Source organism: Ranitomeya imitator, chromosome 3 (genome assembly GCF_032444005.1).
Source record: "Ranitomeya imitator isolate aRanImi1 chromosome 3, aRanImi1.pri, whole genome shotgun sequence".
In the NCBI taxonomy this organism is placed as follows: Eukaryota; Metazoa; Chordata; class Amphibia; order Anura; family Dendrobatidae; genus Ranitomeya; species Ranitomeya imitator.
The window spans coordinates 541,386,896-541,458,984 of NC_091284.1; the positions used below are offsets into that span (position 1 = coordinate 541,386,896).

At 45.3% G+C, this 72,089-nt stretch overlaps 2 protein-coding genes across 2 annotated transcripts; both read left to right on the forward strand.

The window, feature by feature from the left end:
- The first annotated feature begins 17,460 nt into the window (after window positions 1-17,460).
- Window positions 17,461-60,386, forward strand: NIPA1 (NIPA magnesium transporter 1). Its single transcript, XM_069757838.1, has 5 exons — window positions 17,461-17,695; window positions 43,037-43,084; window positions 43,308-43,398; window positions 49,124-49,284; window positions 56,148-60,386. The coding sequence occupies exons 1-5, from the start codon at window positions 17,578-17,580 to the stop codon at window positions 56,657-56,659; spliced, it is 930 nt and encodes a 309-aa protein (XP_069613939.1). The 5' UTR covers window positions 17,461-17,577; the 3' UTR covers window positions 56,660-60,386.
- On the forward strand, window positions 18,577-26,047 carry LOC138671488 (glutamine-rich protein 2-like; the record flags this gene model as incomplete). The annotated part of the gene is made up of 4 exons (XM_069759663.1): window positions 18,577-18,630; window positions 18,856-18,964; window positions 19,241-19,699; window positions 26,013-26,047. Coding segments are annotated over 4 exons (657 nt in total), but the record flags the coding sequence as incomplete, so codon positions are not given.
- Window positions 60,387-72,089: the final 11,703 nt, after the last annotated feature.

The window sequence follows — 72,089 nt, forward strand, 5'->3', positions numbered from 1 at the left end:
GGAAACCAGAATTGCAGAAAAACGGCGAAACCAAAGTAGCCGAGCTGGCCCGATTATTAAGGGCGAACTCAGCCAACGGCAAAAAGGACACCCAATCATCCTGATCAGCAGAAACAAAGCATCTCAGATATGTTTCCAAAGTTTGATTAGTTCGTTTGGTTTGGCCATTTGTCTGAGGATGGAAAGCCGTGGAGAAAGACAAATCAATGCCCATCCTAGCACAAAAGGATCGCCAAAACCTCGAAACAAACTGGGAACCTCTGTCAGAAACGATGTTCTCCGGGATACCATGTAAACGAACCACATGCTGGAAAAATAATGGCACCAAATCAGAGGAGGAAGGCAATTTAGACAAAGGTACCAAATGGACAATCTTAGAAAAGCGATCACAAACCACCCAAATGACCGACATCTTTTGAGAGACGGGGAGATCCGAAATAAAATCCATAGAAATATGCGTCCAGGGCCTCTTCGGGACCGGCAAGGGCAAAAGCAACCCACTGGCACGAGAACAGCAGGGCTTAGCCCGAGCACAAGTCCCACAGGACTGCACAAAAGAACGCACATCCCGTGACAAAGATGGCCACCAGAAGGATCTAGCCACCAAATCTCTGGTACCAAAGATTCCAGGATGCCCAGCCAACACTGAACAATGAATCTCAGAGATAACTCTACTAGTCCATCTATCAGGGACAAACAGTTTCTCCGCTGGGCAACGGTCAGGTCTATCAGCCTGAAATTTTTGCAGCACCCGCCGCAAATCAGGGGAGATGGCAGACAAAATTACCCCCTCTTTGAGAATACCCGCCGGCTCAGGAACACCCGGAGAGTCAGGCACAAAACTCCTTGACAGGGCATCAGCCTTCACATTCTTAGAGCCCGGAAGGTACGAAACCACAAAATTAAAACGGGAGAAAAATAACGACCATCGAGCCTGTCTCGGATTCAACCGTTTGGCAGACTCAAGATAAGTCAAATTCTTGTGATCTGTCAAGACCACCACGCGATGCTTGGCTCCTTCCAGCCAATGACGCCACTCCTCGAATGCCCACTTCATGGCCAACAACTCACGATTACCAACATCATAGTTACGCTCAGCAGGCGAAAACTTTCTAGAAAAGAAAGCACATGGCTTCATCACCGAGCCATCAGAACTTTTTTGCGACAAAACAGCCCCTGCTCCAATCTCAGAAGCATCAACCTCAACCTGAAACGGAAGCGAAACATCTGGCTGGCACAACACAGGGGCAGAAGAAAAACGACGCTTCAACTCCTGAAAAGCCTCTACAGCTGCAGAAGACCAATTGACCACATCAGCACCCTTCTTGGTCAAATCAGTCAACGGTTTAGCAACAGTAGAAAAATTAGCGATGAAGCGCCGATAAAAATTAGCAAAGCCCAGGAACTTTTGCAGGCTCTTCACAGATGTCGGCTGAGTCCAATCGTAAATGGCCTGGACTTTAACAGGGTCCATCTCGATAGTAGAAGGGGAAAAAATGAACCCCAAAAATGAAACCTTCTCAACTCCAAAGAGACACTTTGACCCCTTCACAAACAAGGAATTCGCACGAAGGACCTGGAACACCATTCTGACCTGCTTCACATGAGACTCCCAATCATCCGAAAAGACCAAAATATCATCCAAATACACAATCAGGAATTTATCCAGGTACTCTCGGAAGATATCATGCATAAAGGACTGAAATACTGATGGAGCATTGGAAAGCCCAAATGGCATAACCAGGTACTCAAAATGGCCCTCGGGCGTATTAAATGCTGTTTTCCATTCATCGCCTTGTTTAATACGCACAAGATTATACGCCCCTCGAAGATCTATCTTGGTGAACCAACTAGCCCCTTTAATACGAGCAAACAAATCAGACAGCAACGGCAAAGGATACTGAAATTTGACTGTAATTTTATTAAGAAGGCGTTAATCAATACAAGGTCTCAAAGAACCATCCTTCTTGGCCACAAAAAAGAACCCTGCTCCTAACGGTGATGACGACGGGCGAATATGGCCTTTCTCCAAGGATTCCTTTATATAACTCCGCATAGCGGCGTGTTCAGGCACAGATAAATTGAACAATCGGCCCTTAGGAAACTTACTACCAGGAATCAAATTAATAGCACAATCGCAATCCCTATGAGGAGGTAGGGCACTGGCTTTGGGCTCATCAAATACATCCCGATAACCCAACAAAAACTCTGGAACTTCAGAGGGAGTGGAAGACGAAATAGACAAAAATGGAACATCACCATGTACCCCCTGGCAACCCCAGCTGGACACAGACATAGATTTCCAGTCCAATACTGGATTATGAACCTGTAGCCATGGCAACCTCAAAACGACCACATCCTGCAGATTATGCAACACCAGAAAGCGGATATCCTCCTGATGTGCAGGAGCCACGCACATGGTCAATTGGGTCCAGTACTGAGGCTTATTCTTGGCCAAAGGCGTAGCATCAATTCCTCTCAATGGAATAGGATACTGCAAGGACCCCAAGAAAAAACCACAGCGCCTATCAAACTCCAAGTCCATCAAATTCAGGGCAGCGCCTGAATCCACAAATGCCATAACAGAATAGGATGACAAAGAGCAAATCAGAGTAACAGACAATAGAAATTTAGACTGTACCGTACCAATGGTGGCAGACCTAGCGAAACGCTTAGTGCGCTTAGGACAATCGGAGATAGCATGAGTGGAATCACCACAGTAAAAACATAGCCCATTCCGACGTCTGTGTTCTTGCCGTTCAGCTCTGGTCAAAGTCCTATCACATTGCATAGGCTCAGGCCCATGCTCAGATAGTACCGCCAAATGGTGCACAGCTTTACGCTCACGCAAGCGTCGATCGATCTGACTGGCCAAGGACATAGACTCATTCAGACCAGCAGGCATGGGAAACCCCACCATGACATCCTTAAGGGCTTCAGAGAGACCCTTTCTGAAGATTGCTGCCAGGGCACATTCATTCCACTGAGTGAGCACAGACCACTTTCTAAACTTCTGACAATATATCTCCGCTTCATCCTGACCCTGACACAGAGCCAGCAAGATTTTCTCTGCCTGATCCACTGAATTAGGTTCGTCATAAAGCAATCCAAGCGCCAGGAAAAACGCATCAACATCACGCAATGCCGGATCTCCTGGCGCAAGGGAAAATGCCCAGTCTTGAGGGTCACCACGTAACAAAGAAATAATGATCTTTACTTGTTGAACAGGGTCACCTGAGGAGCGAGGTTTCAAGGCAAGAAACAATTTACAATTATTTTTGAAATTCAAGAACTTAGATCTATCACCAAAAATCAAATCAGGAATTGGAATCCTAGGCTCTGACATCGGATTCTGAACCACAAAATCTTGAATGTTTTGTACCCTTGTAGTGAGATTATCCATCCAAGAGGACAGTCCTTGAATGTCCATGTTTACACCAGTGTCCTGAACCACCCAGAGGTAAAGGGGAAGAGAGAGACAAAACACACTGCAAAGAAAAAAAAATGGTCTCAGAACTTCTCTCAACCCTCTATTGAGATGCATTAGTACTTTGGGCCACCTGTACTGTTATGACTTGGTGGTCAGGACAATAATGGACCTGGTGGTTAAGAGCACACGGAATGACCTGATAGTTTCTGATAATAAAGGACGAGCTCTGGGACATGGGAACCCTGCTGACCGCAATCCCTAATCCTATCAAACACACTAGAAATAGCCGTGGATTGCACCTAACGCTCCCTATGCAACTCGGCACAGCCTAAGGAACTAGCTAGCCCTGAAGATAGAAAAATAAAGCCTACCTTGCCTCAGAGAAATTCCCCAAAGGAAAAGGCAGCCCCCCACATATAATGACTGTGAGTAAAGATGAAAATACAAACACAGAGATGAAATAGATTTAGCAAAGTGAGGCCCGACTTACTGAACAGACCGAGGATAGGAAAGGTTACTTTGCGGTCAGCACAAAAACCTACAAAAAGACCACGCAGAGGGCGCAAAAAGACCCTCCGCACCGACTCACGGTGCGGAGGCGCTCCCTCTGCGTCCCAGAGCTTCCAGCAAGCAAGACAACAATAAGAATAGCGAGCTGGACAGAAAAATAGCAAACCCAAGAAATACAAGCTGGAACTTAGCTTTTGATGGGAAGACAGGTCACATGAACGATCCAGGAGAGAACTAGACCAATACTGGAACATTGACAGGTGGCATGGAGCAAAGATCTAAGTGGAGTTAAATAGAGCAGCCAGCTAACGAATTAACCTCGTCACCTGAGGAAGGAAACTCAGAAACACTCACCAGAGGAAGTCCATGGACAGAACTAGCCGAAGTACCATTCATGACCACAGGAGGGAGCCCAACAACAGAATTCACAACAGCCGTGCGCCCAAACAGTGGTTTACCCCCACATATGGTGCATCAGCGTACTTGGGATAAATTGGACAACAACTATTGCAGTCCAATTTCTCCTGTTACCCTTGTGAAAATAAAAACTTGGGGGCTACAATATCTTTTTGTGGAAAAAAAAATATTTTTTATTTTCACGACTCTGCATTCTAAACTTCTGTGAAGCACTTGGGCATTCAAAGTTCTCACCACACATCTAGATAAGTTGCTTGGGGGGTCTAGTTTCCAAAATGGGGTCACTTGTGGGGGGTTACTACTGTTTAGGTACATAAGGGGCTCTGCAATCGCAACATAACGCCCACAGACCATTCTATCAAAGTCTGCATTCCAAAACGGCGCTCCTTCCTTCCGAGCTCTGCCGTGCGCCCAAACAGTGGTTTACCCCCACATATGGGGTACCAACATACTCAGGACAAATTGGACAACAACTTTTGGGGTCCAATTTCTCTTGTTACCCTTGTGAAAATAAAAACTTGGGGGCTAAACTATCTTTTTTGTGGAAAAAAGATATTTTTTATTTTCACAACTCTGCATTATAAACTTCTGTGAAGCACTTGGGCATTCAAAATTCTCACCACACATCTAGATAAGTTCCATGGGGGGTCTAGTTTCCAAAATGGGGTCACTTGTGGGGGATTTCTACTGTTTAGGCACATCAGTGTTGTGAATTCTGTTGTCAAGCTCCCTCCTGTGGTCATGAATGGTACTTCGGCTGGTTCTGTCCATGGGCTGCCTCTGTTGGTTGTGAGTGGGGCTGCGGCTTCTGAGGTTCCTTCCACAGGTGACGAGGTTAATTCGTTAGCTGGCTGCTCTATTTAACTCCACTTAGATCATTGCTCCATGCCACCTGTCAATGTTCCAGTATTGGTCTAGTTCACTCCTGGATCGTTCTTGTGACCTGTCTTCCCAGCAGAAGCTAAGTTCCTGCTTGTTTTTCTTTAGTTTGCTATTTTTCTGTCCAGCTTGCTATTTTGATTTTTGTCTTGCTTGCTGGAAGCTCTGGGACGCAGAGGGAGCGCCTCCGCACCGTGAGTCGGTGCGGAGGGTCTTTTGCGCCCTCTGCGTGGTCTTTTTTGTGCTGACCGCAAAGTTACCTTTCCTATCCTCAGTCTGTTCAGTAAGTCGGGCCTCAGTTTGCTAAATCTATTTCATCTCTTTGTTTGTATTTTCATCTTTACTCACAGTCATTATATGTGGGAGGCTGCCTTTTCCTTTGGGGAATTTCTCTGAGGCAAGGTAGGCTTATTTTTCTATCTTCAGGGCTAGCTAGTTTCTTAGGCTGTGTCGAGTTGCATTGGGAGCGTTAGGAGCAATCCACGGCTATTTCTAGTGTGTGTGATAGGATTAGGGATTGCGGTCAGCAGAGTTCCCACGTCTCAGAGCTCGTCCTATATTATTTGTAACTATCAGGTCATTCCGTGTGCTCTTAACCACCAGGTCCATTATTGTCCTTACCACCAGGTCATAACACATCAGGGGCTCTCCAAACTCGACATGGCGTCCGATCTCAATTCCAGACAATTCTACATTGAAAAAGTAAAACGGCACTCCTTCTCTTTCAAGCTCTGCGGTGCGCCCAAACAGTGGTTTACCCCCACATATTGGGTATCGACGTACTCAGGAGAAATTGCACAACAACTTTTTTGGTCTAATTTCTCCTGTTACCCTTGTGAAAATAAAAATTTGGGGGCAAAAAGATTATTTTTGTAGAAAAAATGCGATTTTGTTTTTTTTTCACGGCTCTACGTTATAAACGTCTATGAAGCACATGGGGGTTCAAAGTGCTCACCACACATCTAGATAAGTTCCTTAAGGGGTCTAATTTCCAAAAGGGTGTCACTTGTGGGGGGTTTCCACTGTTTAGGCACATCAGGGGCTCTCCAAACGCGACATGGCGTCAGATCTCAATTCCAGCCAATTCTGCATTGAAAAAGTCAAACGGCGCTCCTTCACTTCCAAGTTCTGTGGTGCGCCCAAAAAGTGGTTTACCCCCACATATGGGGTATTGGCGTATTCAGGAGAAATTGCATAACAAAATTTATGGTTACACTTCTGTTTTTACACATGTGAAAATAAAAAAAATGGTTCTGAATTAAAATGTTTGCAAAAAAAAGTTAAATGTTCATTTTTTCCTTCCACATTGTTTCAGTTCCTGTGAAGCACGTAAAGGGTTAATAAACTTCTTGAATGTGGTTTTGAGAACCTTGAGGGATGTAGTTTTTAGAATGGTGTCACATTTCATTATTTTCTATCATATAGACCCCTCAAAATTACTTCAAATGTGATGTGGTCCCTAAAAAAAAAAGGTGTAAAAATGAGAAATTGCTGGTCAACTTTTAACCCTTATAACTCCCTAACAAAAAACAAATTTTGTTTCCAAAATTGTGCTGATGTAAAGTAGACATGTGGGAAATGTTATTTATTAACTATTTTTTGTGACATATTTCTGTGATTTAAGGGCATAAAAATACAAAGTTTGAAAATTGCAAAATGTTAAAATTTTTTGCCATATTTCCGGTTTTTTTCATAAATAATCGCAAGTAATATCGAAGAAATGTTACCAGTAACATGAAGTACAATATGTCACGAAAAAACAGTCTCAGAATCAGCGGGATCCGTTGAAGCGTTCCAGAGTTATAACCTCATAAAGTGACAGTGGTCAGAATTGTAAAAATTGGCTCGGTCATTAAGTATCAAATTAGCTCTGTCACTAAGGGGTTAAAGACCAGGGGCATGTCTGTTTTGCATTTCCATTTTTTGCTCCCCTTCTTCCCAGAGCCATAACTTTTTTTATTTTCACATCAATATGGCCATGTGAGAACTTGTTTTTTGCAGGACAAGTTTCACTTTTGAACGACACCATTGGTATTCCCATGTCATGTATGGGAAAATGGGGGAAAAAAAATCTAAGTGAGGTTAAATTGCAAAAAAAGTGGAACTCCATAATCTTTTTTTTTCACCATGTTCACTAAATGCTAAAACTGACCAACCATTATGATTCCCCAGGTCATTACGAGTTCGTAGATACCAAACATGTATAGGTTCTTTTTCATTTAAACGATGAAAAAAAATGCAAACTTTGTTAAAAAAAAAAAAAAATCGCCATTTTCCGAGACCTGTAGCGTTTCCATTTTTCGGGGTCTGGGTGAGAGCTTTTTTTTTTTTCGCGCCGAGCTAACATTTTTATTTATGCCATTTTGGGATAGATAGAATGTTTTGATCCCCCGTTATTGCATTTTATTGCAATATTGCAGCGACCAAAAATAAGTAATTCTGGCATTTTGATTTTTTTCTTGTTACGCAGTTTACCGATAGGGTTAATTCTTTGTATATATTGATAGATCGGACGTTTCTGAACCCAGCAATGCCAAATATGTGTATTTTTTTATTTGTTTTATTTTGAATGGGGAAAAAAGGGAAGTGATTTGAACTGTTATATTTTTTAATTATTTTTTTTTACTTTTTATTTGTTTCAATAATCTTCTGACCGCTTGTGTTACACATAGCAGGGCTGCAGCCCTGCTACCGTATGTGTAACAAAAATGCTCATCTGCTATGAGCGCCAACAACCGGGCGGCGTTCATAGTAGTTTGGCAATGACAACCACAGGGGTCTCCTGCAGACCCTGGGTTGTCATGCCAACCCATCAGTGCCCCGTGATCATATGACGGGGCTCAGATGAGTGTAGCTAAGATGTACATCCAGTTTCAGCGAGTTAAATGAACCTGTCACCCCAAAATCGAAGGTGAGCTAAGCCCACCAGCATCAGGGGCTTATCTACAGCATTCAGTTTCCATAACCTGCTTCACTTCACTTGTGTTTTCATGCATATCTTCATGCATATAGGGGTCACTCCAACCCCTCCCTCTTTTTATGACCTTTGTTTCTCCATGAGCATTTGAACTGGGCATTCACAACCAACCCCTTACTCACACCTGATTGTCGTTAGTCGCAGATATATTCTGAGCCATGTGTCTGCCCCAGACACAGTCTACCCCAGCCATCTTTCAAATTACAGATTTCTGATTGCACTACTCTGAATTAGAATCGAATTAGACTGGAATTGGCTGTAAGGTAAAAGGAATATAAAACCACTACAATGTTTCGGTTTCTTTTCACTTTCACCCTCATAATCCTCTATTTTTCCCTACCTCCTGTAATCCCTCCACCTAGTAAGGAACTAGTAATTTCCCCCTCCTTCCTCCCCAGCCATCTTACCTCCTCCCTGCAGCTGTTCCTCCACATACAATCCTTTTTCTCCAGACTCACCCTGTTGGATAATATGGTCCCTCCCCAGGAAATTAAGCCTCTTCTCCCGACTGTAAGCCACATGCCCCTCAACCCCAAGGCACCAATATAACCTGGACTGCCGAGAAGTTCTATGGGCGTCTTATGGTAGTATTTAAAGATCTGGGATTCTCATTGTATAATAAAGTCCATTCACACCTTTTTGTGGCAGCTTTAGGCCACATTCACACGTTCCTTTTTGTCCCGCGGGTTTTCCCGCAGCGGATTTGATAAATCTCTCTAGTGTCTTCCCCTCATCTTTCAAACATGTCAAGATCACACCCATCCTCAAAAAGCCCTCCCTCGACCCATCCTCTGTGTCTAGCTATCACCCAATACCTCTTCTCCCTTATGCCTCAAAACTACTGGAACAGCATGTCCATCTTGAACTGTCCTCCTACCTCTCCTCCTGCTCCCTCTTTGACCAGTTACAATCTGGCTTCCAACCGCATGACTCAACTGAAACTGCCCTAACTAAAGTCACCAATGACCTACTAACCTCCAAAAGCAAGCAACATTACTCTGTTGTCCTTCTCCTGGACCTGTCTTCTGCCTTTGACACTGTCGACCATTCCCTCCTGCTACAGATTCTCTCATCTCTTGGCATCACAGACTTGGCCCTATCCTGGATCTCGCCATATCAAACAGACCAAACATTCAGTGTCTCCATCTCCCACACCACCACCTCACCTTGCCCCCTGTCTGTTGGTGTTCCCCAAGGCTCAGTCATAGGGCCCCTGCTCTTTTCCATCTACACCCTCGGCCTGGGACAGCTCATAGAATCCCACGGTTTGCAGTATCATCTCTACGCCGATGACATGCAGATCTACCTATCTGGACCCGACCTCACGTTATTACTGACCAAAATCCCACAATGACTGTCTGCCATTTCAGCCTTCTTTTCTGCTCACTTTCTAAAACTGAACATGGACAAAACATAATTAATCATCTTTACCCCATCTCACTCTACCCCTCCACGAGACCTATCCATCAATGTCAATGGCTGCTCACTTCCCCAGTCCCGCATGCTCGGTGCCACGGGGTGATCCTTGTTGTGGATTCTGTTTTTGGGCTCCCTCTGGTGGTTACTGATGGTACTGGGTGACTTGTGTTTTCTGCGGTCTCTGGTGTCCACCTGTTCTATCAGGATATGGGAGTTTCCTATTTAACCTGGCTTTTTTGTCATTTCCTCGCCGGCTATCAATGTAATCAGTGTGTCTTGTTACCTCTGCTTCCCGCTTCTGTAATCTTCAGGACAAGCTAAGTTTTTGATTTTCCTGTTCCACGTTTTGCTTAATTTTTGTCTTAGTCCAGCTTGCAGATATGTGATTCCTTTTTGCTGGTTGCTCTAGTGGGCTGATATTACTCCTCATGTTCCATGAGTTGGCACATGAGTTCAAGTAATTTCAGGATGGTTTTTTGTAGGGTTTTTCGCTGACCGCGCAGTTCACTTTTGTATCCTCTGCTATCTAGCTTTAGCGGGCCTCATTTTGCTGAATCTGTTTTCATAACTACGTATGTGCTTTCCTCTCATTTCACCGTCATTACATGTGGGGGGCTGCTATTTCTGTGGGGTGTTCTCTGGAGGCAAGAGAGGTCTGTGTTTCTTCTAATAGGGGAAGTTAGTCCTTCGGCTGGCGCGAGACGTCTAGGAATCATCGTAGGCACGTTCCCCGGCTACAGCTAGTTGTGTGTTTAGGTTCAGGATCGCGGTCAGCTCAGTTTCCATCACCCTAGAGCTTGTTTTGTTTTTTTGTGCTTGTCCTTTTGTGATCCCCTGCCATTGGGATCATGACAGATCCTCGACTCTGCCCTCTCCTTCAAGCCCCATATCCAAGCCCTTGCCTCCTCCTGTCGACTCAAACTCAAAAATATTTCCCGGATCCGTGCATTCCTTGATCATGATACCAGAAAAACGCTAGTGCATGCCCTTATCATCTCGCGCCTCGATTACTGCAACCTCCTACTCTCTGGCCTCCCCTCTAACACTCTGGCAACACTCCAATCCATCCTACACTCTGCTGCCCGACTAATCCACCTGTCTCACCATTATTCCCCTGCCTCTCCTCTCTACCAAGTCCTTCACTGGCTTCCTATTGTCTAGAGACTTCAGTTCAAAGCCCTAACTATGACATACAAAGCCATCCACAACCTGTCTCACCCATACATCTGTGACATGGTCTCCCGGTACTTACCCACACGCAACCTTCATTCCTCTCAAGATCTCCTTCTCTACTCCCCTCTTATCTCTTCTTCCCACAACTGCATACAAGACTTCTCCCGTGCTTCCCCCATACACTGGAACTCTCTACCTCCACACATCAAACACTCGCCTACCACGGAAACCTTCAAAAAGAACCTGAAGACCCACCTCTTCCGACAAGTCTACAACATGCAGTGATCCTTAGGCTGCTGGACCGCCGCACAACCAGCTCAACCCTCTCCTAGTGTATCCTCACCCATCCCCTGTAGACTGTGAGCCCTCGTAGACAGTGTCAACATTCCTTCAGTACTTGTGTGTGCGTGGAATTGCTCGTGTTTATTGTGCTTTTCTATGTTTGCCCATTTCACATGTAAAGCACCATGGAATAAATGGTGTTATTTAAATGTATAATAATAATGACAATAATATACAACAGTGGTATCGGTACCGGAGATATCCGTGTCCGTGTGCTCACGTAGTACATCCGTGTGGCACAAACACGCAGTAAATCTGAAAAAATCTGCACCAAAAACGCACAAAATCCGCACAAAAAAACGTAACAAATCCGCACCTGCGTTTTCTGCCAAGAGATGCAGAATCCGCACCAGAAATTCCTAAGCCTAATCCGCAATGTGTGTACATAGCCTCAGTGCCAGAATTGACGCATTTATGGATGCACCTTTTCTGGGGGTGGGTAAGAGCTGAGGTTATTCGTCTGGTAGGGGGCCAATATCTATGGCCCTTTCCTAGGCTATTAATATCAGCATGCAGCTGTCTGTCTAGCCTTTGCTGGTTATCAATTATATGGGAAACTTTGTAATGTTTTTTGGGGGTCCCCCATTTTAATAACCCAGAAAGGCTAACTATAGAACTGTGAGCTGATATTAATAGCCTGGTCAGCTCTGTGCCCAGCTGTCCACGTTCCCTCTGCTGGTCAATAAAATGTTGGGGGATCCCACACTTTTTTTTCCCCGAAAGGAATTTATTTACTAAAAATAAACTACCCACACAAAGCACTGAATTAATATTGTACTCACATAATTATATATGTCTTTTATCTATATATTTCTCTCTCTCTTTATACAGTATATACTGTATATATACAGCTCTGGCAAAAATTAACTGCAAAATTTTCAGTTTGTCTGATTTTTCTCTTTATAGGTATATTTTTCAGTAAAATGTAAATCGTTATATTATGTTTTATTCTCTAAACGTCCGTCGCAAGGATTAACCTGCTCAATTCCAGCCTTGTTGAAGCATCCCCAGATCAACACCTGGTCGTCAAAGGCTCTGTGCACACGATGCGGATTTTGCTGCGGATCCGCAGCTGCGGGTCCGCAGCAGTTTCCCATGAGTTTACAGTACAATGTAAACCTATGGGAAACCGAAAACGCTGTTTCCATGCTGCGGAAAAAAACACGCGGAAATGCAGCGGTTTACATTCCGCAGCAGGTCAATTCTTTTTGCAGAATCCGCAGCGTTTTTACACCTGCTCCATAAATAGAAAGCCGCAGGTGTAAAACCGCAGTGGAATCCGCACAAAAACCGCGGTAAATCCGCGGTAATCCGCTATAAATCCGCAGGAAAAACCCAGTGTTTTTGCCCTGCGGATTTATCAAATCCGGTGGGGAAAAATCTGCAGTGGACAATTCTACGTGTGCACATAGCCTAATGGTTAGACGGAGACCTGGAGAGGCATACAAGCCACAGTGTCTTGCACCCACTGTGAAATTTGGTGGAGGATCGGTGATGATCTGGGGATGCTTCTGCAAGGCTGGAATTGGGCAGGTTAATCTTTGTGAAAGACGTATGAATCAAGCCGCATACAAGATTATACTGGAAATACAGTTGATTCCTTCTGCTCAGGCAATGTTCCCCAACTCTGAGGGCTGGATTTCCAGCAGGACAATGTGCCATGCCACACAGCTAGGTCAATCAAGGTGTGGATGAAGGACCACCACATCAAATCCCTGTCATGGCCAGCCCAATCTCCAGACCTGAACCCCATTGAAAAGCTCTGGAATGTAATCAAGAGAAAGATGGATAGTCACAAACCATCAAGCAAAGAACTGCTTACATTTTTGTACCAGGAGTGGCATAAGGTCACCCAAAAGCTGTGTGAAAGACTGGTGGATAGCATGCCAAGATGCATGAAAGCTGTGAATAAAAATCATGGTTATTCCACAAAATATTGATTTCTGAATTCTTCCTGAGTTAAAACATTAGTATTGTTGTTTTTAAGGCTATGTGCACACGTTGCGGATTTTGCTGCGGATCCGCAGCAGCTTTCTATGCGTTTATACAGTAGTACAATGTAAATCTATGGAAAACGCAATCCGCATTGCCCATGCTGCGGAAAAAAGTGCGCGGAAACGCTGCGGGTTACATTCCACAGCATGTCAATTCTTTGTGCGGATTCTGCTGCGGTTTACACCTGCTCCATAATAGGAATCCGCAGTTGTAAAACCGCAGGTGGAATTCGCACAAAATCCGCATTAAAACTGCGGTAAATCCGCAGGTAAAACGCAGTGCCTTTTACCTGCGGATTTGTGAAATCCGCTGCTGAAAAATCCGCAGTCCTAAAAAATACGTGTGCACAGATCCTAAATGATTATGAACCTGTTTGTTTTTTTTTTTTGCATTATTTGAGGTCTGCAAGTGCAGCGCCCCAGGGTCCTGGTCGTTGCAGTAATGTCATTCTTCCACCAGGGGGAGTGATGTTACATCTGATGGCAATAAAGGAGATCACCTTACCAGGTATCACAAACCACACAACACACTTCACACTTCAGGCCGCCAGGGGGAGCCATGCTATTAGGGCACTCCTCACAATTAGGTAAAACTGGTAGTCTGGACAGGAAGTTAGACAGAAGCTGGCTGGAGGGAGAGGGAGCCAGATGCAGACTGAGGTCTGCAGAGGATGAGGGTTCATGGAGCAGCGCCTGCCCCACGTGCGGCAGCATCCTAAGAAAGAGACATCAGAAGGGAATTGTTTTGTAGTGAGTGAGAAACGAAGTCATAGCACAAGGAGAGGAATCCAGAAGGAGTTTTGCCCTGCAACAGGCTGCCTCCTTCTGAGGCGCAGAATCCAGTAGCCAGAATACCGAGGGAGTAAAGATCTCTATTCTTTACTTCAGAGACTGGCAGGACAGTTAATTCTATGTTGGCTGCCCGACCCTACACCCAGGAGGCACGGTGGCAACTTGTGGGGGCTGGGGCGTGATAGAGTCCCTGTAAAAAGACTCAGGCCACCAGTTATACGGGTTTGTCCTATCCTATCCATCAGGGGGACAGAGAGAGAAAGAGATAACATCCACAACAGTTGTGAGGACCTCACCGAAAAGCTCAGCAGGGAGGGACTACAACACTCAGGCGCTAGAGGAAGGCTACTGATTTCCACCTGGATAAAGGGACTCTGGATTTGCCTTCAGACCGGCCAAACTCTGCCTACCCTGTGATCTGGTGCTCTGGACTGTGGACACTGAAGCCTTCAGTAAAGGTAAAGAGACGGCAACCTTGTGTCCTCGTTATTCACTTCGCCTTACATCATCCACCATCTACACCTCTGGGAAGCCCCGGGGACATACTTCACCTGTGGGAAGGTATACCATCTAGCTGCCATAACATCACCCCAGTGGACCCCTGAGCAGCGTCGGTCACCCTGACCGAATACCACAGGTGGCGTCACGAACATTATCCCTTTAAAGACCTTTCCTTCTTTTATCAACGGACCTCCCGAGGACCGCAGACCGGGTCAGCCACCGTGACATCCCCCCTTTGAGAACCGAAGGGCCCGGTACCGAGTATTCCCTAGCTCTTGGGGGCGCTCCACAAGCAATGCATTTTTTTTGTTATTTTGACCATTTCTCATTTTCTGAAAATAAATGCAAAATTTATTGTTTGGAACTTCAGAGACATGTTATCAGTAGTTTTTATAAAAGATAGTTTTTTTTTATAAAAAGCAATTTACATTTTACTCAAAAATATACCTATAAGGGCTCCTTCTCACATGCGAGAAATACAGTACGTCCGAGTCTCGCAGGTAAAAACCCTGCTCTGGCGCCGGCACTTCAGAGCAGAGCGTGCAGCTCCATGTATTGCTATGCGGCCGCACGCTCCACTCTGGAGTGCCGGCGCCAGAGCAGGGTTTTAACCTGCGAGACTCGGACGTATTTCTCGCAAGTGAGAAGGAGCCCTAAAGAGAAAAATCAGATAAACTGAAAATTTTGCAGTGGTCTCTTAATTTTTGCCAGGGCTGTATATCTAGAAGAATCTTTCCTAGGAAAGCTCATGTTCAATTCGTATTCATATGTAAAATCAGATGCTAGGTGTGCAAAATCGGATTGTACTCGCATAAAAATTGCATGACACTTGAATGACGCTCATCCTACTTTTATAGACCGAAATCGGACAATTTTTTTTCTACAGTGATGGGTATGAGCCCTTAAAAGCCTAATCAGAAACTCCATGGCACTAGAGTTCTCTTGAAGAGGCCACTTGCTTGATGTAGTAATTAGTGATGAGCGAATATACTCGTTACTCAAGATTTCTCGAGCACGCTCGGGTGTCCTCCGAGTATTTTTTAGTGCTCGGAGATTTCGTTTTCCTCACCTCAGCTAAATGATTTCCATCTCTTAGCCAGCTTGATTACATGTGGGGATTCCCTAGCAACCAGGCAACCCCCACATTTACTTATGCTGGCTAACAGATGTAAATCATTCAGCCGTGGCGATGAAAACTAAATCTCCGAGCACTAACAAATACTCGGAGGTCACCCGAGCGTGCTCGGGAAATCTCGAGTAACGAGAATATTCGCTCATCACTAGTAGTAAGTCCCCTGAGGTGTAGTCCTAGCAAGTTCTTCAAATGTCCACACGCAACCCCACCTAACACCTGCTCTGACTTTGAATTCATGTGCATTTACTGAGCATTTAAAAAAAAAACAAAAAAAAAAAACAACAAAATGATTCAGCTCACCTTTCCAAAATGAATCCAGTCAGTGGGAAATCCCGGAAAAGACCCCACTGCATGGCATTTTAGATAGACATGTCCAAGAAAGGTAAAGGATCCTGCTGGAGCACTGTGCTCCCTGATGTGAGCAATGATCGCACTGATGTACTCTGCACCTCAGTGAGGCCCTTCCTCACTGTCATGGCCTTATCAACAGTGACATGGATGCTGCTGTGATTTTGACTGTTATTTTTGAGTCACTTGCCAGCAAGTCACAGACAAGTTGCACAAGTGTTTTTGTTGTCTAATTAATGTCATACAACACATGTCATTGTGTAGCCCTGGCCTTATTGAGACATATTTTATTCCATCAATGTCTGTTGTAAAAACTGACGACCACTCAAAGTTATCGGGCTATTTACACATCAGTCTGTTTGTTTTTTACCTGACCCATCTGCCCAGTCAGAGAAAAACAATGTAAAACTCTTTGTAAAGTAGGCAAACATGACGCAAAGTAGCGCAAACATTTTCTGACTTTGATGCCAGTCCCAGCCAGCTCCTTCAAAGTTGGCAGAACATGGTTGGGATGGACCGTGATGGTGCCCAACTGCCAAATTCATCACAAATTATGCCTCTGTAATGGTGTAACTTAAAGGGAACCTGTCACCAGGCGTTTCCGATATGACCTAGTGCCACCTCCTTTCCGCCCCATGTGGCAGCATTCTGCAGTGCTGTACATCTGACTCCAATTCAAAAAAAATTATTATACACTCCTGGGCACGGTCCGGTCCGACGGGTGCCACGTCGCTGTTCTTTATCCTATGCCTCCTCTCTTCTTGTGATGCCATACTCCTCAGCTTTGTGTAGATGAGGCACCCTACATCATCCACACTGCATCCCCCTTTACGCTCCTGGGCAGGCGTACTTCTCTCTGCCCTGCTGAAGGAAGAGTAATGTACTGTTCTGTGCATCTGCCAAGAAAGACCAAAGCAAAAACCAGGAGTGGGTGATAAGTACAGAAGTGGTGACATGTTTATTCTATTAGGGTACGTTTCCACGGTCAGTAAACCCTGCAGGTTGGACGCTGTGTACCTCCTGTGTCCAACCTGCAGCATCCAGATGTTACCCATCTCCACTATGTGCGCACCGACACGTGAGGCTCACCTGCGGAGACGGACATGCGGCACATCTCTCCAGACCGCAGCATGTCTATTTATCTCCACAAGATACATATCACCCGTACAATGTATATTTATCTCTCTCTCCCGGACTTTATTACAAGGAATTTGAAGTGGATCCACACCAGAGTATTTGAAGCAGATTTTAATCAGGATTTTTATGTGGATCTGCTTTAAAACTCATGTAAAACTGATGTGTGTGAATGCACCCCATCAGACTCACATGATGGCCTCAGCAAAACTATTCAGTGTGAACACACAGACCTAGTGAGTGAAAACTGCATTGTCTTCTCATTTTCTTCCTACTATAGATTTCCATGAGAAGGTCAGCCCTGACACAAGTTTTACTTTTCCTTTGTAATCATTTTATTATAGCAATAAAGTTAGGAGAGAAAAAAAAAAGTCTCCGCATAATATCCCTATGGCTGTGCGGGCACAGAGCGGCGTGAGCGTCTGCAGAGCAGCACGGTGATACCGGAAGGGGCTGACATGCGCCGGCTGGCAGCAGGAGACCGCCGCACCCGGCTGCTGACCGGGCACTGAGCGGCACTGCCACCATGGACTTCCCGGCGGAGCTGCCCGTACTCGGGCTGAGTGTGGCAGTGTTCTCCAGTCTGCTGAATGGCTCCACGTTTGTGCTGCAGAAGAAAGGCATCCTGAGAGCCCGCACCAGAGGTGAGGAGGGCAGCGAGCGGCACCGTACAGAGCAGCCCGGTATACTGCAGCACCGTATAGAGCAGCCCGGTATACTGCAGCACCGTATAGAGCAGCCCGGTATACTGCAGCATGGTATAGAGCAGCCAGGTATACTGCAGCACGGTATAGAGCAGCCCGGTATACTGCAGCACCGTATAGAGCAGCCCGGTATACTGCAGCACCGTATAGAGCAGCCCGGTATACTGCAGCACCGTATAGAGCAGCCCGGTATACTGCAGCACGGTATAGAGCAGCCCGGTATACTGCAGCACCGTATAGAGCAGCCCGGTATACTGCAGCACCGTATAGAGCAGCCCGGTATACTGCAGCACGGTATAGAGCAGCCCGGTATACTGCAGCATGGTATAGAGCAGCCCGGTATACTGCAGCACCGTATAGAGCAGCCCGGTATACTGCAGCACGGTATAGAACAGCCCGGTATACTGCAGCATGGTATAGAGCAGCCCGGTATACTGCAGCACCGTATAGAGCAGCCCGGTATACTGCAGCATGGTATAGAGCAGCCCGGTATACTGCAGCACCGTATAGAGCAGCCCGGTATACTGCAGCATGGTATAGAGCAGCCCGGTATACTGCAGCACCGTATAGAGCAGCCCGGTATACTGCAGCACCGTATAGAGCAGCCCGGTATACTGCAGCATGGTATAGAGCAGCCCGGTATACTGCAGCACCGTATAGAGCAGCCCGGTATACTGCAGCACCGTACAGAGCAGCCCGGTATACTGCAGCATGGTATAGAGCAGCCCGGTATACTGCAGCACCGTATAGAGCAGCCCGGTATACTGCAGCATGGTATAGAGCAGCCCGGTATACTGCAGCACCGTATAGAGCAGCCCGGTATACTGCAGCATGGTATAGAGCAGCCCGGTATACTGCAGCACGGTATAGAGCAGCCCGGTATACTGCAGCACCGTATAGAGCAGCCCGGTATACTGCAGCATGGTATAGAGCAGCCCGGTATACTGCAGCACAGTATAGAGCAGCCCGGTATACTGCAGCACCGTATAGAACAGCCCGGTATACTGCAGCATGGTATAGAGCAGCCCGGTATACTGCAGCACCGTATAGAACAGCCCGGTATACTGCAGCATGGTATAGAGCAGCCCGGTATACTGCAGCATGGTATAGAGCAGCCCGGTATACTGCAGCACCGTATAGAGCAGCCCGGTATACTGCAGCACGGTATAGAACAGCCCGGTATACTGCAGCACCGTATAGAGCAGCCCGGTATACTGCAACACCGTATAGAGCAGCCTGGTATACTGCAGCATGGTATACTGCAGCACCGTATAGAGCAGCCCGGTATACTGCAGCACCGTATAGAGCAGCCCGGTATACTGCAGCACCGTATAGAGCAGCCCGGTATACTGCAGCACCGTATAGAGCAGCCCGGTATACTGCAGCACCGTATAGAGCAGCCCGGTATACTGCAGCACCGTATAGAGCAGCCCGGTATACTGCAGCACCGTATAGAACAGCCCGGTATACTGCAGCACGGTATAGAGCAGCCCGGTATACTGCAGCACGGTATAGAACAGCCCGGTATACTGCAGCACCGTATAGAGCAGCCCGGTATACTGCAGCACCGTATAGAGCAGCCCGGTATACTGCAGCACAGTATAGAGCAGCCCGGTATACTGCAGCACGGTATAGAGCAGCCCGGTATACTGCAGCACAGTATAGAGCAGCCCGGTATACTGCAGCACCGTATAGAACAGCCCGGTATACTGCAGCATGGTATAGAGCAGCCCGGTATACTGCAGCATGGTATAGAGCAGCCCGGTATACTGCAGCACCGTATAGAGCAGCCCGGTATACTGCAGCACCGTATAGAGCAGCCCGGTATACTGCAGCATGGTATACTGCAGCACCGTATAGAGCAGCCCGGTATACTGCAGCACAGTATAGAGCAGCCCGGTATACTGCAGCACCGTATAGAGCAGCCCGGTATAGAGCAGCCCGGTAAACTGCAGCACAGTATAGAGCAGCCCGGTATACTGCAGCACCGTACAGAGCAGCCCGGTATACTGCAGCATGGTATAGAGCAGCCCGGTATACTGCAGCACAGTATAGAGCAGCCCGGTATACTGCAGCACAGTATAGAGCAGCCCGGTATACTGCAGCACGGTATAGAGCAGCCCGGTATACTGCAGCACGGTATAGAGCAGCCCGGTATACTGCAGCATGGTATAGAGCAGCCCGGTATACTGCAGCACAGTATAGAACAGCATGGTATAGAGCAGCCCGGTATACTGCAGCACCGTATAGAGCAGCCTGGTATACTGCAGCACAGTATAGAGCAGCCCGGTATACTGCAGCACGGTATACTGCAGCACGGTATAGAACAGCCCGGTATACTGCAGCACAGTATAGAGCAGCCCGGTATACTGCAGCATGGTATAGAGCAGCCCGGTATACTGCAGCACAGTATAGAGCAGCCCGGTATACTGCAGCACGGTATAGAGCAGCCCGGTATACTGCAGCACCGTATAGAGCAGCCCGGTATACTGCAGCACCGTATAGAGCAGCCCGGTATACTGCAGCACAGTATAGAGCAGCCCGGTATACTGCAGCACGGTATAGAGCAGCCCGGTATACTGCAGCACGGTATAGAACAGCCCGGTATACTGCAGCATGGTATAGAGCAGCCCGGTATACTGCAGCACAGTATAGAGCAGCCCGGTATACTGCAGCACGGTATAGAGCAGCCCGGTATACTGCAGCATGGTATAGAGCAGCCCGGTATACTGCAGCACCGTATAGAGCAGCCCGGTATACTGCAGCACCGTATAGAGCAGCCCGGTATACTGCAGCACAGTATAGAGCAGCCCGGTATACTGCAGCACAGTATAGAGCAGCCCGGTATACTGCAGCACAGTATAGAGCAGCCCGGTATACTGCAGCACAGTATAGAGCAGCCGGGTATACTGCAGCACCGTATAGAGCAGCCCGGTATACTGCAGCACCGTATAGAGCAGCCCGGTATACTGCAGCACCGTATAGAGCAGCCCGGTATACTGCAGCACCGTATAGAGCAGCCCGGTATACTGCAGCACCGTATACAGCAGCCGGGTATACTGCAGCACCGTATAGAGCAGCCCGGTATACTGCAGCACAGTATAGAGCAGCCCGGTATACTGCAGCACCGTATAGAGCAGCCCGGTATACTGCAGCACCGTATAGAGCAGCCCGGTATACTGCAGCACCGTATAGAGCAGCCCGGTATACTGCAGCACCGTATAGAGCAGCCCGGTATACTGCAGCACAGTATAGAGCAGCCCGGTATACTGCAGCACCGTATAGAGCAGCCCGATATACTGCAGCACAGTATAGAGCAGCCCGGTATACTGCAGCACCGTATAGAGCAGCCCGGTATACTGCTGCACCATATACCGGAGTAACATAGAGGTGAGGAGGGCAGCGTGCAGCACTGTATAGAGCAGACGGGTATACTCGGTATACTGCAGCACCGTATAGAGCAGCACCGTATACAGGAGTACCATATAGAGAAGCCCCGGAGGCTGCAGCAAAGTATACTAGGTATGCTGCAGCACCGTATAGAGCAGCCTGGTGTACTGCAGCACCGTATAGAGCAGCCCGGTGTACCGCAGCACCGTTTACAGGAGTACCATATAGAGCAGCCCTGGAGGCTGCAGCAAAGTATACTGCAGCACTGTATAGAGCAGCACTGTATACAGCAGTTCCATATAGAGCAGCCGCTGAGGCTGCAGCAAAGTATACAACCGCACCGTATAAAGCAGCCCGGTATACTGCAGCACCGTATAAAGCAGCCCCGTATACAGCAGTTCCATATAGAGCAGCCCCTGAAGGCTGCAGCAAAGTATACAACAGCACCGTATAGAGAAGCCCGGTATACAACTGCTCCATATACAGCAGTTCCATAGAGAGCAGCATCGGGGGCTGCAGCAAAGTATACAACAGCAGTGTATAGAACAGCTCAGTATAGGGTGGTTTCACATTTGCATCTCTGTGCGCAGCGTATCATCCGTACAGATTCGCATGTGTCATGTGTGCCTATCTTTAACATGGCGTACGCAGGGACATATGTTTGCATTAGTTTGCATGCATCTGCGTACGCATGCGTCATTTCTCGGTGTGCGGCGGGGTCCGGCAAACGCAACATGATGCATTTTTGTAAGCGTCAAAAATCTGTCAAACATGCGTGGGCATGCGGATGAGTGCATTAAAAAACGCATTACTGTCTATGGGAACGCATGCGTTCGATGCTCTTGCGTACTTCGGACTGCGCATGTCCACAAACTGATTGAGACACGCCCTCCTGCAAATATCGAATGCATGGGCATAACAAACACCAGAGCTGGCAAAACCACATGTACACGCAGCTTTTTTTTTTTTTCCGTCATGCGTAAGCTGATTAGGATAAAAAAAGCTGCGTAAGCATGCATTTGCGTATGCAGATGATATGATGCATATGTGACGCCCAAGAGACCGGGATACCCAGCACCGGACCAATGGGGTCTGTCTCTTGAGGGGGATGTCACGGGTGGCTTGACCCGGTGCTGTGGCCTCAGGAAATGCACAGTGTAAGGGGTATCGTGAGGGGACAGGCACTTACTTGATCAGCAGCAGGTTCTCCCAGCGGTGACGATCCCGATCCTGGATAGATGGCTATTGTCCAAATGAAAGACTGAGGCACTGAAATGTTTAACCAGTTTACTTTAACATAAAAGGATTTACAACCAGTCCTGTCACCGGAGTCTGTATGGGAACTCTGAGTTACTTTGACCCTGCCGGGGTCTTCGCCTCTTATTGTACGCAATTTCTGTGTGGCCCTGCTGCTGTATGTGAACTGGCTGCCGGCCCAATCTGTCCCCTCCGGGTCCTGGTTCGACGGGCAACCCGAGTCCTTTTATCGGTTTACCCCCTCTGGGAGTACCGCTGAACTCTGTGTCTGTTGCTGCGTCCGGCCCTAGTGAAGCTGATATCACCTCACGTTTTTCCGGTTGCTGTATTATATATAATGAATACAGCCACGGATCCGGTATCCGTCTTTGCGCCTGTTCTGGGTAGTGATTAATGCTACCCGGTTCTCACAATGTCCTTTTTCTCTGTCCCTCTTCTCCTCAGGCCGGTGATTTGAGCCTGGAAACCGTCATAGGGCTGTTAGAAATTCAGCTGTATGACCTCTCACTTTCAGCTCCTTGGCCCAACTGCCATTTCTTCTCTCAGACCAGAATGGATCAAGGGGAGTCTCTGGAGCTCCCCCTTCTGGCCAGAGGTGGTAGTGCAGTCTTGCTATTTTAGTATTTGTATTTACTGTCAGTAACTATTTTTGTGGCAAATACCCCTAGGGGTGCCACACATACATATACGCAAATGTGAACTTACCCATACTGCAGCACCGTATACAACAGCACCATATGGAGGAGCTGCGGAGGCTGCAGCACCGCATACAACAGTGCCGTATACAGCAGTACCGTATAGAGCAGCCTGGGAGGCTGCAGCGTGGTATACAGCAGTACCGGATTGAGCAGCCCGGTATACTGCAGCACCATATAGAGCAGCCGTGGAGGCTGCAGCACCGCATACAGCAGTGCTGTATACAGCATTACCGTATTTAGCAGGGCCGTAAAGAGCTGCCCCGGAGGCTGCAGGGCCGTAAAGAGCTGCCCCGGAGGCTGCAGGGCCGTAAAGAGCTGCCCCGGAGGCTGCAGGGCCGTATACAGCAGTCTGGGAGGCTGCAGTGCTGTATATAGCAGTACCTTATAGAGCACCTTGTAGGCTGGTCCCTCAGTAACATAGAGCAACCTCAGAGTCTTGTCCTGCAGTACCGTATAGAGCAGGCCCGCAGGCTGGTCCCGCAGTAACGTATAGCTCAGACCAGCAGGCTGGTCCCACAGTACTGTTGTTAGGCTTTGGGATTCTTGTTGTGAATTCTGTTGTCGGGCTCCCTCCTGTGGTCATGAATGGTACTTCGGCTGGTTCTGTCCATGGACTTCCTCTGGTGGGTGTTTCTGAGTTTCCTTCCACAGGTGACGAGGTTGATTCGTTAGCTGCTGCTCTATTTAACTCCACTTAGATCTTTGCTCCATGCCACCTGTCAATGTTCCAGTATTGGTCTAGTTCACTCCTGGATCGTTCTTGTGACCTGTTTTCCCATCAGAAGCTAAGTTCCAGCTTGTATTTCTTTGGTTTGCTATTTTTCTGTCCAGCTTGCTATTTAATTTGTTGTCTTGCTTGCTGGAAGCTCTGGGACGCAGAGGGAGCGCCTCCGCACCGTGAGTCGGTGCGGAGGGTCTTTTTGCGCCCTCTGCGTGGTCTTTTTGTAGGTTTTTGTGCTGACCGCAAAGTAACCTTTCCTATCCTCGGTCTGTTCAGTAAGTCGGGCCTCACTTTGCTAAATCTATTTCATCTCTGTGTTTGTATTTTCATCTTTACTCACAGTCATTATATGTGGGGGGCTGCCTTTTCCTTTGGGGAATTTCTCTGAGGCAAGGTAGGCTTTATTTTTCTATCTTCAGGGCTAGCTAGTTTCTTAGGCTGTGCCGAGTTGCATAGGGAGCGTTAGGCGCAATCCACGGCTATTTCTAGTGTGTTTGATAGGTTTAGGGATTGCGGTCAGCAGAGTTCCCACGTCCCATAGCTCGTCCTTTATTATCAGTAACTATCAGGTCATTCCGTGTGCTCTTAAACACCAGGTCCATTATTGTCCTGACCACCAGGTCATAACAGATTCTCCCACTGCACCAGGTGGATCCCAAGCCTTGTCTCCCTCTGCAGTCTTCTTCGACCGACGTCTCAGCATCTTGCTCAAACTCGTGCTGTTCGTCTAGTTACTGCTGGCTCTCCAGTTACAGCTATAGTAACTAGCAATAAGCATCAGCGAGCAGACGTTCCTGGGTCTAAGTCCAGAAATCACTCCATTGAGCATGCTCATGAGGCAACCTCTCATTGGTGGTCGGTAGTCAGCTGCTGCGGTCCTGTTCTGGCTCAAGATTGGCCCGCGAGCAAGGCCCTGTCTGATTGTGCCAATCTATAGAAAGATCTTTGGCATGCCCGTCGGTGCGCTAAGATCATATATATCATATGTGTTTGTGGAACACTACGGTAGTGTGGACTTGTCTGCGTTCGCTCAGGGCAGGCGTTGTTGTGAATTCTGTGGCAGAGCTCCCTCCTGTGGTCACAAGTGGTACTTCGGCTGATTCTCTCTGTGAGCTTCTGTTGGTGGAGGGAAGTGGTACTGCGGCTTCTGAGTTTCCTCCCTCAGGTGATCTGGTGAGGTCGTTAGATGCTTCTCTACTTAACTCCACCTAATGCTTTGATCCTGGCTTCCTGTCAATGTTCCAGTGTTGGACTTGCTTTTCCCTGAATCATTCCTGTGGCCTGCTGCTCTGCATAGCTAAGTTCTTCTTTGCTATTTGTTTGCTATTTTTTCTGTCCAGCTTGTCTAATTTTTTGCTGGAAGCTCTGGGACGCAAAGGGTGTACCTCCGTGCCGTTAGTTCGGTACGGAGGGTCTTTTTGCCCCCTTTGCGTGGTTTTCTTTAGGGTTTTGTGTAGACCGCAAAGTTACCTTTTCTATCCTCGATCTGTTAAGAAAGTCGGGCCTCACTTTGCTGAATCTATTTCATCTCTACGTTTGTCTTTTCATCTTAACTCACAGTCATTATATGTGGGGGGTTGCCTTTTCCTTTGGGGTATTTCTCTGAGGCAAGGTAGGCTTATTTTCTATCTTCAGGCTAGTTAGTTTCTCAGGCTGTGCCGAGTTGCATAGGCAGAGTTAGGCGCAATCCACGGCTTCCTCTAGTGTTGTTTGGAGAGGATTAGGGATTGCGGTCTGCAGAGTTCCCACGTCTCAGAGCTCGTTCTATGATTTTGGGTTATTGTCAGATCACTGTATGTGCTCTGACCGCTATGTCCATTGTAGTACTGAATTGCCTTTCATAACAAGGCGTATAGCCTTTAGAATACTGGCTTCTCCGGAGAGGAGTTTGTGCGTGTGCTCAGGGCGGGCGAATAGCCTTTTGGAATTCTGACACCTCCGGAGAGGAGTTAGTGTGAGTGCATACGCTGTGACTGTATCCACTACCTGTTCCCTTGCCCCTGAGAGGGGAGCGCTCTCCTGTGAAGTAACAGGGGTTTTCACATTGCGCCATTTCCACTAGTGTGGCATCTTGCTGCGCAATACAGTCCAGAGATAGCTGCATTCTGCCTCTATCCCTCTGTGAAGCTAACAGAGCTGGGTAAATATTTCTGTTCACACCGCATGACATTTAATCCTGTGCGCTTTCTAGATCGCTTGCCGCACGCTTCCGCCATCATTCACTAGCTGCGGTTTTACACCTCCGCACAGTGGACCCCGTGTTGTGATTGCACTTCATCTTTATATTTAGTGCGATCTGCCAACACTGTATAGAGCATCCCCTGAGGTTGGTCCCCCAGAACCGTATAGAGTAGCCCCTGAGGTTGGTCCCCTAGAACCGTATAGAGTAGCCCCTGAGGCTGGTCCCCCAGTACCATATAGAGCAGCCCCTGAGGTTGGTCTCCCACAACCGTATAGAGCAGCCCCTGAGACTGATCCCACAGTAAGGTATAGAGCAGCCCCGGAGTCTTGTCCTGCAGTACCGTGTACAGCAGCTCCGGATTCTGGTCCTGCAGTACCGTATAGAGCAGCCCCAGAGGCTGGACCCTCTGTAACGTATAGAGCTGCCTCGTAGTCTTGTCTCGCAGTACCTTATAGAGCATCTCCGGAGGCTGGTCCCGCAGTATCGTATAGAGCAGCTCCGGAAGCTGGTCCCGCAGTAACATGGAGCTCCAACTGGAGATTGGTCTCGCAGTAACGTATGGAGCAGCAGGAGGCTGATACTGCCGTACCGTATAGAGTAGCCACTGAGGCTGGTCCTGCAGTACCATAAAGAGCGGCCCCGGAGTCTTGTCCTGCAGTACCGTATAGAGAAGCCCCGGAGGCTGGTCCTCCAGGAACGTGTAGAGCAGAAGCAGGCTGGTCCCACAGTACCATATAGATTAACCCCTGAGGCTGGTCCCGCAGTACTGTATAGAGCAGTGTTATGACCTGGTGGCCTAGGAGCAGCATGAGACGGACTCTGGAGAAGGTGGTCCCTGTACTGACCGCAGACCCTGAACTAGCAGCGCAACTAGAAGTAGCCGTGGGGGGTACCTGTTGTGAATTCTGTGGCAGAGCTCCCTCCTGTGGTCACAAGTGGTACTTCGGCTGGTTCTCTCTGTGAGCTTCCGTTGGTGGAGGAAAGTGGTACTCCGGCTTCTAAGTTTCCTTCCTCAGGTGATGTGGTGAAGTCGTTAGGTGCTGCTCTATTTAACTCCACCTAGTGCTTTGATCCTGGCCTCCAGTCAATGTTCTAGTATTGGACCTTTTTTCCTCCTGGATCGTTCCTGTGGCCTGCTGCTCTGCATAGCTAAGTTCCTCTTTGCTATTTGTTTGCTGTTTTTTTTCTGTCCAGCTTGTCAATTTGTTTTTTTTTCTGCTTGCTGGAAGCTCTGGGACGCAGAGGGTGTACCTCCGTGCCGTTAGTTCGGTACGGAGGGTCTTTTTGCCCCCTTTGCGTGGTTCTTGTAGGGTTTTGTGTTGACCGCAAAGTTACCTTTCCTATCCTCGCTCTGTTCAGAAAGTTGGGCCTCACTTTGCTTAATCTATTTCATCTCTACGTTTGTCTTTTCATCTTAACTCACAGTCATTATATGTGGGGGCTGCCTTTTCCTTTGGGGTATTTCTCTGAGGCAAGGTAGGCATATTTTCTATCTTCAGGCTAGCTAGTTTCTCAGGCCGTGCCGAGTTGCATAGGGAGCGTTAGGCGCAATCCACGGCTGCCTTTAGTGTGGTTGGAGAGGATTAGGGATTGCGGTCAACAGAGTTCCCACGTCTCAGAGCTCGTTCTTGTTTTTTGGGTTATTGCCAGGTCACTGTATGTGCGCTGACCTCTATGTCCATTGTGGTACTGAATTACCTTTCATAACAGGTACCTAACACTCCCTAGACCCCTCGGCACAGCCTAAGATCTAACTACCCCTAAAGGCAGAAACAGGAAACCTATCTTGCCTCAGAGAAAATCCCCAAAGGATAGATAGCCCCCCACAAATATTGACTGTGAGAGGAGAGGGAAATAACATACGCAGATATGAAATCAGATTTTAGTATAGGAGGCCATACTAGCTAAAAAGAAAGAAAAGAACAGAGTACTATGTTGTCAGTACAAAAACACTAGAAAATATCCACCGCAGAAAATACGGATCACCACATCTGACTAAAGACATGGGGGTATATCTGCATCTCCAGAGAAATATCTAGGCTGCAAAAAATCCTTCACAGACTAAGCTGGACAAAACAAAAACATGAAAAATGCACAGAACTATAAAGTCTACTGCAGGTGGACAGAAAAAACCAAGCAGGACTTATCTTTGTAGAAAAGCACAGCAAACTGGAGGGACCAGCAGGGAAGTGAATCCTTCCAGAACAATGGACAACTGGCACTGACTAAAGGATCCTGCAAAGCTATACACCCCAGTCAGTTTTGCAATTAGTAGATACACCTGTCCACTCCTGCAGTCCAGGCACAACTGCATTACCCTCTACAACCACCGGAGGGAGCCAAAAAGCTAAATTCACAACAGTACCCCCCCCCCTTGAGGAGGGGTCACCGAACCCTCACCAGAGCCCCCAGGCCGATCAGGATGAGCCCGATGAAAGGCACGAACCAAATCAACGGCATGGACATCAGAGGCAGAAACCCAAGAATTATCCTCCTGGCCATAACCCTTCCACTTGACAAGGTACTGAAGCTTCCGCCTCGAAAAACGGGAATCCAAAATCTTCTCAACAACATATTCCAACTCCCCATCGACCAATACAGGGGCCGGAGGATCAACAGAGGGAACAATGGGCTCCACATATTTCCGCAACAAAGATCTATGGAAGACATTATGAATAGCAAAAGAGGCCGGAAGCGCCAGGCGAAAGGACACCGGATTAATAATCTCAGAAATCCTATAAGGACCAATAAATCGAGGCTTAAACTTAGGGGAAGAAACCTTCATAGGAAGATGACGGGAAGATAACCAAACCAGATCACCAACCCGAAGCCGGGAACCAACACACCGACGACGGTTAGCAAAACGCTGAGCCTCCTCCTGAGACAGCACCAAATTGTCCACCACATAAGCCCAAATCTGCTGCAACCTGTCGACCACAGAATCCACACCAGGAAGGTCAGAAGGCTCAACCTGCCCAGAAGAAAAACGAGGATGAAAACCAAAATTACAAAAAAAAGGTGAAACCAAAGTAGCCGAACTAGCCCGATTATTAAGGGCAAACTCGGCCAATGGCAAAAAAGCCACCCAATCATCCTGATCAGCAGACACAAAGCATCTCAAATAGGTCTCCAAGGTCTGATTAGTTCGCTCAGTCTGGCCATTTGTCTGAGGATGAAATGCAGAGGAAAAAGACAAATCAATGCCCAGCTTGGCACAAAAGGCCCGCCAAAACCTGGAAAAAAACTGGGAACCTCTGTCGAACACACTATTCTCCGGAATACCATGCAAACGCACCACATGCTGAAAAAACAATGGAACCAAATCAGAAGAAGAAGGCAATTTAGGCAAAGGTACCAAATGAACCATCTTAGAAAATCGGTCACAGACAACCCAGATAACCGACATTCTTTGGGAAACAGGAAGATCGGAAATAAAATCCATAGAAATATGCGTCCAAGGTCTCTCAGGGACCGGCAATGGCAAAAGCAACCCACTAGCGTGGGAACAGCAAGGCTTAGCCCGCGCACAAATCCCACAGGACTGCACAAAAGAACGCACATCCCATGACAAAGAAGGCCACCAAAAGGACCTACTAACCAAATCTCTGGTACCAAAAATCCCAGGATGGCCAGCCAACACAGAACAATGAACCTCAGAAATCACTTTACTGGTCCATCTATCAGGAACAAACAGTTTCCCCACAGGACAGCGGACAGGCTTATCAGCCTGAAATTCCTGAAGAACCCGTCGCAAATCAGGGGAGATGGCAGAAAGAATCACCCCTTCCTTCAAAATGCCGACCAGCTCAAGAACCCCAGGGGAATCAGGAAAAAAACTCCTAGAGAGGGCATCGGCCTTAACATTCTTAGTACCAGGAATGTACGAGACCACAAAATCAAAACGGGAGAAAAACGGGGACCATCGAGCCTGTCTAGGATTCAGCCGTTTGGCAGACTCGAGGTAAATCAGATTCTTATGATCTGTCAGGACTACAATACGGTGCTTGGCCCCCTCAAGCCAATGTCGCCACTCCTCAAATGCCCACTTCATAGCCAACAACTCCCGATTGCCGACATCATAATTGTGTTCCGCAGGCGAAAACTTCCGAGAAAAGAAGGCACATGGTTTCATCAATGAACCATCAGAATTCCTCTGAGACAAAACGGCCCCTGCCCCAATCTCAGACGCGTCAACCTCAACGTGAAATGGAAGAGAAACATCTGGCTGATGCAACACAGGGGCAGAAGTAAATCGGCGTTTAAGCTCCTGAAAGGCAGAAACAGCCGCGGAGGACCAATTCGTCACATCAGCGCCTTTCTTGGTCAAATCTGTTAGAGGTTTAACCACACTGGAGAAGTTGGCAATGAAACGACGATAAAAATTAGCAAAGCCCAAGAATTTCTGAAGGCTCTTCACAGATGTGGGCTGAATCCAATCATGAATGGCCTGAACCTTAACCGGATCCATTTCTATAGATGAGGGAGAAAAAATACCAAACAGGCTAAGGAAAAAAAAATGGCTCAAAAGCTTTCCGCCCTTCTTCTGAGATGCAATTAACTCATTGTTGGCCAGTTGTACTGTTATGATCTGGTGGCCTAGAAGCAGCATGAGACGGACTCTGGAGAAGGTGGAACCTGTACTGACCGCAAACCCTGAACTAGCAGTGCAACTAGAAGTAGCCGTGGGGGGTACCTAACACTCCCTAGACCCCTCGGCACAGCCTAAGATCTAACTACCCCTAAAGGCAGAAACAGGAAACCTATCTTGCCTCAGAGAAAATCCCCAAAGGATAGATAGCCCCCCACAAATATTGACTGTAGGAGGAGAGGGAAATAACATACGCAGATATGAAATCAGATTTTAGTATAGGAGGCCATACTAGCTAAAAAGAAAGAAAAGAACAGAGTACTATGCGGTGAGTACAAAAACACTAGAAAATATCCACCGCAGAAAATATGGATCACCACATCTGACTAAAGACATGGGGGGTATATCTGCATCTCCAGAGAAATATCTAGGCTGCAAAAAATCCTTCACAGACTAAGCTGGACAAAACAAAAACATGAAAAATGCACAGAACTATAAAGTCCACTGCAGGTGGACAGAAAAAAACAAGCAGGACTTATCTTTGTAGAAAAGCACAGCAAACTGGAGGGACCAGCAGGGAAGTGAATCCTTCCAGAACAATGGACAACTGGCACTGACTAAAGGATCCTGCAAAGCTATACACCCCAGTCAGTTTTGCAATTAGTAGATACACCTGTCCACTCCTGCAGTCCAAGCACAACTGCATTACCCTCTACAACCACCGGAGGGAGCCAAAAAGCTGAATTCACAACAGAGCAGCCTCCGATGCTAGTCCCACAGCCCCATAGGCTGGTCCCACAGTAGCATATAGATCACCGTAATCCCTGAGGCTGGTCCCGCAGAAACATATAGAGCAGCCCCTGAGGCTGGTCCCGCAGAAACGTATAGAGCAGCCCCTGAGGCTGGTCCCGCAGAAACGTATAGAGCAGCCCCTGAGGCTGATCCCGCAGTAACCTATATAGCAGCCCCGGAGGCTGATCCCGCAGAAACGTATAGAGCAGCCCCGGAGGCTGATCCCGCAGAAACGTATAGAGCACCCCGGAGGCTGATCCCGCAGTAACCTATAGAGCAGCCCCGGAGGCTGATCCCGCAGTAACGTATAGAGCAGCCCACTGGGGTTTCCATATATGCCACCTCCATCCCTGGCAGATTCTGCTGGTGTGATGAGAGGGCAGATGAGTTTGATTTCTACTCTATTACCTGAAATATTGCAAACGCTGCACGTTTCACCTTCTGGGGCACATCTGAAAAAGCTCTAAATGGGATTCTCCTTTTACAACTGCAGGCCTATAGTCTCTTAGGAAAATCAGTGGTGTATAATTCTTCTGTTATTCGTCCTAGTAATGTATGAATAAGTTACCGTTCTACTTGTCCCTACGGTTTGCTAGTATTGCCAGTGTCAAGACTGCCAGACTGTGTAGGAGCAAGAAGAATGGTAAGGGTACGTGTCCACGTTCAGGATGGCCGGTGGTTTTGACGGAGTGGTGAACTCGCTCCGCCCAAAGCTCCACCCCCTTCTGGAGACGCGATGATGCCGTAGGTGTTCATTACACACATCCGGTATCATCGCACCCCACACATAGGGCCCTGTGTTATACGGACATGCTGCGATATAAAAAGACGCGCCGCATGTCCGGAATCGCAAGGCCGCCGGATGCGTGTTACCACGCATAGTGGAGACAGGATTTCATGAAATCCCCTCCACTATGCTGTAACATCTGGACGCTGCGTGTTTGACGCTGCGTCTCTATGCAGCGTCAAACACGCAGCGTTTCCTGAACGTGGAAACATACCCTTACATCCAGTCACCAGTTTATACATACATTTACAGAAGAGATTACTGAGTAGTGAGAAATGCCAGGATTAAAGGGAACCTATCAAGTCCTCCGTGCTACCAAAACAATTGCTGTGGAGTGAGTAAGCCAAACCTCTGACTCCTCAAATTCCCTATCTCTGACCCCACAGCCCTGCCTCACTACTGAGCTGCTTGTACATAAAGTGCAGCACAGATTCGTCTCAACTAAAAGGCTAAATCAGTGGTGGTGAACCCAGGCCTTCGAGACGCCGTTCCTTTCTTCCCATGTTCAAATGTATTTGCGTCTTTTATTTGTTTTGAGTGAATACATTTATACAGTGCAGCTTTGAGAACAGGGCAGAGTAGCTCCTGTCAACCCTGGGTCTGACATGCAGCAGTGTGATTACGTCATCACGCTACTAACCTCATCACACTGCTGCCTGCGACGGGGCCGCAGAAGAGCAGAGACAGTGGGGCCACTGGTAAGAACCCCATGAGGTGCTGAATATTAAATGTATCATGGGGGGTGGGGTCAATTGTGAAAGGGGGCTCAGTTTTGCTAGAGACAGTGTGTGGGGATAGGGCGTCCTTTATTCAGGTGGGCAGTGGGTGTGTATATTTTGAAGAGGAGCAGTGTGTATGTATGTGTGTATTTTGCAGAGGGGCAGTGTGTGTATGTCTGTGTAGTCTAAGGCTGGGTTCCCATTGCGTTATGGGACCGCGTTAAACGGACAGCGTTGCACGGCTAAATTAACGCCGTGCAACGCGGCCGTTAACGCGCCCATTCACGCTAATGGGAACGCGCTACACTAGCGCGTGCCATGTTCGGCACGCGCTAGCGACGCGCCGGAGATTCCTGGCGCGCCGTTCCCTGCTCTCGCAGATCGGGGATCTGCGAGAGCGGGGACGTTACCGCGACCCCGAACGCGGCCCCATAAAAAACATTGCGTTAGCGCAATCCGCTAGCGCTAAACGGATTGCACTAACGCAATGTGACCCTAGCCTTAGAGCTTTACAGATTGAAACGTGTAGACCTGTGTTCTTTTATCTTCCCCCACCTCCCCTCCCATGTCTATCTCCCCTCTCCCCCATTTTTGTTTGGCATGTTTTATGATTTTTTTTTTTTTTTCATTAAAAGTCATGTTTTAACTTTACATATTTAAAGGGAACCTGTCACCAGCAATAACGCTTTTAACCTGCAGATATGGGGTTAATCTGCAGGTTAACACTCTTTATTCTCCTCGCCAGCATTCGGTATTCAGTCATGGGGGCAGGGCGGTGCCGATTCAGTCACGATCTGAGTATATAGACCGGCCGCTGTAACTGCACCCCCCGACCCTGACTAACAGATGGCCACAATACAGAGGCAGTGTATGTACCGTATTTTCCGGCGTATAAGACGACTGGGCGTATAAGACGACCCCCAGCTTTTCCAGTTAATATATAAAATCTTCTCAAAAGTCGGGGGTTGTCTTATATGCTGGGTGTCGTCTTATAGGGTGGGTGCAGAGCAATGTGCGGTCGACGTATATAGTGGGGGGGGAGTGGTCCCGATGACGAGGTGAGGGAGTGCCTCACCAGGAAGGTGTAAGTGAAGCATACTGTCAGCATCTGGGATGCCAGGGGTATGCAAAAAAGAGAGAGAGCAGCGCTGTGCCTAGAAAAACACTCCTCTTTCACTCATCTGGCTCACCCTTGTATCCTATTATATCCTTCTTCCTCTGCTTCACTTACACCTTCCCGGTGAGGTGCACCCTCACCTCATCATTGGGACCGCTCCCCCCACAATATGCGACGACCGCAGATTACTCCGCAACTGCCCTATAAGACGACCCCCGACTTTTGAGAGAATTTTCAGGGGTTAAAAAGTAGTCTTATACGCCAGAAAATACAGTATGTATGTATATTTTGCAGAAGGGCAGTGTGTGTATGTATACTTTGCAGAAGGGCAGTGTGTGTGTGTGTGTGTGTATGTATATGTTTTGCAGAAGGGCAGTGTGTGTGTGTGTGTGTGTGTGTGTATATTTTGCAGAGGGGCTGTGTGTGATTTTTTTTCAAAGTCTCCTGGATCAGGAGCACTGTAGAACAGACATTTACAGGATAGTTCATCATTACGCAAATTCTTATGAAAACATTTACAGCACATCCTGCAGTGCACTACTGTACCCAATTTAGTATATATTTTAGCAGTCGAAGTTGGTCTGTTTTATACCGACTCCACCAAAATGGACTCCGAGTCCAAAGCCCAGCTCAAAACCACCAGCAGTTGTCTACATAGCTAAACACCCTCCCTAACAGTCCTTTTATTACTTTACAGACATAAACAGATGTTAAGAAAAAATATTTCTAAAGTTCGTTTATGATATGTAAATGAGGGCTTTGACTCGTCGATGGGGTGTTGGTGTCCCCAGACTAGTCGGCCCACTTAGATGTTATCACGCCCCGGTGGGTGTGATAACATGGCTTACAAGCTCCGGTTTCATCACCAGCGCTATACATACCTCACACATGCACTCGGCGACTTTCCCTCACTGCATTGATCCTCTGAAGCTGGGTGTACATGTCCTGGCTTCAGAGAGGCGCAATGTGTATGGTTGGAAGCCTTCACAGACCGATAAGGCTACTTTCACACATCAGTTTTGTGCCGTCAGGCACAATCCGCTGAATTTTCTTTCTTTCTTTCTTTCTTTCTTTCTTTCTTTCTTTCTTTCTTTTTCTTTCTTTTTCTTTCTTTCTTTCTTTCTTTCTCTCTTTTTCTTTCTTTTTCTTTCTTTCTTTCTTTCTTTCTTTCTCTCTCCTTCTTTCTTTCTTTCTCCTTTCTTTTTTTCTTTCTCCTTCTTTCTTTTTTTCTTTCTCCTTCTTTCTTTTTTTCTTTCTCCTTCTTTCTTTTTTTCTTTCTCCTTCTTTCTTCTTTTCTTTCTCCTTCTTTCTTTTTTTCTTTCTCCTTCTTTCTTTTTTTCTTTCTCCTTCTTTCTTTCTTTTTCTTTTCTCTCTCTCTCTCGCAAAAAAGCGGATCCGTTGCATCAGTTTTTCACAATTTACTACGGATCTTTTTTTTTTTTTTTTTTTCAAAATTCGCCGGATTCAGCCTGACGGCCAAAAACTGATGTGTGAAAGTAGTCTGAGGATTGTAATGCACAGACTGACTGCCGGTCTCCCAACATAAATTACAGCATTAAGCCTCTTTCACAGGTCAGTGTAAAAGGGTACTGTGTTTTGCATCAGTGTATGCTCCATGTGTCAGTTTTTGCCATCAGTGTGTTATCCGTGTGTCTTTTTTTTTTTTTCCCCCACAGTGTGTCCGTTTTTACCATCGGTGTATGGTCTGTGTCCATTTTTACTATCAGTGTATGGTCCGTGTGGCCGTTTTTACCATCAGTGTGTCATCCATGTTTGTTCCATGTGTCCATTTTTACCATCAGTACATCTGTTTTTACCATTAGTGTGTCATCAGTGTAGGGTCCATGTGTCTGTTTTTACCATCAGTGTGTCATCCGTGTACGGTCAGTGTGTCCATTTTTATCATTAGTGTGTCATTAGTGTAGGGTCCGTGTGTCCGTTTTTACCATCTGTGTGTCATCAGTGTAGGGTCCTTGTGTCTGTTTTTACCATCAGTGTATTGTCCGTGTGTCCATTTTTACCGTTAATGTGTCATCAGTGTATGGTCCGTGTGTCTGTTTTTACCATCAATGTATTGTCCGTGTGTCTGTTTTTACCATCAGTGTGTCATCAGTGTCTTGCATGGATGGATACATGAATAAAGAAATGTCACAGCTTCTCCTATACTTTGCAATGTTAAATATGGGAATCCTCACAATATTGTAGTCCAGTGGGGCTATCATAATCTAATATATAAAGCTGAGTGTGTGTGTATGTATGTCCGGGATTGGCATCTGCACCATCGCAGCTACAGCCACAAAATTTTGCACAGTCACACGTCTGGACCCCGAGAGCGTCATAGGCTATGTTGTGAGGCGAAATTTTAACCCCGCGCGTTCCAATTCACCAATTTTGCCCCTATCTACACAATGGGGAAAAGTGAAAGGAAAAGTGTTGGAGGCAAATTGACAGCTGCCAGTTGTGAACAAGGGGGACTTAAAGAATGAGAGCGATGGCGCCAAAGAGTATATACCGTACAGTTGCTAAGGTGGTGCCCCGACATGGGATACTCACCACACACGGGGATATGAACACACACAAAATGCGCCACACACTACCACGTGCTTGAACACATATACCACCCTCAGCACACATTTCACCACACATACACCAACCTCGCCACATAAAAGTCGAAACACAAAAGTCGCCGCTCAAAACTCGCCACGCGCAAAACTCGCCACATGCAAAAACTAGGCTCACGCAAAACTCACCACACGCAAAACTCACCTCATGGAAAACTCGCCACATGCAAAAAACTAGGCTCACGCAAAACTCACCTCATGGAAAACTCGCCACATGCAAAAACTAGGCTCACGCAAAACTCACCACACGCAAAACTCACCTCATGAAAAAAGCATTTCAAGGTCCTGGAGTGGCGTAGCCAGTCTCCAGATCTCAACCCTATAGAAAACCTTTGGAGGGAGTTGAAAGTCCGTGTTGCCAAGCGAAAAGCCAAAAACATCACTGCTCTAGAGGAGATCTGCATGGAGGAATGAGCCAACATACCAACAACAGTGTGTGGCAACCTTGTGAAGACTTACAGAAAACGTTTGACCTCTGTCATTGCCAACAAAGGATATATTACAAAGTATTGAGATGAAATTTTGTTTCTGACCAAATACTTATTTTCCACCATAATATGCAAATAAAATGTTAAAAAAACAGACAATGTGATTTTCTGGATTTTTTTTTCTCAGTTTGTCTCCCATAGTTGAGGTCTACCTATGATGTAAATTACAGACGCCTCTCCTCTTTTTAAGTGGTGGAACTTGCACTATTGCTGACTGACTAAATACTTTTTTGCCCCACTGTAGGTATATACTATATATAGAAGGAGATGACATACAGGTATATACTATATATAGGAGGAGATGACATACAGGTATATACAGGGGAGATGACATACAGGTATATACTATATATAGGAGGAGATGACATACAGGTGTATACTATATATAAGGGAGATGACAAACATGTATATACTGAGGTGAAAATGAGAGGTGTGAGGTGAAAATGAAAAGGTGTGAGTGCAAAATGAGAGGAGTGAGGGAAAATAGTGGATTGATCGGAAAATGACAGATGTGAGGTCGAAATGACAAGTGTGAGGGAGAAAATGAGAGGTGTGAGGGAGAAAATGAAAGATGTGATTGGGAAAATGAGAGGCGTGATGGAAAATAAGAAAAGTGAGGTGCTATAACTAACCACAGATATTTACTATGCCCAGGCAACGCCGGGCTCTTCAGCTAGTATAGTATATAAGCTATCAAGTGCGGCCACAGTGAGATCAGTATTTGATATCACTCTGCCATCTCTTTTTCAGTACATCATGATATTATTTTGTTAGTCCTTAACTTAATCATTATAGCATTTTTGTACCATCGCTCTCTGAATTTGTGTTGTACTTGAATGTGGACCTTTTTTTATCTGTGTTTTTTGCATGGTCATTGCTCAACAAGCCTTCTCTGCACATATCTTTCAGATGCACTAGTCACTTTGTGACACTGATTATACCACAGGGCTTTTCATTATACATTTATTATAATGACTTTTGTTACTATTTTCATAACACATTGCGTTGTACTAACTGACTATTATTTTTATCTGTGTGTGTGCTTGTCCCTGTTCTCTATCATTTCCAATTTTGGCCACAAAATTATGCAATCTATGACCATGTCTTATCTTTTAAGGGAATCTGTCACCCCATTTTTCGCATATAAGCTAAGGCCACCGCCATCAGGGGCTTATCTACAGCATGCTGTAATGCTGTAGATAAGCCCCCGATGTAACCTGAAAGATGAGAAAAACAAGTTATATCATACTCACCAAGGGGCGATCCCGGTGCGGTGCGGTCCAGTCCGATGGGCGTCGTGGTCCGTGTCCGGCGCCTCCCATCTTCATATGATGACGTCCTCTTTGCTTCCTGTCGCGGCTCCTGCGCAGGCGTACTTTGTCAGCCCTGTTGAGGGCAGAACAAAGTACTGCAGTGCACAGGCGCCGGGAAAGGTCAGAGAGGCCCAGCGCCTGCGCACTGCAGTACTTTGCTCTGCCCTCAACAGGGCAGACAAAGTACGCGTGCACAGGAGCCACGACAGGAAGCAAAGAAGAGGACGTCATCGTAAAAAGATGGGAGGCGCCAGACCCGGACCGCAACGCCCATCGGACTGGACCGCATCGGGACCGCCCCTGGGTGAGTATAATCTAACTTGTTTTTCTTACCTTTCAGGTTACATCAGGGGCTTATCTACAGCATTACAGAATGCTGTAGATTAGCCCCTAATGGCGGTGGCATTAGCTTATAGGCGAAAAATGGGGTGACAGATTCCCTTTAATAATATGTGTAAATACTTTGTATTCAATTTTTAATTGATCGCTTAAATACTATAACATTACAGACCCACTGGACTGCAACATTGTGCGAATTCTCTTTCCCTTGTTACTTCTGTTTTTAATATTTTTTAATATAGGGAAGCATCGCGCAGGGAGGGGGCTTCCTGCGTGCTTCCCTGAGACCCTCAGAGCAACGCGATGTGATCGCGTTGCTCCGAGGGTCTCCCACCTCCTCCTCCCTGCAGGCCCGGATCCAAAATGGCCGCGGGGGGCCTTCCAGGTCCTGCAGGGAGGTGGCTTTGAAGCGCCTTCTCACAGCAAGTGCCGGGAAGCCTCCGTGCAGTGCCTGTCAGATCACTGACAGATCAGCGATCTGTCACTATAATGTAATGTCCCCCCAGGGGCAATGTAAAAAAAGTTAAAAAAAATATTCACGTGTAAAAAAATAACAATAAAAATAAATAAAATAAATAAAAATTCCTAAATAAAGAAGAAAAAATATTGTTCCAATAAATACATTTCTTTATCTAAATAAATAAATAAAAAAAACTATAAAAGTACACATATTTAGTATAGCCGCGTCCGTAACGACCCGACCTATAAAACTGTCCCACTAGTTAACCCCTTCAGTGAACACCGTAAAAAAATAGAGGCAAAAAACGACACTTTATTATATCGCCAAACAAAAAGTGGAATAACATGCGATCAAAAAGACGGATATAAATAACCATGGTACCGCTGAAAACGTTATCTTGTCCCACAAAAAACGAGCCGCCATATAGCGTCATCAACGAAAAATAAAAAATTTATAGTCCTCAGAGTAAAGCGATGCAAAAATTATTTTTTATATAAAATAGTTTTTACGTATAAAAGCGCCAAAACATAAAAAAAGATATAAATGAGGTATCCCTGTAATCGTTCTGACCCGAAGAATAAAACTGCTTTATCAATTTTACCAAACGTGGTACGGTATAAGCGCACCCCCAAAAGAAATTCATGAATAGCTGGTTTTTGTTCATTCTACCTAAAAAAAAAAAAAAAAAAAAAAAAAAAAAAATTGGAATAAAAAGCGATCAAAAATGTCATGTGCCCGAAAATGGTACCATTAAAATGTCAACTCGTCCCGCAAAAAACAAGACCTCACATGACTCTGTGGACCAAAATATGGAAAAGTTATAGCTCTCAAAATGTGGAGACACAAAAAATTTTTTTGCAGTCAAAGGCGTTTTTTTAGTTTGTGACGGCTGCCAATCATAAAAATCTGCTAAACCGCTATAAAAGCAAATCAGACCCCCCTTCATCACCCCCTTAGTTAGGGAAAAATAATAAAATTTTAATAATGTATTTCCATTTTCCCGTTGGGGTTGGGGCTAAAGTTGGGGTTGGGGCTAAAGTTGGGGTTGGGGCTAAAGTTGGGGTTGGGGCTAAAGTTGGGGTTGGGGCTAAAGTTGGGGTTGGGGCTAAAGCTAGGGTTGGGGCTAAAACTACGGTTTCGATTACATTTACGGTTGGGATTAGGGTTAAGGGTGTGGTTAGGGTTATGGTTGGGATTAGGGTTAAGGGTGTGTTTGGGTTAGGGTTTCAGTTAGAATTTGGGGGTTTCCACTGTTTAGGCACATCAGGGGCTCTCCAAACGCGACATGGAATCCGATCTAAATTCCAGCCAATTCTGCGTTGAAAATGTAACCGTGCTTCTTCACTTCCGATCTCTCCCGTGCGCCCAAACAGGGGTTTACCCCACCATATGGGGTATCAGCGTACTCAAGACAAATTGGACAACAGCTTTTGGGGTCCAATTTCTCCTGCTACCCTTGGGAAAATACCAAAACGGGGGCTAAAAAATTATTTTTGTGGAAAAAAAAAAAGATTTTTTATTTTCACGGCTCTGCGTTATAAACTGTAGTGAAACACTTGGAGGTTCAAAGTTTTCACAACACATCTAGATAAGTTCCTTAGGGGTCTTCTTTTCAAAATGGTGTCACTGGTGGGGGGTTTCAATGTTTAGGCACATTAGGGGCTCTCCAAATGCAACATGGTGTCCTATCTCAATTCCAGTCAATTTTGCATTGAAAAGTCAAATGGCGCTCCTTCCCTTCCGAGCTCTCCCGTGTGCCCAAACAGTGGTTTACCCCCACATATGGGGTATCAGCGTACTCGGGACAAATTTTACAACAACTTTTGGGGTCCAGTTTCTTCTGTTACCCTTGGGAAAATAAAAAATTGGGGGCGAAAAGATCATTTTTGTGAAAAAATATGATTTTTTATTTTACGGCTTTACATTATAAACGTCTGTGAAGCACTTGGTTTGTCAAAGTGCTCACCACACATCTAGATAAGTTCCTTAGGGGGTCTACTTTCCAAAATGGTGTCACTTGTGGGGGGTTTCAATGTTTAGGCACATCAGGGGCTCTCCAAACGCGACATGGCGTCCCATCTCAATTCCAGTCAATTTTGCATTGAAAAGTCAAACGGCGCTCCTTCCCTTCCAAGCTCTGTCATGCGCCCAAACAGTGGTTTACCCCCACATATGGGGTATAGCGTACTCCGGACAAATTTTACAACAACTTTTGGGGTCCAATTTCTCCTGTTATGAGAAAACAATGTCAGAATCATCAGGATCCGTTGAAGCGTTCCAGAGTTATAACCTCATAAAGGGACAGTGGTCAGAATTGTAAAAATTGGCCCAGTCATTAACGTTCAAACCAACCTTGGGGGTTAAGGGGTTAAACGGAACCGGTCACCAGGTTTGGCCGATACAAGTTACGGCCACCGCCTTTCAGGGCTGATGTAGAGCATTCTATAGTGCTCTATATCTGCCCCCAACTCGACCTGTAAGAGAAGATAAATAACTTTTATTATACTCACCTGTGGGGCGGTCCGGTCCGAGGGGTGTCGCTCTTTTTGGTTTAGCGCCTCCCATCTTCTTGCGATGCCGTCCTCCTTCTTGGTTCGTGTGGATGACGCGTCCTACATCATCCACACAGTCTGCTCGGCTGACAGTCTCTGTCCTTTCCTGGCGCCTGCGCACTGCAGTACTTTACTCTGCCCTCAACAGGCAGATAAGTACGCCTGCGCAGGAGCGCGATGCTGAGCAGACTGTGTGGATGATGCAGAGACGCGTCATCCATATGAAGAAAGAAGGACGGCATCGCAAGAAGATGGGAGGCGCCGGACCAAGAAGAGCAACACCCCTCGGACCGGACCGCCCGCAGGTGAGTATAATATGGTATTTTTCTTCTCTTCCTAGTCTGGTTGGGAGCAGATATACAGCACTATAGAATGCTCTATATAAGCCCTGAAAGGCATTGGCCGTAACTTGTATCGGCCAAACCAGGTGACAGGTTCCCTTTAACATTTGGATGGATGTGTACAACAACCATTTATTTACTTAGTCTGTGTTCAATGTGAAATATAGACAGCACTCGGATCCATGTATTGTATGTTTTTTTCACAGATCCATAGACTTGTATTATTACTTGTCATCCGAGATACCTGAGAACAACGGACATTTCTTTGTAGGTTTTGCATGGACACACAGTCCATAAAAAAGACGTGAATAGCACCATAGATTTATTATGGGTACAAGTTCTATCCATGAAACAAAATGGATACGACATGGACGTCTGAATGCAGCCTTATAGGCATATATGAGGCTATAAGTTTGTGTCAGGAGACCCGCGGTCTGTACATTGCGACCTGTATATGCTTCTGTCTGAACGTTGTCTTAGGTTGGTGTTACATGGTGACTTTGGCCACTACACAGATCATGCTCCAAATATCACAGTTTGCTGCTGATACATAATACAAGTGAATGGGGTCACGTTTCAATGGCCTCTACACAGTGAGCTGTACGGTGCCAGCTCCGTTCATTCTTTACATCCAGCCCATGCAGGGAGTTGGACCTCCATCACTGGTGTCGATGACCCATCATATCACTATCATCAGACCGGATGACCCCTATGACGGCCTGAGCGTGGGTTCTGAAAGTGGTGTGAACAGGCTGCTACTCAAATGTCCTTACACCCTGAGTCGCAATAATGATGGTATTTCCTTATTTGTAAGAAATGTTAATAAATATACTTGAACCATTATTTAGAAGTATTCTCCATTATAACAGCTGTATCTGTGCTTGTTTCTTAGTATATTTCTCATTCTTTATTGAAGGTGTGTCTTACCTTACAGACCTGATATGGTGGATAGGCACAATTACCAGTAAGTCACCAATTACAATTGCTGGATTTTCTTATTTTGTCAGGATTTTTTTCACTTACTGTCAATGAAGAGACTAATCTAGTAGATTCATGTGATGAAACATACTTTATTGATATGCTAAATTAAAAAATAAATTCAGCCTATTGGAGAAAAATATATTTTGGTTATGTATAACAGGGCAGCTGTTTGTGTGTTTCATAACTTTATATTGACTTTTTTCTAGTGGCTTTGGGGCAGATTGGAAATTTTCTTGCATATACTGCTGCTCCAGCTGTGCTAGTGACGCCATTGGGTGCTTTGGGAATTCCTTTTGGGTAAGTCCATGTTGGATATCTTTCTAGAGAATCGGGAACATTAAATAGTACACGGTCTGCATTTTGATGTTAGGAGTCCAGAACAATCTATAAAAAGTGAATTTATCACAGAATTAATCTGCATATGTATTCCATTTGCCTATTAAAGCTTACCTCCAGCAATCCATTTTATCTCACCTTAGGCCCTTTTTAGACGTCTGTTTTTTGTGTCCGTACACGTTCTATTTTTTAAGGACCACAAATACAGACACGCACACCCATTGTATTCAATGGTGGAGCACACATATCAGGTTTTTCACAAGGACAGTGCTTCAGTGTGGAAAATCTGCAGACATGTTCTTTTTTTTTTTATCAGCAGCACAGATAAAATGCATGCCACACATGCATGACATCAGCGTGACATGTACCGACGCTGGGAAAGAAGCGGTACAGTTTGTGCTTTTCCCAGGTGCCAGCTGCTAGAGGCAGCTCTCATCATTGTCCCATGGTCTCCCCGTGATCAGCGCGACCAGGTGACAATGATGGGAGGGGTTTTCAGCACCCGCTGTGTCACTCCTGTGTAAAATTAAAAATTAAAAAATAATGGCTTGTAGAAAGCCCCTGGCTTGGGGCTGATGTTAATAATCTGGGAACAGAAACATTATTCCAAAAGGTTCCCAGACTATTAATAACAGCTCACAACTGTTTGCTTAGCCCTTACTGGTGAATTTACGGGGGTCCCCAGAGAAAAAATGTTGTAGGGTCCCCCTATAAATTCAAACCAGCAAAGACTAAACAGCTGTGGGTTGATATTAATAATCTGGGATGGGGCCAGAGATATTGCCCCTCCCACCTTTCTCCCCCTTCACCCAGGCTTCCAACATCAGCCTTCCATGAGATGCGCCAAATCTGGCGCTTAGCCTTACTCTTGCCACTTGCCCTGGTGCAGGGGCAAGTGGGGTAATAGGGTTAGGGTTGCTGTCAGCTTTGTATTGGCATCAGACATCAAGCCCAGGGGTTAGTAATGGAGAGACGTCTATAAGACGCCTCTATTATTAACCCCAAAGTAATTTTAGAAACACAGCAAGAATAAAATCCTATATTTGAAATAAAAATCAACACTCTCTTTTACACATTTATTTAAAAATAAAAAACAAAATAATACTCGCCTTCATTGTTGCTTTGATCTCGGGAAGACCAAGCGACAATGATGAGAGCTGCCTTCAGCAGCCTTTGCATGGGATCAGCGTGAACTGTACTGCTTTTCCCAGGCGCCGATATGTGTCACGCAGACGGCACACAGGTATGAAACATGGTCAGCAAACTGAGACCCGTGTGTCACATATGTACATATGGATTGCACACCAACACGGACCTCCCGGACATGTGAAGGAGACTTTAGTCTGTACATTCCTAATTTGGAATTAAAAAAAATGTTCTATGTTGTTGACAAGCTCCACTTTTTTACAGGCTGGGTACTGTCATTTAATTTTTTCGTTAAAGTAGGCCAAGACTTTAATTACTGCAGACCTTTATTTATTTAGATTTTTTGCTGAACAAAAGAGCTAAAATATTTTGAATTTCTAACAAAGTAATATCAAGCTGTGTGTCTATAGAGTGATCTTTAGAGCTAATTAAGTCCTGTAATCATAGTGACACTGATAAATGACACTGATAAATGACACACTCATTTATGTAGTTTCTCTCTAAAGGTTGATTGAGGTGAGGGAAGTAATGAGTGAGAAGGATTGTAAACAGAGAGACCTATAACCAGGCTGCAGTTGTCCCCCAAAAATATATGAACTCTTAGCTCGCAGAGTGTTCCTGGCTGCAACTTATCTCCAGGGAAAACAAAATTTTCTCTTTTAGAACGTAAACATGTTAGATTATTATTATTATAGCTCCATTTATTCCATGGTGCTTTACATGTGAAAAGGGGTGTACATAATGAAAACAAGTTCTTGAGCAAAACGAGTTGCCGACTGGTATAAGAGGAGGGAGACTCTGCCTGTGAGGGCTCACAATCTATAAGGGATGGGTGTGGATACAGTAGGTGATAGCAGAGCTGGTCGTGCAGCGGTTTAGTGGAACACGGGTTACTGCAGATTGTAGACTTGTCAGGAGAGTTAGGTCTTCAGGATCCTTTTGAAGGTTTCCACGGTAGGCGACAGTTTGATATTTTGGGATGCAGAGTTCCAGAGTAGGGGGATGCGTGGTGAAGTATTACAGTTGTAGGAAAATGAGATAAGAGGGGAGAAGGGGATCTTGTGAGGATCAGAGGTTGCGTGCAGGTAAGTACCAGGAGGCTAGGCCAGTGATGTATGGAGGAGACAGGTTGTAGATGGCTTTGTATGCCAAGGTTAGGGTTTTGAACTGGAGACTCTGGGCAATGGGGAGCCAGTGAAGGTATTGACAGAGGGAAGAGGGGGGGGGACAGTCAGCAGCGGAGTTTAGGATAGATTGGAGGGGTGTGAAAGTGTTAAAGGGGAGGCCAAAGAGCAGCAGGTTGCAGTAGTCGAGGCAGGAGATAAGGACCTGCACTAGCATTTTAGCAGAATCTTGGTTAAGAAATGTGTGGATCTGGGAGATATTTTTGAGTTGCAGTCAGCAGGAAATGGAAATGGCTTGGATGTGTGGTTTGAAGGAGAGATTGAAGATAAGGGTTACCCCTAGGTAGCGAGCTTGCGGGACTAGGGAGAGTGGGCAGCCATTGACTTTGATGGATAGGTCGGTTGGGGAGGTTAAGTGAGATGGTGGAAAGATGATGAATTCTGTATTATCCATGTTAAGTTTTAGAAATCTAGCAGAGAAGAAAGATGAAATAGCTGAGAGACATTGTTGCATTCTGGTTAGTAGGGAGGTGATATTGGGTCCAAAAAGGTTGATTTGTTTGTCATCAGCATAGAGGTGATATTAAAAACCATGGGATTCTATGAGCTGTGCTAGGCTAGGCTGAAGGTGTAGATGGAGAAGAGCATGGGTCCTAGAATTGTAACTTGAGGGACACCGACAGATAGGGGGCGAGGTGAGGAGGTGGTTTGTGAGTGGGAGATGCTCAATGTCCAGTCTGTTAGGTATGACAAGAAATCTGTAGTAAGAGGGAATGGTCCACTGTGTTGAAGGCAGATGTCAGGTCCAGGAGAAGGAGGACAGAGTAGTGTCGCTTGGATTTGGCAGTTAGTAGCTCATTGGTGATTTTGGTCAGGACCGTTTCAGTGGAATGGTGCGGTCGGAAGCCCGATTGTAAGCAATCAAAGAGGGAACAGGAGGAGAGGTGGGTGGACAGTTAAAAATGGACGTCTTATTCCAGTAGTTTTCAGGCATAGGGGAGAAGTGATATGGGGTGACAACTGGAGAGAGAGTATGGGTTAAGGGAGAGCTTTTTGAGGATGGGTGTGATTGCGGCATGTTTGAAGCATGTGGAAAAGACACTAGTTGTTAGTGACAGATTGAAGAGATGAGTTAGGGTTGGGATGAAGACTGTGGTGAGGTTTGGGATGTGGTTGGACGTGATTGGGTCAAGCTCACAGGTGGTGAGATGTGATTGGGAGAGGAGGCAACCTTCCTCTCTGCCATAATGGCAGAGAAGCTGGTTTTGGAGGAGGGTTGAGTAGTTAGGAGGGGCTGTGGGGATTTTAGGCAAAAGCTTTGTCTGATGTTGTTAAAGTCTTCATCTGAAATCAGAGGAGAGGGAGGGGATGCTGGGGAACAGAGAAGAGAATTGAAAGTGTTGAATACCTGTTTAGTTAGGTTTAACACAGGGAGGATGAGAGATGAGAAGTATGTTTGTCTTGCTGCAGTGAGTGTGGACTTTAAAGTAGCGAGGGACTGTTTAAATGTGATGAAGTACTCATTGGAATGGGACATTTTCCATCTCCACTCAGCAACGCTGAAATCCCGCCTCCGTTCTTTAATCAGGCTAGTGTGCCAGGGTTGCCTGTTGATTGTGTGAGCTTTGGTATGTGAGGGGGCGTCTGATTTGAGAGCTGCCGCTGTCGTGGTGTTATATGAAGCGGCAGCAGCATCTGCATTGTGTAAGGAACTTACGTCTGTTAGAGGGAAAAGGGATTCAGAGAGTGAGTATAAGTCGAGGTGTTTGAGATTTCTGCGAGGGTGTGCAAGTTTGTGGAGTGAGGTTTGTGAACTTGGGGAGGAAAGAGAATGCAAGTAGGTTGTGGTCAGAAAGAGGGAGAGGTGAGTTAGAGAGGTTAAATAGGGAACAGAGGCGGATGAAGATTAGGTCCAGTGTGTGGCCATCTTTGTGTGTGGCTGCAGAAGACCTTTGAGGGAGGCCGAAGGAGGAAATGAGAGATAGAAGCTTAGAGATAGCTGAGTGGGAAGTGTCAATAGGGATGTTGACGTCGCCCATGACGATAGTGGGGATGTCAGTGGAAAGGAAATGAAGTAACCATATGGTGAAGTGGTCAAAGAAGGTGGTGGCTGGCCCTGGGGGACTTTAAATGACAGCCAGTTGGAGGTTCGAGCGGGAGTAAATGCGCACACAGTTCACCTCAAAAGAAGGGAGAGTAATGGGTAGCAGTGGGATTTGTTTGAAGTAACAGGTATCTGACAGGAGAAAACCAACTCCTCTACCATGCTTGCTGCTGTGGTGGGGGGTGTGGTAAAGGTAGAATCCATCATACGAAAGTGCAGCTGGAAAGGCTGTGTCGGAGGGGTTAAGTGATGTTTCAGTGATGGCGTGGAAGGAAAGTTTGTTAGTAATTAGTGATGAGCGAATATACTCGTTACTCGAGATTTCCCGAGCACGCTCGGGTGTCCTCCGAGTATTTTTTAGTGCACAGAGAATTCGTTTTCATCGCCGTAGCTGAATGATTTAGATCTGTTAGCCAGCATAAGTACATGTGGGGGTTGCCTGGTTGCTAGGGAATCCCCACATGTAATCAAGATGGCTAACAGATGTAAATCATTCAGCTGAGGTGAGGAAAACTAAATCTCCGAGTATTTACAAATACTCGGAGGACACCCGAGCGTGCGCGGGAAATCTCGAGTAACGAGTATATTCGCTCATCACTATTAGTAATGAAAAGATTATGGATGTATGAAAGTTTGTTGCAGATAGGAGCTCTATGGAATGCTCGCTCTGCTAGAGGGACTGGGAAAGCGGGGGCTGGATGAGAGGCGGAGGTGACAGTGGGAATTGGGTAAGGAGGACCGGGATTTGGAGAGATTTCACTGGCAGTGAGGAGAAGCAGAGAAAGTGTTAATAGGAGATGGCATGAGGTGGCTGTCTTTGTGTCTAAAGAGAGAATTGTATTTTGAGGAACAGATTTGAGGAGGAGGTGAGATGGATGGAGGGAGAGATAACCAGTTCCATACTAGGTGTCAGGATTAGGGGGCTTAGTAGAAAGTGGAGGACTATAGGGGTGAGAGTGAAAAACAGAAACCGTTACCTTCAGTTCCATTCTGGTCTAATTCAGTACAGTACACTTATATGGTGTACTTAGAGGATGCAGAAACAGAGTGAGTGCTCACAATATATTTGCTAGCAAACGCATTCAGGTGTGAAACATGGGGGAAGCATGAATTCATCTTCTTGATCAGTTAATCAAGCTGAGCCAGATGGAGGATATTGCAGTCAGAGCAACCAAATGGGTCATAGATCCTTCTATTTACTTACATAATCTGTTAATAATAATACATTATGTAATAATAACCAATACATTATGATCGGTATTTATGTTCCTGGATAATATATATTGATTTTTTTTTTCTTCGTGTTTGGAAGGTCCATCTTGGCCTCGTATGTGCTGAAAGAAAAGCTTAATTTCTTGGGCAAACTGGGATGTCTCCTTAGCTGTGTGGGCTCCATTATCCTCATCATCCATGCTCCCAAGTCGGAAAGCATAACATCCAGAGCTGAGTTTGAAGAAAAGCTTTCCAATCCAGGTACAGACTTTCTGGAAATGTCATTTAAAGGTGTTTTCCACTATCATTTATGATGTATCCTTCCTGTAGGTCATCAATATTGGATCGGTGGGGTCTGAGACCATGCGCACCCATTGATCAGCTGTTATCGGCTTCAGTAGCAGCCGGATATACTGGAAATAAGCAGTGGTGAACAATACAGCTCTGTCAAACTGTTTAGTGGCAACTCGCAAGATCAGAAATTATTCAAGGGATAGGTCATAAATATCATAGCAGTGGGCAGTCTTTTTCAACATAATTATTCATAGATTTTACTGAAATGTTTTTTTCCAGTTGAAAGATTTCTCAAACACCAGACAAGCCCTCTAACTGCTGATAGCCATGGGTCTGGCTCATATTGCTACATCAGATTAACCCCTTCACCACCTTGGGGTTTTACATTTTTGCATTTTCATGTTTTGCTCCCTTTCTTTCCAGAGCTATAACTTTTTTTTATTTTTTGGTCAATATGGCCGTGTGAGGGCTTGTTTTTTGCGGGACAAGTTTCACTTTTGAGCAACACCATTGGCTTAACTATATCGTGTTCTGGAAAGCGGGAAAAAAATTCCAAGTGCGGTGAAATTGAAAAAAAGTGCAATTCCACAATTTTTTTTTTTATTTTTTTTACACATACTACCCAGGACTGTTCTCCTTACTCAGGGGATGGGCAACACTCCACGTAATATGTAAACATACTGATCATATAGTCACTTCACTATACTTACCGTAGATCAAGAAGTGTTTTCAAAATGGCAGTAAAACAGATAAACTTTATTTAAATGACTTAAGATACATACATACAAAGAATAATCATAAAATGATGCCTGATACCAAACACATATGAACAAAGAGGTCAGCTGAAGCAAATCACATAAATACCTAGGGAATAACAAATATAGGATCACAAATCAATAATTCCAGTTATCCACTATATAGTGTAAAGCACTGACTAATACCTTAATTTAACCATTGTGGCCACTATATGATATCTGCACAAAGCACATGCACATAAGTATTAATCCATATTCACATCATGATGCCACCTTTGAATTCAAAGTCATGTGATAAACCAGCATATATCAAAAGTGCACGGGCATAGAGAAAGTGCAGTGTTCGTATCACACTTTAGAAAGAATCATTAGTACAATGGTAACGGAGCTCCATATGGAGTCACCGCACCGCCAGCTGCCGAAACTGCCGTATATACTCGAGTATAAGCCGAGACCCCTAATTTTGCCACAAAGACTGGGAATACTTAATGACTTGAGTATAAGCCTAGGATGCAGCAGCTACTGGTAAATTTTAAAAATAAAAATAGATACCAATAAAAGTAAAATTAATTGAGACATCAGTAAGTTAAGTGTTTTTGAATATCCATATTGAATCAGGAGCCCCATATAATGTTCCATAAAGTTCATGATGGCCCCATAAGATGCTTCATACAAAAATATGCCCCATACAATCCTGCATAAAGGTTGATTATGGCCTCATAAGATGCTCCATAGAAAATGTGCCCCATATAATGCTGTATAAAGGTTGATTATGGCCCCATAAGATGCTCCATAGAAACACTTGCCCCATATAATGCTGCATAAAAGTTGATTATGGCCCCATAAGATGCTCCATAGAATATTAGGCCCCATACAATGCTGCATAAAGGTTGATTATGGCCCCATAAGTTGATCCATAGAATATTATGCCCCATACAATGCTGCATAAAGGTTGATTATGGCCCCATAAGATGCTCCATAGAAACATTTGCCCCATATGCTGCTGCTGCGATTAAAAAAAAAAATGACATACACACCTCTTGTCCTGAGCAGGCGGGGACACAGGCACTTGTGATATTCACCTGTCCCCGTTCCACCGCCACTTTGTCTTCTGGGTCTCTGCAGTGACTGTTCAGACAGAGGGCGGCGCGCACACTAAACACGTCACCGCGCCCTCTGACCTGAACGTCACAGCCAGGGGACGCGTAAGACCAGCGGCGCGCGGCGGTGGAACGGGGACAGGTGAATATCGCATGGCTCACCCATCATACTCGCCCTCCCTGCGCGGTTCCTGCTTCTCCTATGTGATGGTCTCTGGCGCTGGCAGCTTGTTCCTGTGTTCAGCGGTCACCGGTACCGCTCATTAAAGTAATGAATATGCTCTCCACCCCTATGGGAGTGAAGTCGCGTCCATATTCATTACTTTAATGAGCGGTACCATGTGACCGCTGAACACAGGAAGAGCTGCGGGCACCGGAGAAGCAGGGACATGCAGAGACGCGCCGGGAGCAGATGCGTATGATTTGACAGCTGCTGCTCCCCCGCCGACCTTCTGGGACAATGACTCGAGTATAAGCCGAGAGGGGCACTTTCAGCCAAAAAAAATTAGCTAAAAATCTCAGCTTGTACTCAAGTATATATATGGTACTTCCTTACTGATAACTGCAGTAAACAGAATTAACATTTCATGTTTAATACGTATTACCTGGGTCTGTATCCGCTGCAAAAGTACAGTGTCAAGTGATACGCTGAACCTCCAAACCCCAAATACCCCTCTAAATACTAAAACTGACCTGCCAATATGATTCTCCAGATCATTACGAGTTCACAGATACCAAACATGTATAGGGGTTTTTTTTATTAAAAAATCAGAAGTTTACAAAAAAAGAACAAAGGCGCCTTTTTCCGAGACCCTTAGCATCTCCATTTTTTTTCTTTATACGATTTTGGGGTAAATCCAATGTTTTGATCGCCTGTTATTGCATTTTATTGCAATATTACAGCGACCAATCAGATTAAGGGTAAGTTCACACAGGGCGTTTTTGCTGCTATTTTTGTGTTAATTTTTCAGCTGCTTTTTACAGTACCAGCAAAGCCTATGAGATTTCAGAAATCTCATGCACACACATTGGGTTTTTGTGAGGTCAGTATATTGTGCTTTGCAGCATTTTTTTTTACATAGGGCATTTCACTTCTTTCAGCGTTTTTTCAGCATTTTTTCAGTGTTTTTCACTCATTGACTTGAATGGGTGGTGAAAAAATGCTGCAAATACGCTAGGTTGACTTTTTTTGCAGCGTATTTGCTGCAGAAAAGTCAAGGAGATGTGACGTCATATTCGGCTCTGCTACATCTAGATTGCAGGCTGCATGATGCGTCCATACATCCTGTCATCCAGCAGTGGACCCCCATTCACTTGAATGGGGGGTCTGACATTCGTGTTTGACACACTGTCATATGCATGACAGCTCGGCAAACACCGCTTCTGAACGGTGGGGAAATCCTTCCCGCCGATCAGAGAGCCACGGCTCCCCGCTGTCAGAAGACAGGGGGGAGCGCTGAGCTGTGATCGGAGGTGTAAACTCACCTCCGGTCACTGGTGTCAGATGATGGGACTACTGCTCCCATCATCTGACACCTACAGCCGCTAAGTACAGTGAGAGCAGGAGCGGCGGATGGGAGTTATCATCTTCCGCTCCTGCACTATAAATAAATAATTTAAAAAAACGGCATGGGTTCCCCCCTAATTTTGATAACCCGCCAGACAAAACTCACAGCTGGGGGCTGCAACCCCAAGCTGTCAGCTTCAGCAAAGCTAGTTATAAAGAATAGAGGGGTCCTCACGCTTTTAAAAAAAAAAAAAAATTAAATAAATAATTTAAAAAAACGGCGTGGGGTCCCCCCATTTTTGACAACCAGCCTTGCTAAAGCTCACAGCTGGGGGCTGGTATTCTCAGGCTGGTAAGAGGCATGGGATATAGGTCCTCCAGCCTAAAAATAGCAGCCTGCAGCTGCCCAGAAAAGGTGCATCTATTAGATGCGCCAATTCTGGCGCTTTGCCCGGCTCTTCCCACTTGTCCTGTAGCGGTGAAATAAGGGCTTAATGTCACCTTGCTATTGTAAGGTGACATTAAGCTGGCTTAGTAATGGAAATGCGTCATTAAGACACATATCAGTACTAATCCTTTAGTAATTAAATGGTTAAATAAAAACACACACTTGCAGAAAAAAGTCTTTTAGTAAAATCAAACACCACACAGTATTGACCATATTTTTATTATTCTGCCATTCCAAAGCGAAGCCCTCGATCTTCTGAGATAAAAATAAAATAAAAAAGCAAAGTATACTCCCTGATCGTCGTAGTCCGATACAACGAGTGTCCCACGCAGTATCTGGGGAGATAAAGCTTACAACCGGGAGCGCTGCTAATGCGACCTCTGCTAATGCAATCTCTCCCGGCTGTAAGCAACTGGGGAATGAAGGAGACGGAGCGGGCGCAGGCTCAGTAAGTAGCGGTGACGTCACTGAGCCTGCGCTCCCTCACAGCCTGACCTAAGGTAATGTATCTATATCAATCTATCTATTCTATCAATCTATCTATTCATTCAATCTACAGGAAGTTGTTTTTTTTTCTGTGTGCAGTCAACTTTATTGGCATGCATAAAGAGAAAAAAAAACGCATGAAAAAAAAAAGGCACCAAAAATGCACCTAACCCTGCTTTTTGGCGCAGCTTCTTTCCTGCGAAGAAGAACAGTTTTTGCTGCAGAAAAAAATCGCCGCAAAAATGCCCTGTGTTAACTTACCCTAATTCTTTTTATATTTTGATAGATAAGGCGATTCTGAACGCGCCAATACTAAATATCTGTATCCTCTTTTGATCCACATCCCCGCCCTCCCAGGAGCTGTGGTATGATCAGACCATATCCCTGTATGGGGAAAAACATCCATGACACAGTATACAGCAAGGGACATTTATAAGATTATCTCAGCACAGGAACATTTTATTTAAACACATCCAATTGTGGAAAGCAAAACCCCTTTTAAGCTGACTATGCATTTCCTGGGTGCAACAGTGGACCTACATGGCAACCTACAGTTATATCCTTTAGTAACCCCTTAATGACGAATTTATGCTCTCATGTTACTTATTATTGGCTATTACCCGGAATGGTAATCATACATAGGATAATGTACAACCTTTGGTTTATTCTGTGACAATTAGATATCATTTATTACACACCATAGGACTCCTATGGGTCTTCTAATATATTCAGAGGGAATGTATTAGTAATGCTGTCCCTTCTGTAAGCTTAGGTAGTGCAGGATAGAGCAGTGTAAATGAGTGTGAAGATGCCTATTAGTGCCCTCCATTGTGCAGTGGCAGGCGTATTGGTGCACTTGCAGTCTATGGCTCCTCTGTTCTTCTCCCTGCTGGTGCCACTTCCCCCTCTTCCTCACTGACAGTTGAGAGCAGAGGTGACATTATGCAGCAGAGTCTCTGTCTCCGCTGTCAGTTAAGAAGCAGGTGGGGCAGTGCTGGCAGGAAGAAGCAAAGAGGACATGAGGACTACAAGTGCCCCGATACGCCAACAGTGCATTTGTAAGTCTACTTTGCATATCCATGAAAGACAAAATTTAGTGCAGCAGATGGCGCCTAAATAAGCATCTTTATATTGCTTTACTCTGCCCAGTCCTGCATTGTGCAGGTGTCATACTCCCGACAAGTTCCCTGTAATAATTTTAATAAGGGTAATGTATCATGTATGATGCATACCATAAAGGGAACCTGTCAGCAGGATTGTGCACGGTAACCTACACACAGTGTCAGATTGGCGCCATTATACTGATTAAAATGATACCTTGGTTGATGAAATCCGTCTTGTGGTTGTTGTGTAATCCTTATTTTCAGTGTTGAGTTAATGATGTGCTCGTGCCCCGGGGCGGCCTGTGGGGGGCTTCATGTGGTGCTCTGATTAGTTATTCACCAGTATGGCTTCTGACAGGTCACTGATCCCTCACTGACCTGCCTTCTAGTTTACATAGTACATATTAGTGCTATTGTTTGAAAAAGAAAGAATAATATTCATCATGTAGGCGCCTGCGCCATTTTGCTAGAGAAAACAAAAAATTTGGCTCCATCAAAATGGCGCAGGTGGCAGCGCCTGCGCAATAGCATCTATCTTTCAACAAAACAACAACCACAAGACAGATTTCATCAACCAAGGTATCATTGTAATCAGTATAACAGCGCGGACCTGACACTGTCTGTAGGTTACTGTGCACAATCCTGCTGACAGGTTCCCTTTAACTCTTTACACTAAGGAAATAAAGAGTTGTATATCAGTCACTGATTGAATTCCCTGTTTATTTCTCAAAAGAAGTGTCAGCACCGGTTAAGGCATGCTTTAGGGCTTGTTCACATGTAGCATTTTTTTCCCACCAGTTTCATGTTTTGTTTTTTAAATGTCACCACGTTCATTATTTTTACTGCACTTTTTTTCCATATTGAGGGTAAAATGGCACAGCTCCAAAATAAGCTCATTAAAACATGCAATAAAAAAAAGTTACAAAGGAATATTATAGTGCCTCAACTCTTTATAGTGCCTGCAACAAAGTACTGATGGTAGAACAGTGAATATACACATATTATGCAGACACATTAATAGAAAATTGCCATAATATATCTGTAATTACACCTAGCGAAATATTTAGAAAAATGATGCAAAATTCTTTGCTTTCTGCAAAAAACATTTTGCAGTGTACAGTAAGGATACAAAAATGTACAAAAACTTAAGGAAAAGAAACCAGAATGCGTAGGACTTGTGATAGTCGGCTCCTGAGGGTCCATATGAATGAGCCTGACGGTCTGATTAATGAAGCAGCCACTATCCGTGCACCATATATCCGTGCACCATATGAGCCGCCTGTCATGGTTCTGCGCAGATCCAGCAGGAGGCCTATGAGCAGGCTGTAGGGTTAGACAGAGCTAGCCATCTTTTATCATGCAGTTAGCCAGGGCTCATATGCTTGTCATGCATCAGACATGTAATCAGATGATATATATTTTGTTTTTCAGTGTTTCTGAGTTACCTCTGCTTCGTTCTCCTGATGTTGACGTTGCTGATATTTTGGCTTTCTCCAGTGTATGGGAAGAAAAATATAATGGTTTACATAGGTGTCTGCTCGCTGTTAGGCACATTTACTGTGCCCTGTACCAAAGGCATTGGACTATTTGCTCAAGATGCTTTTACCAATAACCCAAGTAGTTCAAGCTCAACGTACCTATTCTTCTGCCTCCTAGCAGTGCTGGGGTGTAGCATTCTCATTCAGTTTCGATATATTAACAAAGCACTGGAAGACTATGACTCTTGTATATTTAGTGCTATTTATTATGTTATGTTCACAACATTAGTCTTGGTTGCAACTGCAATTCTCTTTCAAGAATGGACCAAAGTAGGAGCAGTAGACTTCTTGGCCATGGTGTGTGGGTTCACGACGGTGTCTACTGGAGTCATCTTAATCCAAATGTTTAAAGAGTTTAATATCAGCTTCCGAGAGCTAAACAAGACGCCAGAGAAGAAAGAGTGAAAAGACCGGCCTCAAATAAGACAAGTGGCTATTCCCTGTCAAACTGGCCAAAGCTCAATAATATTTAACACTTTTTTTTTTTTTAACAAATGCCACGCAACAATACTCTCTTATGAAAGCTCAATATACTGGTGCTGCTGGAGAAGAGAAACCTACAACATATACAAAGAGGTGAACTTGAGTGATGAGCAAACGCGCATGGATAAGGTGTTATATGAGCATGCTCGAATCCCTGCGGCTGCATAATTAGCAAACAGGCAATCCCTGCATGTGTTGTGGCTGTCTAACAGCTGCGAGATATGCAACCGCAGGGACTTGAAGATATTTTTCAAGCACACCAAGGACACTCGGTTAGCACATAAATATGCTCGGATAACACCTTATCCCAGCACAATCGCTCATCACTAATGAACATGCAATTGGAGAGACCAGAGACCACTTGTATGTAGTTACCATGTATGACTCTATTGGTTTGGAGGTGTACTCAATTCTTCATCTAATCTGCGGACTAGAGGTAGAAGTAAAGGCCAGCACAGAACTTGATTGTCCCAGAGGCTTTGAGATTTATGCTCATTTAGATTACGAATCTCGTGGTGATTTAACGTTTCTGTGGCTTAGTTTGGCTGTAGAGTTTGGCATCTAACTTTCTAGGCGGCTTCAAGTCGCCTCCCGTTACCCTGGGGCTATGCAGGTTCTAGGGACCCACACTAGATAAAGCAATATGTACTCTGTCAAAGGGGTTTTATCAGTGCCTGCTTTGTATTATCTATTGACTCTCTGCCACTATCTTTTGCTGCTTACAATAGGGAGATAGCTGAAGTTCTTCATATGTGGGAAGAGAATAAGTTTTTGTCAGATGTGCCTATGAAAAATCTGCAGTTTTTTCATTCAGAAACAAATGGATGATTTATTTTAGCCATATATCGTCTATATGTCTGTTTATATGTCCATGTGGCATCCATTTAAAGGGAACCTGTCACCCCCAAAATCGAAGGTGAGCTAAGCCCACCGGCATCAGGGGCTTATCTACAGCATTTTTTACACATGCTGACCGGACGCTCATGTGAACTACCCCATTCACTTACATTGGTCCTTGTGCAGTCTGGATGCTTTCCGTTTTGCATACTGACAACACATGGATGCAAAACACATTCAGACTAACGCATTTTTTATTCTTGTCCTGTCTGTGGTGAATGGACAGCACACAGGCCCATGGTTCGCTCATGTGTTAGTTTAGATTGGCTATTTTTCACACAAACATAAACATCGGGTCCCTGTGGAAAAAAAAATCACAGTTTGTACTAATCTGGTCATGTGTGCAGATAACTGCATGTAGACAGCAGGCAGCTCCTGCACCCGTCTGCAGTGTACACAGGCACATGGGCAACTCCTGCACCCGTCTGCAGTGTACACAGGCACATGGGCAACTCCTGCACCCGTCCACAGTGTGCACAGGCACATGGGCAGCTCCTGCACCCGTCTACAGTGTGCACAGGCACATAGGCAGCTCCTGCACCCGTCTGCTCTGGGCACAGGTACATGAAGGCAGTCACTTCTGCACCCGTCTGTTATGTGCACAGGCACAAAGGCAGCTCCTGCACCCGTCTGCTATGGGCACAGATACATGAAGGCAGTCACCATCTGCTGTGTGCACAGGCACATAAAGGCAGTCACTTCTGCACCCGTCTATGGGCACAGGCACATAGGCGGCTCCTGCACCCGTCTGCTATGGGAACAGGCACATAGGCAGCTCCTGCACCCGTCTGCTATTGGCATAGGAACATGAAGGCAGTCACTTCTGCAAATTATGTACCCGACTGGCCTAAGTGTCACCCACGGTGGCCACCTGCATCCACCACTGAAGTTACTTTTACAGGAGAGGCAATGGGTCCTATTAGTCATTCCTTCTCACATTATATGTGGCCACAAGGGTCTATAATTAAGAAATGGCTAATACACAGGTTCTAAGGTAGTATCCTTTACATTGAGTGAATGTTTATTTGGATATGATTAGTTGATTATAATATGTGGATAATAATGGTCAGGACAGGAGGACTGCGCTTGCCACATGTCTAGCATAGTGGAATTTGGTCAGGATAGGGGAGATTGTACTAAGGCCACGTTCACAGTATATTATCAGTATTTTGTTCACAGTATATAATTATCAGTATTTTCCCTCAGTATTTGTAAGCCATAACCAGGAGTGGGTGATAAATACAGAAGCGGTGAAGTGTTTCTACACAACTCAAAAAAAATAAAGGGAACACTTAAACAGAATATAACTCCAAGTAAATCAAACTTCTGTGAAATCAAACTGTCCACTTAGGAAGCAACACTGTTTGACAATCAATTTCACATGCTGTAGTGCAAATGGAATAGACAATAGATCCAAATTATGGGCAGTTATCAAGACACACTCAATAACGGAGTGATTCTGCAGGTGGGGACCACAGACCACATCTCAGTACCAATGCTTTCTGGCTGATGTTTTGGTCACTTTGAATGTTGGTTGTGCTTTCACACTCGTGGTAGCATGAGACGGACTCTACAACCCACACAAGTAGCTCAGGTAGGGCAGCTCATCCAGGATGGCACATCAATGTGAGCTGTGGCAAGAAGGTTTGCTGTGTCTGTCAGTGTAGTGTCCAGAGGCTGGAGGCGCTACCAGGAGACGTGGAGGGGGCCGTAGAAGGGCAACAACCCAGCAGCAGGACTGCTACCTCAGCCTTTGTGCAAGAAGGAACAGGAGGAGCACTGCCAGAGCCGTGCAAAATGACCACAAATGTGCAGGCCACAAATGTACATGTGTCTGCACAAACGGTTAGAAACCGACTCCATGAGGATGGTCTGAGTGCCCAATGTCCACAGACGGGGTTGTGCTCATAGCCCAACATCGTGCAGGACGCTTGGCATTTGCCACAGAACACCAGGATTGTCAAATTCGCCATTGGCGCCCTGTGCTATTCACAGATCAAAGCAGGTTCACACTGAGCACATGTGACAGACTTGACAGAGTCTGGAGACACTATGGAGAGCGATCTGCTGCCTGCAACATTCTTCAGCATGTCCGATTTGGCAGTGGATCAGTAATGGTGTGGGGTGGCATTTCTTTGGAGGGCCACACAGCCCTCCATGTACTCTCCAGAGGTAGCCTGACTGCTATTAGGTACCGAGCTGAGATTCTCAGACCCCTTGTGAGACCATATGCTGGTGCGGTTGGCCCTGGGTTCCTCCTAATGCAGACCTCATGTGGCTGAAGTGTGTCAGCAGTTCCTGCAAGATGAAGGCATTTAAGCTATGGACTGGCCCCACCCGTTCCCCAGCCCTGAATCCGATTGAACACATCAGGGACATCATGTCTCGCACCATCCAGTGTCACGTTGCACGACAGACTGTCCTGGAGTTGGCGGATGCTTTAGTTTAGGTCTGGGAGGAGAACACTCAGGAGACCATCCGCCGCCTCATCGGGAGCATGCCCAGGAGTTGTAGGGAGGCCATACAGGCACGTGGATTCCACACACACTACTAAACATAATTTCCTTGTTTTGAGGCATTTCCACTGAAGTTGGATCAGCCTTTAACTTCATTTTCCACTTTGATTTTGAGCATCATTACAACTCCTGACCTCCGTGGGATATTAGTTGTGATTTATGTTGATATTTTTTGGGTTTTATTGTTCTCAACACATTCCACTATGTAATAAATAAAGATTTACAACTGGAATATTTCATTAAGTGTTATCTAGAATGTGGAATTTTAGTGTTCCCTTTATTTTTTTGAGCAGTGTATTATACTTTTCCTCTCATTGTTCCTCTCCTGGGTTTCGCTTACACATACAGAGGTAAAATACTGACACAAATACAGTCTTGTGAACGTGGCCTAAATGGAGGAGATTTTTTGAGGGTCTAATTGGAAGCTGGCTGTGTAAAGGTATGTCATCAGCATGAGAAGAGCAAGCTACCCTTTAGGGAGAGGGCTATGTGTAGGATGTTAGAATCAGCCCTCTGCTGTTGAATGACTAGCATCAATGCCAGAGACATGGTTGGGGCTCTCCAAGGGAAGCAATGACAGTGGAAGCCAGCGGACAAGATTACTGACAGCCTATCCCTGTCCTGAGGGATGTTGCTGGGAGATCATCAGTGATTGATCCAGCACACATAGGTAGACCTTTAAGTATCTGAAACGGAAGACTTCAATAATGTATTTCACGACATTCCATTAATTTTGTTTTTTCTCTGAAAACTAAGATCTCTAAAACTGATAATTTGAGCACTGGGATAGTCACTACAAATGTATTTGTATTATAAAGTGAAGAACCTTATGGATTACATTCTGATATCAATCAGATGGTATAAGGAACCACTGTTGTGAAATGCTCGAGGTGTACTCAGGTATCACATCTAAGACCATTCTGTGTGAACTTCATTAAGACACGTGTTAACTGTTTACTGATCTGTGATATTAATGACTATTAGGCTATGTGCACACGTCCGGAATTGCCGCGGAAATTTCCGCAGCAATTCCGGAACTCCCTGCCATGGGAAATATGCATACGGAATTGGCATGCGTATTCCCGCTAAACACTAGCATTTTGCAAGCATAATTAGCTTGCAGAATGCTAGCGTTTTCTAAGCAATCTGTAGCATCACTTGGAAAATTGATTGACAGGTTGGTCACACTTGTCAAACATAGTGTTTGACAAGTGTGACCAACTTTTTACTATTGATGCTGTCAGGTTCTTCACGCAATGCATCCCTGGGAACGGAAGCCACTGCGTGCACCGCTGAGAGGCGGGAGGACTCCGGGGGCCATCGGAAGGCAAGTACAGTCATGGCCAAAATTGACACCCCTGCAATTCTGTCAGATAATACTCATTTTCTTCTTGAAAATGATTGCAAACACAAATTATTTGGTATTATTATCTTCATTTAATTTGTCTTAAATGAAAAAAAACACAAAAGAGAATGAAGCAAAAAGCAAAACATTGATCATTTCACACAAAACTCCAAAAATGGTCCAGACAAAAGTATTGGCACCCTCAGCCTAATACTAGGTTGCACAACCTTTAGCCAAAATAACTGCAACCAACCGCTTCCGGTAACCATCAATGAGTTTCTTACAATGCTCTGCTGGAATTTTAGACCATTCTTCTTTGGCAAACTGCTCCAGGTCCCTGATATTTGAAGGGTGCCTTCTCCAAACTGCCATTTTTAGATCTCTCCACTGGTGTTCTATGGGTTCAGGTCTGGACTCATTGCTGGCCACCTTAGAAGTCGCCAGTGCTTTCTCTCAAACCATTTTCTAGTGCTTTTTGAAGTGTGCTTTGGGTCATTGTCCTGCTGGAAGACCCATGACCTCCGAGGGAGACCCAGCTTTCTCACACTGGGCCCTACATTATGCTGCAAAATTTGTTGGTAGTCTTCAGACTTCATAATGCCATGCACACGGTCAAGCAGTCCAGTGCCAGAGGCAGCAAAGCAACCCCAAAACATCAGGGAACCTCCGCCATGTTTGACTGTAGGAACCGTGTTCTTTTCTTTGAATGCCTCTTATTTTCTCCTGTAAACTCTATGTTGATGCCTTTGCCCAAAAAGCTCTACTTTTGTCTCATCTGACCAGACAACATTCTTCTAAAACGTTTTAGGCTTTTTCAAGTAAGTTTTGGAAAACTCCAGCCTGGCTTTTTTGTGTCTCGGGGTAAGAAGTGGGGTTTTCCTGGGTCTCCTACCATACAGTCCCTTTTCATTCAGATGCCGATGGATAGTATGGGTTGACACTGTTGTACCCTCGGACTGCAGGGCAGCTTGAACTTGTTTGGATGTTAGTCGAGGTTCTTTATCCAACATCCGCACAATCTTGCGTTGAAATCTCTTGTCAATTTTTTCTTTTCCGTCCACATCTAGAGAGGTTAGCCACAGTGCTATGGGCTTTAAAGGGAACATGTCACCCCGAAAATCGCGGTTGAGGTAAGCCCACCGGCATCAGGGGATTATCTACAGCATTCTGTAATGCTGTAGATAAGCCCCTGAAGTTACCTGAAAGAGGAGAAAAAGACGTTAGATTATACTCACCCAGGGGCGGTCCCGCTGCTGGTCCAGTCGGATGGGTGTCTCTGGTCCGCTGCGGCGCCTCCCATCTTCATTCCAAGTCGTCCTCTTCTGATCTTCGCCTCCGGCGCAGGCGTACTTTGTCTGCCCTGTTGAGGGCAGAACAAAGTACTGCAGGCGCTGGAAATGTCAGAGAGGCCCTGCGCACTGCAGTACTTTGCTCTGCCCTCAACAGGGAAGACAAAGTACGCCTGCGCCGGAGCCGTGGCTGAAGATCAGAAGAGGATGTCAAGGAATGAAGATGGGAGGCGCCGCAGCGGACCAGAGACGCCCATCCGACTGGACCAGCAGCGTGACCGCCCCTGGGTGAGTATAATCTAACATCTTTTTCTCCTCTTTCAGGTAACATCGGGGGCTTATCTACAGCATTACAGAATGCTGTAGATAAGCCCCTGATGCCGGTGGGCTTACCTCAACCTGCGATTTTCGGGGTGACAGGTTCCCTTTAAACTTCTTGATGACACTGTGCACGGTAGACACAGGAACATTCAGGTCTTTGGAGATGGACTTGTAGCCTTGAGATTGCTCATGCTTCCTCACAATTTGGTTTCTCAAGTCCTCAGACAGTTCTTTGGTCTTCTTTCTTTTCTCCATTCTCAATGTGGTACACACAAGGACACAGGACAGAGGTTGAGTCAACTTTAATCCATGTCAACTGGCTGCAAGTGTGATTTAGTTATTGCCAACACCTGTTAGGTGCCACAGGTAAGTTACAGTTGCTGTTAATTACACAAATTAGAGAAGCATCACATGATTTTTCGAACAGTGCCAATACTTTTGTCCACCTCTTTTTTATGTTTGGTGTGGAATTATATCCAATTTGGCTTTAGGACAATTCTTTTTGTGTTTTTTCATTTAAGACAAATTAAATGAAGATAATAATTGCAAACACAAATTCTTTGTTATCATTTTCAGGAAGAAAATGAGTATTATCTGACATAATTGTAGTGTTGTCATTACTTTTGGCCATGACTGTATATCCGTATATTTTATTTTAATTCTTTTTTTTTTTTTTTTTTTTGTAATAGGGATATGGTGCCCAGTCCATGGAGGAGAGCCTCCTTTCATCCACCCTGGGTACCAACCGCACATGATCCGCTTACTTCCTGCATGGTGGGCATAGCCCCATGTGGAAAGTAAGCGGATCAATGCATTCCTATGTGTGCGGAATCGCCGCAATTCCCCAAAATTAATAAACATGCTGCGTTTTTTTTCAGAATGCATTTCCGTTCCGGGAAAAAACGCAGCATGTGCACAAAAGATGCGGAATGCATTCTAATAATGCTTAATGTAAGTGTTTTTTTAGCGGTTTTATCGCGTTTTTATAGCAGAAAAAAAGCGTGAAAAATCCTGATCGTGTGCACACAGCCTCAGTATGAAGAAATGCAAAGGGAACAAAGTAGCATGGACGCTGCTGCTCGTACGATGGAGTTAGCTTCTGTATGAAGGCAGGGTCTCTGGGTTACTGTAATGTAGCAATACTCATGCATTATCATGTATTATGTGCTCTGTACATACACAGCTATGCTGAACATGCTCAGCTATGCTGAACATGCTAAAAAGGGAGAATATTTAGTGGGAAACGTGGTGTTTTCCACCCTATTACTTGACAAAACTGTGGGTAGAGCAGCACTTTTTGCAGTGGAAAATTGCAGATATGCATTGTACAGAAAATTGCATGTTAAATATATGGATTTGCATTGATTATTTTTTTTCTGTGTGTGACCCAAGCCAAAGGCTCATACACACAAACATGCTATGACATGGTGCTTTTTTAATTTATTTTAATAAAAACAAAGATTATTGAATGTTTTATTTCCTTTGTAAACACATTTTCTTCATCATTTTTTGTAATTGTTCAAAATGAGACACAAAAGATGCTTTGTAAAAAGATTAACTCAGGACAGGAACATTTTATGTAAACACATCCAATTGTAGAAATTATTATTATTCCAAGATCTACTGATTAAAATGAACTTTTGTTCATGGGAAAACGTTCATCTCACTACCCATTAACCCCTTAAGCCCCGACGGTGGTTTGCACGTTAATGACCGGGCCAATTTTTACAATTCTGACCACTGTCCCTTTATGAGGTTATAACTCTGGAACGCTTCAACGGATCTTGGCGATTCTGACATTGTTTTCTCGTGACATATTGTACTTCATTTTAGTGGTAACCTTTATTCGATATAACGTGTGTTTATTTGTGAAAAAAACGGAAATTTAGCGAAAATTTAGAAAATTTCGCAATTTTCCAACTTTAAATTTTTATGCCCTTAAATCACAGAGATATGTCACGCAAAATACTTACGGTAATAAGTAACATTTCCCACATGTCTACTTTACATCAGCACAATTTTGGAACCAAAATTTTTTTTTGTTAGGGAGTTATAAGGGTTAAAAGTTGACCAGCAATTTCTCATTTTTACAACACCATTTTTTTTTAGGGACCACATCTCATTTGAAGTCATTTTGAGGGGTCTATATGATAGAAAATACCCAAGTGTGACACCATTCTAAAAACTGCACCCCTCAAGGTGCTCAAAACCACATTCAAGAAGTTTATTAACCCTTCAGGGGTTTCACAGGAATTTTTGGAATGTTTAAATAAAAATGAATATTTAACTTTTTTTCACACACAATTTATTTCAGCTCCAATTTGTTTTATTTTACCAAGGGTAACAGGATAAAATGGATGCCAAACGTTGTTGTACAATCTGTACTGAGTACGCTGATACCCCATATGTGGGGGTAAACCACTGTTTGGGCGCATGGCAGAGCTCGGAAGGAAAGGAGCGCCATTTCACTTTTCAATGCAAAATTGACTGGAATTGAGATGGGACGCCATGTTGCGTTTGGAGAGCCCCTTATGTGACTAAACATTGGAACCCCTCACAGGTGACATCATTTTGAAAAGTAGACCCCTTAAGGAACTTATCTAGAGGTGTGGTGAGCACTTTGACCCAACAAGTGCTTCACAGAAGTTTATAATGCAGAGCCGTAAAAATAAAAAATCTTATTTTTTTCACAAAAATGATCTTTTCGCCCCCAATTTTTTATTTTCCCAAGGGTAAGAGAAGAAATTAGACCACAAAATTTGTTGTGCAATTTGTCCTCAGTGCGACGAAACCCCATATGTGGGGGTAAACCACTTTTTGGGCGCATAGCAGAGCTCGGAAGGGAAGGAGCGCCATTTGACTTTTCAATGCAAAATTGACTGGAATTAAGATGGGACGCCATGTTGGTTTGGAGAGCCCCTGATGTGCCTAAACATTAAAACCCCCCACAAGTGACACCATTTTGGAAACTAGACCCCCTAAGGAACTTATCTAGATGTGTTTTGAGAGCTTTGAACCCCCAAGTGTTTCACTACAGTTTATAACGCAGAGCCGTTAAAATAATTTTTTTTTTTTTTCGCAAAAATTATTTTTTTAGCCACCAGTTTTGTATTTTCACAAGGGTAACCGAATAAATTTGACCCCAAAAGTTGTTGTCCAATTTGTCCTGAGTACGCTGATACCCAATATGTGGGGGGGAACCACAGTTTGGGCGCATGGCAGAGCTCGGAAGGGAAGGAGCGCCATTTGGAATGCAGACTTAGATGGATTGGTCTGCAGGCGTCACGTTGCATTTGCAGAGCCCCTGATGTACCCAAACAGTACAAACCCCCCACAAGTGACCTCATATTGGAAACTAGACCTCCCACGGAACTTATCTAGATGTGTTGTGAAAACTTTGAACCCCCAAGTGTTTCACTACAGTTTACAACGCAGAGCCGTGAAAATAAAAAATCCTTTTTTTTCCCACAAAAATGATTTTTAGCCCCCCAAATTTTTATTTTCCCAAGGATAACAAGAGAACTTGGACCCAAAAAGTTGTTGTCCAATTTGTCTCGAGTACGATGATACCCCATATGTTGGGGTAAACCCCTGTTTGGGCGCACGGGAGAGCTCGGAATTGAAGGAGCACTGTTTTACTTTTTCAATGCAGAATTGGCTAGAATTGAGATCGGACGCCATGTCGCGTTTGGAGAGCCCCTGATGTGCCGAAACAGTGGAAACCCCCCAATTATAAATGAAACCCTAATCCAAACGCACCCCTAACCCTAATCCCAACTGTAACCTTAACCACACCTCTAACCCAGACACACCCCTAATTCTAATCCCAACCCTAATCCCAACCGTAAATGTAATCCAAACCCTAGCCCTAACCCTAATGGGAAAATGGAAATAAATACATTTTTTTTAATTTTATTATTTTTCCCTAAGGCTAGGTTCACATTGTGTTAGGGAAATCCGTTTAGCGCTAGCGGATTGCGCTAACGCAATGTCTTTTTAGGTGTTGTGTTTAGTGGTCGCGTTAACGTCCCCGCTCTGGAAGATCGGGCCTCGGACCTCGGCACCTTGCTAGCGCGAGCCGCAAATGGCACGCTCTAGCGATGCGCTACACCCGAAAATCACATTGCTGTCAATGGGTGTGCTAACGGACCCGTTGCACGGAGTTAATTGTGACATTTTCGCCGTGCAACGCTGTCCGTTAGCGTTAACCCATTAACGCAATGTGAACCTAGCCTAACTAAGGGGGTGATGAAGGGGGGTTTGATTTACTTTTATAGCGTTTTTTATATCAGATTTTTATGATTGGCAGCCGTCACACACTAAGAGACGCTTTTTATAGCAAAAAAGTTTTTGCGTCTCCACATTTTGAGACCTATAATTTTTCCATATTTTGGTCCACAGAGTCATGTGAGGTCTTGTTTTTTGCGGGACGAGTTGACGGTTTTATCGGTTACATTTTCGGACACGTGACAGTTTTTGATCGCTTTTTATTCCGATTTTTTGTGAGGCAGAATGACCAAAAACCAGCTATTCATGAATTTCTTTTGGGGGAGGCGTTTATACCGTTCCGCGTTTGGTAAAATTGATGAAGCAGTTTTATTCTTCGGGTCAGTACGATTACAGCGACATCTCATTTATATCATTTTTTTATGTTTTGGCGCTTTTATACGATAATTATTTTTTCTATAAAATAGCTTTTATTTTGGCATCGCTTTATTCTGAGGACTAGAACTTTTTTATTTTTTTGGTTATGATGCTATATGGCGGCTCGTTTTTTGCGGGACAAGATGACGTTTTCAGAGGTACCATGGTTATTTATATCCGTCTTTTTGATCGCGTGTTATTCCACTTTTTGTTCAGCGTTATGATAATAAAGCGTTGTTTTTTGGCTCGTTTTTTTTTTTTTTCTTCTTACGGTGTTCACTGAAGGGGTTAACTAGTGGGCCAGTTTTATAGGTCGGGTCGTTACGGACGCGGCGATACTAAATATGTGTACTTTTATTGTTTTTTTGTTTTTTTTTAGATAAAGAAATGTATTTATGGGAATAATATTTTTTTTTTTTTCTTCTTTATTTAGGAATTTTTTTTTTTTTTTTTTTACACGTGTGGAAATAGTTTTTTTAAGTTTTTCACTTTGTCCCGGGGGGGACATCACAGATCACCTATCTGACAGTGTGCACAGCACTCTGTCAGATCGGTGATCTGACATACAGCCGGGCAGGATTAGAGCTGCAGCTTGATCCTGACCCGGAAGTGCTCCCTGCAGGACCCGGATGCAGCCCCGCGGCCATTTTGGATCCGGGGACTGCAGGGAGAAGACGCTCGGTACACGGTGAGTACATAACCGTGTACCGATCGTCTCAGGGAAGCCCGCAGGGAGCCCCCTCCCTGCGCGATGCTTCCCTGCACCGCCGGCACACCGCGATCATCTTTGATCGCGGTGTGCCGGGGGTTAATGTGCTGGGATGTCAGCTGCGATAGGCAGCTGACACCCGGCCGTGATCGGCCGCGCTCCCCCCGTGAGCGCGGCCGATCGCATATGACGTACTATCCCGTCACTGGGAATTAAGTCCCAGGTCACCTGGACGGGATAGTACGTCATATGGGATTAAGGGGTTAAATGTAGGTCAGCATACAGTAGAGGGAAATGGAAGAAAATATCCCTGCATGGGATTGTAGACCCCATTTTAGAACTTAACTCTTAATCAGCCGAAATAAAGACTACAGACAATGCTTTGGCGCGAGATGGCTGTAAGGCTTTATTAAGGGTAACCTATATATCATTAAAATACTCTTTATTAAATTAAACACCTTAAACAACTCAATCACTTTAGTCGCAGACCTGACTAAACAAAATGTTTCCAAAAAACATCCCAAAACATGGGTTACTTTATCCCAAATAGGCTCTCACGAGAGAAGCCCCCCCCCCCCCCCCCCCCCCCAAGCCCACAAAGCCATCTCTCCGCCGCAGCACCTAAACTAGCATTGAGATTATCCAACCCAGCCGGCAATAGATGGACTCCATCCTCTTTATACAAACCCGGCAAGAAACCCTCTAAATCCCTATGGCGAATCGTGAACCCCCTAGGACTGGAAGAAAACGCTCCATGGTTCTATTAAGGCACTGGCGAATAGCCTCCATCAAGCGCATATTGACCGTGTTCCAAGCCATCCGGGGAACCACCTAGGAGAAAATGAAGGAACACATAGGCAACATAGACTTGAGCACTTTAAGATCATGCTACATTTGCTAAATAAGGTCCACTGAACGGATTCTCCCGAAGTCGTTGCCGGCCAAATGTAACACGAGTAAATCTGGAGGGGAAAAAACGGAATGCAGCTGAAAACCTGTAAACCATAATGATTCCCAGTGCACTCCCCGCTCCCCGAACCACCATATCCTAACTCTATCAGGATCTAAAGAAAGGTTATCTGTGTAAACTCTGGCAGCTGCCCTCTTCCGTGCCCAGTGGATGAATGCCCAATGTTCCAAACAGAGGACCTTGAAAATAAGCATAAACAGATTAAAGACAAAAATCCAGACGGATATACAAATTAACCCTACGTGAGTTCCAACACCCAATTTTCCTGATCTCCCCCTCCTGGAGGCCCAACCGAGCTGCATCCGTGGCCGTCTCTATTCTAAAAGACTGAGATGAAAAACAAGCTAGAAAGGCCCAATTTACCTAAGCATTGACGAAGGACAGCATTAAATTGATAAATGGTTTATGTACAAAAAGCGGACCAACACCCGCCGGACGTATATGAAGCCAATTTGCCAAATGTAAATGCGGACAAATCAAGGAACCGGAGATCGCCTTGATCCGGATTAAAGTCCCTCTGCCCATCTGATCCGTTTTTTTAACATCTGATGTGTGGAGTTGAACATCCTGAACGGAAATACCCAAACACCAACGGACGCTTTGGTTAACTAACTCGCTCATTCTAAATGCCCCAAAGAAAGCCAAAGAAAAACGCGATTTAAAAAGGAAGCACTCAAATTTATTAAAACAAACTTTTTCTAGAACAATCAACAAGTCCAACAACATTTGAGGTGAAATAGACCTCCTCCAGTGGGGACTGAAGTGCTTTTTTAAAAATCTTTCATAAATTGCTTAACTGGAAATAGCGAGAGCAACAAAACTCTCCCATGTAATTTTAGGAAAAAGGATATACCAGGTAAAGATTTGTGAATACAGGAGTGGCTGTATTTCTTAGGATACTTTCACACTTCCGTCTTTTGTCCTCCGTCGCAATCCATCGGTTTGGGCAAAAAACGGATCCTGCAAATGTGCTTGCATTATGCGTTTTTTGCCCATAGACTTGTATTAGCGACAGATGGGCACACGTCGCGTCCGCCAAAACATGACGGATCCGTGTTGTGAATTCTGTTGTCGAACTCTCTCCTGTGGTCGTGAATGGTACTTCGGCGAGTTCTGTCCATGGACTCCCTCTGGTGGCTGTGAGTGAAGCTGCTGCTTCTGAGGTTCCTTACACAGGTGACGTGGTTTATCCTTTGGTTGGCTGCTCTATTTAACTCCACTCAGATCGTTACTCCATGCCAGCTGTCAATGTTCCTGCATTGGTTCAGTTCGCTCTTGGATCTTTCTGGTGACCTGTCTTCTCCAGCAGAAGCTAAGTTCCTGATAGTTATTATTTGTTCATTGTTTCTTTGTCCAGCTGGTTATCATGATTTTGTCTTGCTAGCTGGAAGTTCTGGGATGCAGAGTGGCACCTCCGCACCGTGAGTCGGTGCGGAGGTCTTTTTGCACACTCTGCGTGGTCTTTTGTAGTTTTTGTGCTGACCGCAAAGATACCTTTCCTATCCTCTGTCTGTTTAGTAAGTCTGGCCTCCCTTTGCTGAAACCTGTTTCATTTCTGCGTTTGTGACTTTCATCTTTACTCACAGTCAATATATGTGGGGGGCTGCCTTTTCCTTTGGGGAATTTCTCTGAGGCAAGGTAGGCTTTATTTTTCTATCTTCAGGGCTAGCTAGTTCCTTAGGCTGTGAAGAGGCGTCTAGGGAGAGTCAGGAACGCTCCACGGCTATTTCTAGTTGTTGTGATAGGATTAGGGCTTGCGGTCAGCAGAGCTCCCACATCCCAGAGCTTGTCCTGTGTGAGTTTAACTATCAGGTCGTGCCGGGTGCTCCTAACCAACAGGTCTATAACAGATCCGTCGCACGAAAAATGTTCAATGTAACATTTTTATGTGTGTTGCATCCGCCATTTTCGACCGCGCATGCGTGGCCGAAACTCCGTCCTCTCCTCCCCGGACTGCAGAATGGGCAGCAGATGCGTTGAAAAACTATCCGCTGCCCACGTCGTGCAGTAATTTCACAACGTCTGTAAGTACGTCGGCCCGACAGAAATGTGAAAGTAGCCTTAGCCACAAGACCTTGAAGATACCATAAGGTCAAAGCCGAATCAACCACGACAGTCTTCACAATATGTGGGCTACAGAAAACACACCATTCATGCCAGGCACCAGTGTATGCTGCCCAAGTCGAAGGTGAAACAGACTTCCGCATATAATCCACCATCCCGTCCGCAGTAGCTCCAATTCCTGCGGACACCGAAATCCTTTCCAATCGATGTCTGGCCTCTCCTGTAAAAGTGATGACCAATTTTGAACTAACCAGCATCTACTCCATTTCACGTAGCATCGACCAAATTAGCTTTCAACCATAAATTCCATTGCACACAAACCAAAAACAATTTCCTAAGAAGTCTAGAAGCACAAGGCGACCCCACACGAAAACTGCAACCAAAATGGCAAAAATTTTCAAAAACCTCCGGTTCCTTGCACAGGAAATGTTCGACGTCCACCGTTCTCGAACCCATTGGCGGTTCCAACAAAACCACGAAACCCAAACTGACTCGGTAGATAAACCCAAAGCTGGCACTTCAATAAACGGCAAATGAACGTGTAACAGTCCATTGAAACACTACAAAAATTGCAACCATACTTCTAGATCGATTCGA

Coding starts and splice junctions, on each gene's coding strand:
- NIPA1 (XM_069757838.1), top strand. CDS start 17,578: ATGGACTTCCCGGCGGAGCTGCCCGTACTCGGGCTGAGTGTGGCAGTG. Junction 17,696..43,036: donor CCTGAGAGCCCGCACCAGAG/GTGAGGAGGGCA, acceptor TCTTTATTGAAG/GTGTGTCTTACCTTACAGAC. Junction 43,085..43,307: donor GTGGATAGGCACAATTACCA/GTAAGTCACCAA, acceptor ACTTTTTTCTAG/TGGCTTTGGGGCAGATTGGA.